This window comes from Hermetia illucens, chromosome 1 (genome assembly GCF_905115235.1).
Source record: "Hermetia illucens chromosome 1, iHerIll2.2.curated.20191125, whole genome shotgun sequence".
NCBI lineage: Eukaryota > Metazoa > Arthropoda > Insecta > Diptera > Stratiomyidae > Hermetia > Hermetia illucens.
This window is the reverse complement of record NC_051849.1, coordinates 169,126,073-169,187,020: the sequence shown is the minus strand read 5'-3', so window position 1 is coordinate 169,187,020 and position 60,948 is coordinate 169,126,073. Positions and strand designations below refer to the sequence as shown.

General features: G+C 40.3%; 3 protein-coding genes across 4 annotated transcripts; all 3 read right to left on the bottom strand.

Annotated features, from left to right (window-relative positions):
* Positions 1–4,564: 4,564 nt before the first annotated feature.
* Positions 4,565–13,129, bottom strand: LOC119647156 (pancreatic triacylglycerol lipase-like). The gene is made up of 7 exons (XM_038047963.1): positions 13,036–13,129; positions 12,705–12,771; positions 12,404–12,647; positions 11,954–12,111; positions 11,676–11,890; positions 4,824–4,986; positions 4,565–4,761 (listed from the first exon to the last, which is right to left on the bottom strand). Exons 1-7 carry the CDS (start codon positions 13,067–13,069, stop codon positions 4,674–4,676), a joined length of 969 nt encoding a protein of 322 aa, XP_037903891.1. The 5' UTR covers positions 13,070–13,129; the 3' UTR covers positions 4,565–4,673.
* A 7,738-nt stretch (positions 13,130–20,867) lies between these two features.
* Positions 20,868–29,882, bottom strand: LOC119647154 (pancreatic triacylglycerol lipase-like). The gene is made up of 7 exons (XM_038047961.1): positions 29,790–29,882; positions 22,339–22,405; positions 22,029–22,272; positions 21,749–21,906; positions 21,475–21,689; positions 21,174–21,336; positions 20,868–21,111 (listed from the first exon to the last, which is right to left on the bottom strand). The coding sequence occupies exons 1-7, from the start codon at positions 29,821–29,823 to the stop codon at positions 20,991–20,993; spliced, it is 1,002 nt and encodes a 333-aa protein (XP_037903889.1). The 5' UTR covers positions 29,824–29,882; the 3' UTR covers positions 20,868–20,990.
* An 8,086-nt stretch (positions 29,883–37,968) lies between these two features.
* LOC119647146 (lipase member H-A-like) lies at positions 37,969–40,148 on the bottom strand. Of its 2 annotated transcripts, none has more exons than XM_038047942.1 (8): positions 40,103–40,148; positions 39,739–39,873; positions 39,542–39,608; positions 39,228–39,471; positions 38,869–39,026; positions 38,594–38,811; positions 38,322–38,487; positions 37,969–38,250 (listed from the first exon to the last, which is right to left on the bottom strand). In XM_038047942.1, exons 1-8 carry the CDS (start codon positions 40,131–40,133, stop codon positions 38,061–38,063), a joined length of 1,209 nt encoding a protein of 402 aa, XP_037903870.1. In that variant the 5' UTR covers positions 40,134–40,148; the 3' UTR covers positions 37,969–38,060. The 2 variants fall into 2 exon arrangements, with proteins under 2 accessions (XP_037903870.1, XP_037903869.1); XM_038047941.1 differs by lacking the exon at positions 40,103–40,148 and adding an exon at positions 39,981–40,039.
* Between the last annotated feature and the right edge of the window lie 20,800 nt (positions 40,149–60,948).

The window sequence follows — 60,948 nt, the reverse complement described above, 5'->3', positions numbered from 1 at the left end:
ATCAGTGCCACAATAAAGTGAATCTAAGATACTAAGGGCCATTACGGAGTCGCTTAGGCATGCATACGAAGTTTTTAGCGGGGCCGATGCTCAATTGAGATGCAAGCACATTTATATATATATATATAATTAAAAAAGCCCACGAACCCCGATGGGCTGAAGGCAACATTCAAAGGCTCGCATCACTACGATGATGCGTTTTAACGCAAAGTGTGTGCGACCATGCGAAAATGTATTACTACACTTCAGCCAATGAGGCGGAGGTTCTATACTACAGAGACGTGGATCTTATATCGAAGACAGTGCGGATCACGACTGAAACCCATTAGGTCAGATTGTTACCGAACAGTACTCTTCGGACTATAGCACAGGTTGCAAGGATAACCGCTTTTTGCATCTCCATGTATAGTCCAGCCCTAAGATCGAGCGTTTTCAGCGCTTTATGTAAGTTCTGCGGGACTAATCCCGTCGCTGAAATTATTACTGGGACTACTTGGATCTTTTGTAGTCTCCAAGTCTGCTTCATATCGTCTGCCAAGGGGCCGTAGTTCCGGATTTTTTCGTGCTGTTTTTCAACAGTGTTCCGGTCCAACGGTACGGCTACATCGATTATAAAGCACGCTCGTTCTTCCTTCAGAGCAGAACTAGATCGGGTCAGTTATGATTAACACTATGGTCGGTGGCAATAGTGTGATCCCACAGTAGTTTGACCCGATCATTTTCCAAGATTCTCTGCGGAGTATACTTATAGTAAGGATGGTAGGTTGCCACTAAGTTATACTTCAACGGAAGGTTTTGAGGGAGAATCTTGCAGACGGAGTTATGACGATTGGTGTACTCGGTACTGCTCAACATCCTGCACGCAGATGTTATGTGCTGGATGGTCTCCTCTTCACAGTTGCATAACCTACAAGTGGAGTTGGTGATTGAGGAGTCGTGAAGAATGTACCGTTTATAATTTTTTGTTGGGAGCGAAGCATCCTGAATTGAAGTTAGGAGTGCTTCGGTCTCATAGAAAAGTACACCATTTGTCAACCATTTGTTGGAGGCTTCGATGTCAATGCCTGACAACAACAAATTTTTTATATGACCTCCGTGAATGGGTTTCTCTTTCCACATGTCGATCTTCTGTTGGACTGAAGTAACATTCGACATGGGATCCCATTCTCTGCTTCTCAAGTTCAAAGGAGATAATTTATTATCTGCCATGACGGTAGCCTGATGTATTTGGCTAGAGGATTGTTTCTCATAGAAAACTCACGAAGAGAATGCACTTGATTGTAGTGCAACGTTTTTAAATCAAGTACCCCCCTTCCTCCCTGATGACGTGGGATAGTGATCCTCAATTTTTCGGCAGCTCTATTATGCATGTTGTTGTTTGCAAGAACTACCCTTACCCGTCTATTGACAGATTCTAAATCAGTATTACTCCATTGTATCACACCGAAAGTGTATAGAAGGACGGGAATGGCGAAGGTGTTGATTGCCATGATTTTATTTTTCCCGTACAGCTCAGTTTTAAGGACAAGATCCAGACGCCGTTAAAATTCCCCTAGCAACTTAGATTTGATTATTGCCACAGCAGGTGTTGTTGCTTGCAATATGCCGAGGTATTTGTAGACGTCGTCCGAATCCATGCCCTCAATTCGGATGTTATTTTGGCTGTATCCTTCGTTGTCGGTGTGTTTTCCCCGAACAATTGTTTTTATGCGACATTTCTCCAAACCCAACTGCATGCCGATATCCCTGCTGAACTGGATGGTGATGTCTAGCAAGGAGCGAAGTTCGTTCTCGTCTTTGGCATACAATTTGATTTCGTCAAAGTACATTAAATGGCTTAATGTACATTTCGACAATATGCCATGCTTGACTTGGAACCCGTATTTGCTTTCATGCAAAAGATGGGATAGCGGATTCAAAGCCAAACAAAACCACAGTGGACTTAGAGAGTCGCCTTGGAAAATGCCACGCCTGATTGGTATCTCTCCTGATGTTTGTGAGGATACCGATAGCTTCGTGCTCCAATTCTTCATTACTGTTCTCAGAAGAAGAACGACATTCGCGTTGATTTTATACAAACGTAACACTTGTAGTAACCACGAATGTGATATGGAGTCAAAGGCTGATTTATAATCGATGTAGGCTGTCGAGATATTTCGTTTTTGGTGGGGAGCCTGCTTTACAGCTACCGTATCGATTATAAGCTGTCCTTTGCAGCCTCGGGAGCCTTTTGCGCATCCTTTTTGCTCCTCAGCTATCAATTTATGAACATCAAGATGTTTTGAGATGTCCGCGCACCGAACTGAAGTGAAGACTTTGTAGATGGTAGGAAGACAAGTAATTGGTCGACATTTTGAAGGGCAAGAGGCACCCTGTTCCTTGGGGATGAGGAAAGTTATCCCCGTGGTGAAAAATGGTGGAACTAAATCAGGAACGGCAATCATCTGATTAAATTGATTTGCCAATATCCTCTGAGTACTCTTGAACCGCTTCAGCCAGAAGTTGTGAATCTTGTCAACTCCTGACGCCTTCCAGTTACCTGCCTTGTCAAGGGCTGCTTCAACGTCGACTTCAGTTACGTCAGGCATGGTCATTTCGGGGAGGGCCTCGCATGAACGCATAAGGTGTGGGAGTCACGCTGCTTCTAAATTGCAACGGCTAGATTCGCTCCAAACACTTCTCCGGAAATCTTCTGCCTGATCCAGATCGAGGATACTTTCCCTGTCTGAGTTGGTGAGATTTTTGTAGAATCCCCGCTGGTTCTGGAAGAACAAGGTGTTGTTTGTCCTTCGTTGAAAGCTTTTTTGATACTTACGGATGCGATTGGAGCATACCGCAAGTTTCTGCCTCAGCACCTCGAGGATTTCTTCGGTTGGCATATCATTGGACAGATGGTAGTTTCCAATGATGTTTGCAACGCATCTGTGCACTCTTGGTAATGGATTTCCAAGGAGTGCTTGCGCCACACGACCAATCTCCTTTCTCAACTTTTCGACTCTTTTGTTGAGTCGAAACACCCAGAACGGTAAAGTCCTTCTGCGCATACCTCTGTTATTCGCTCTAAGATGTTGGTTATGGAGACGAATAACCGTGGCAGCTGCTACGTAGATCAGGCTGTGAACCTCTGTAGCAGTAATCTCGCTAGCCAAACGATCAGCCAAAATTCTGTCAACGGCAGCAATGATGTTAGTAGTTGCCGAAGTAAATTTCAGTTTTGGGATCTTTGGCCTAGCGTCTGGGAGAATCTCAGCATACTCTGTGAATGCGACCTGGGATGCGGTCAAAGCCTCATTATAAATTGGGTCGACATCCCCAGTTACTAAGCTTCTCATGACTACTGGATTCATGGAGTGCCTTACAGGTGCAGTGCTTGTGTTACTCCTTTGATTACTCCGGTAACTTGATGACTCCAGCCCGAGCTCAAGTGAAACCTCTTGGAAGATTTGTTGCCTAGTTGGTAAGGCTACTCGGTTGTTATTCACTATCACCCTATATTGATTGACAACGTTCTGCTCCGGAACATGACCGGGAAGCGAGTTATTAACGCGTCATGGAGTCGATGTCTGCACCCTGATGGATTCCGTTTCAAATCCGTGACACGGTAATAGGCGCGGACGATAAATTCGTTAAGTTGGTTCGTCCAAACCATACGACGCCTAGGTCTCCCGTCCTTGGTGGTTGACGGCATAACCGCCAAAACATTCAAGGGCGAAGAGCCGCTCTGGTATTGTTGAACGACCCTTAACCGTGTTGGGTACTATCTTCGTGTCCCTGGGGTCCCATTAAAAGAATTTGAAATATTTTTTCCAATTCTGTTCCCACGAGTGTTGGGGAGGCAGTCAACCCTGCAACAGAGCCCCAATGTTGCAATGTCCCATGGTTACCTCCAAAGGTAGGAAAGGTATTTGGAGGGGAGCCGCTGAAATACAGTGTAACGTCACTGCAATTCATCCGATAGGCGCGTCGATCCCTTCACCCCGGATTACGGATTTGTTAAGGAGGTTTATTCCCCCTGAACGGGAAGAATCGGTAAAGGAGGGCGAACACAAAGGGAAACGTTCTGCTTGTCCGCGGCTACTTATTTACAAGATTAACTTGCGATATTCGTAGCTGACCCGGTGGGTCATGTCATTATCCGCAACCCATGACACGCACCTGGTCGCATGCAGCTCTGCGTTTGCAACTCAGGTGAGGATAAACCTGGTACGCCAGGCATATATATATATATATGGTCTACACAGCAAACCGGAATGCCCAATTTAGATTCATGCATATACATATTTGTTTGCTGCATGATCATAATATGTATTTCTCTCTTCAATATTTATTTCCGAATTTGGAAACACTTAAAGAGTTATTTTTAAGTTTTAATTATGTACCAATAAAGAAACGTATATCTAAAGTTCAAAATATAAGAAAAACCAAAACGTATAGCTTCCGGTTTCGCGACTTGTTTATTTCCTTATCTGATGCTTGACATCCGTAAGAGTAGCGGATTATTTTTTTAATGCTTAAGAATTTTCCCTACATATATGTTTTTCAAATAATAATTAAAAAGTCTACATTTCCTTCTGCGCGGCACAATTCCTTAGTTTTTTTTTCAGGATTTTTGCTTTTTATTCTCAATGATTTACATATAGAATGAAATTAAACAATTCAAATTTAAACCGATTTTAAATAATTTCTGTATACTTTGTTCCTGCTTCACCGCGTGCGAAAGGACTTTCGCTATTTGTTTGGAGAAAATAGGTTCCAGTTATACTGAAAATTAAAAAAAAAACCATTTAGTTAACACGGTATGATCATGTGAATTTCAGTCTTACTTAGTTGGACAATCGTTTCCCATAACTACACCCTCTTCTCTTCCAACATCTCCTTCTTTGAATGCACTCCAGTGCTTGGCCCTAACTGCATTGAACTGTTGAGTACCCTTTCGGGCGACGCTTTCAGCCCAAAATCTCCATGATCGCCAATGGCTGCAAAGGTCTAGAACAAAAATTATTTTTAAGGATCTTAACTTGTATTATCATAAAATATTCGTTTCACTTTTCCCGTTACTATTAAATTTGTCTAAAGCTGCCACATAGAAAATCGAGATAAAACAGTTAGTATGGATGTTCTTTTGAGATATTTTGAAATATTATTTTTAATTAAAATTCAAGGAAAAAAGGAAGGAATGTTTTAGTTTCTACACTTACTTTTCATTTACTTGAACATAATAAGGAAACTTAGTATAGGTAAGGGTGAAACAGAATGCATGACCAGTAGGAAAACTATTGGAGAACACATTCATGGTGTAGATTTTCATATACAATGAAGATACTTTTTGAAAACAAACGGTAATTAAGTTGACGCTTTTCCGTACAAATGTTGTTATTGTTAAGCTGCAGGCTACAATCAGCTCTTGTGGTAGATATCAACGAATTATTGGATAAAAAGTGGAAGTAGAAGAAAACATTTTGAGAGACAACAGAATTACTGTGGTCTATTCTGTCTGTGCTCTTTGCTCCCATAGAGGTAATATCATAGTTAAAATACTGGTAACATGTAGAGAGTGCGTTAGGTGAGTTATGCACTTAGATAAAGAAATTCTATAGTTAAAAAAACAGTGATATCCTTTCTCAAACATCTTGGCTATGCAGATGGCATCTCCTTGTACTTTGGTCTAAAATATGTTAATTTGAAATATAGACTCCTCCTAGCGTACGGGCCTAAAAGCAACGGAAGTGACAGTGAATAGGTCGCGAATTAAGAAGAAGTGACAATTGTTTCGCTGGCTCTGTTATGCAACGTAATCTATTTCGTAGAATAATCGACGTGTGGATCATGTTACAATTATTTGAGATGGAGCAGTGAGGGGAAAGTCCAGCTACACGGCGAATCGTGCGAAAACTGGATCCTAGGATGACTTGTAATGAGGCACCGCTAGCTTTACCAGTAATTTGAAGGCACCATTTATACGAGTGAAAATTTCGGTATCTAACTCATATTCCAGTAAGATATTATTGTTTCACGTTATTTGGGTTTGTCGGATGGTTTCTACTTGAAAAGATACACTAATCGTGTTTAAATATAAATTCAAACGAGTTTGATTACTTGTTCTGTCCTTGGTCGAAACCGAAAGATAAGGTCATCCATATATGTATTGAAGGATTTCAATGAGATCAGGGTAGGGTGGAGGTTTCGAACTATGAGTTGTTTCTGGAATGTGCTAACGCTCGTCGACAACAGTACCGAGGGTCCGCAGAATGGTGCACCCTCTAGACCTAACCGAAATAAAAAGTTGGGACTCTGACTGCAACAATAGATTTAGGAGTTGCCTCTTGGATGTATGTTGGGAGAGACGCCCTAGCACGAAACGAAACGGATAACCGCCTGATGGTTGCTTACGTTTGCTTGCATGTAGTGTCCGACACTTTTCGCATGGTTGGAGGGCTGCGACCCCTGAGTTCAACTTCAACCCCTTGTATGATCTAGTTGTTTCTCGACAGTCGGAGAGCTATCTCCCTGATCGGATGGCATATACATTGAATAACCCGCCTGAGAATATCGACGAGTATTAGGCTGCAAACAAAAAACCCTTATTCCCAGGCGCTGCGTAGGTCATCGTTACGTCCCGAAGAATCGTCATAAGATCTGGCTCACTGTGGAATCGTGCGAGTAGATCGATGAGCTCTGTTGGACGCTACGAATTATGTCGGGTGTGATGCGCTGGAACTCCTATACCAGATATCCAATCCGAGCAGAATCCCGAGAAGTTCAGTGTAGTGTGCACCATGACAAAAGGGAATTTGCTATTGTGCTGGTAAGGGAAACGGAAGATAATAATTTCAGATGTGTATACAATCATGAAAGAGCTTGTATGTGGTCGAAAACTTAGTCCTGTGGTGCTGCCAAGGACGTTAACGGTCGAGTTCTCATCCACGATGGCGAGCAACTGAAAAGCTGGTAAAATAACTTCACCAGGGTTCTTAACCGTATCACATTCGGTGAAGTTCGGCCTCATGTGGATGAGATGGATAGTCACCGTAACATGCGGATGCAGAAGAGAAATCATTTCGGCCATCAATGCATTCAAACGGAGTAAACCGGCTGGACTTGATAGTCTCCTGGCAGAGTCATTCATCGCTGCATCTGCAGTTGCTGGAGTTCTGCTACTTCCACTTGAGAATATGGGACTTTCCCCAGAGGGCGGAAGAAGAGAACCCATTTTGAGTGTGGCAATTGGATCTCTGCGTCCTCCCTGCCGTCGCAAACATGATAGCTAAAATAATTCTGCAATGCATTAAAAAAACATCTCGAAAGCGTGATCGACCGAGCGCAGGCTGGTTTCTGCTCCGGACTTTCCTGCATTGACCACACCACACACACACGCACAATACTACGGATCATTTTGGAATTCTAGAGAAACTAATAACTATTATTAGAACAACACCACGTTCTGTGTGCTGCTTTATCCGGAGGATATGGAAGAACCCAATGGACGTTTATATCTATTCTCAAACACCTCGCCTGCGCTGATGACATCAGCTCTCACCGGGTTTTGAACCTTGGGCAAACGGCTCTAGAATTGGAAAGAGAGGCAAGTATAGTTGGACAGAAGATAAAGACCAACAACATTAAGTTTCTCAGTCTGGCGGTTTGCCGAAGGTGACGTCTAACTGAATATTGTGCAACGTGCGACACATTAATAATGCTTTCCGCTTTCGCTGCCTTGTCTAAAATCTGGTAATGCTTTTTTCTCAACACCAAGCTTTCTGTTTTGCTATATGGGAATAGCATATAGAAAGTTAAATCCACTGTTACACAAAAGCTGCGTCGTCATCAGAGTACGCTGGCCTAATACTATCTCAAACGAAAAACTTGGTCGGCGCACTGGTCTGGCCCTCGTAAGCAATGTATTCGGCGAAGTGGCAGTGGATAGGTTACACATTAGGGAAGGGCGACAATTGCATTGGTGGTTACTCCATGCAGTGGAATCCACTTCCCCAAGAAGGTTGACGAGTGGATCGCACCAAATGCGGAAAATCGTGACGCACATTTCAGGTAACTGCAAGCGATGGGGTGTAGGTATGGTTAACGCACTGTATGAAAAAATGTGTGAAAATTATGTATACTTAAAGAATAGTTTTCAACGCCCTCAATGGACTCAGATCATTGTATCCTCGAGAAACATAGTTTAAAATTGGCTCTAGATGCCCTCTACTCTACTAGCATCGCTGGATAGATGCTATCCAAACTAGGCGTTTTGAAGTGTTTGAAGGAGGTCACTCTTCTAGTAGTGTTCCCTCCTTGCAATACTTCAGTGTTGAAAGGTTTGCAGAAACGGCTAATTCTCTTCCTCCCACGTCGGCCACCTGGTCTCACATGTGGTGTACTTGCAAACGAGTCTATACAGATTCAACCCTAGATTTCTATCCGGTGTCCTAAGAGAGTCAAACTTAGCCAAGTCATCTCTTTTAGGTACACAACACTACCTTACATTATACTTTAAAGTACATAGATACGCCTCGGGAGTTTTAGGAGCCCCTTATATTTGCGATGTGAGTTCCGGAAGTTTAATTAGTTTCCATCTTGTTGTTTTTGCAAGTGCGACTCAGAAGTCGTTTGGTTGATTTCCTAAGTTTTTGCGCTTTCGCCTCGATTAATAGGATAAGCTTCTTGAAGGCATTCAAAAAATGTGCGATTCAGAGTCTCTATTTGATACATCCATTCAGACTGATTTCAAACTTTATTGAATATTTGAATGGTGAGTTCGGCTTAAGAACCCTGAAATAACGTTTTCAAAAAAGCAAAGGCTGGATTCTGCATAAAGTATGTAAATGAAAGTAGTAGCTGAAACCCTTCATTTTACATTGTATTGGAAGCTTCCCTTTAAAAAGTTCCCATATATCCACCAAATTTCATTTGAATCGGTGTAGTGGTTTTAGAGAAAAGTGCCCCTAACTGCCAACAGACAGACAATAAGCCGATTTTAACAAGGTATGGTTTTGCACAAAACTTACTGATTGATCCTTGATATTTAAGAGTGGGTGCAGATATTACACTGAAAAGTGGTAATAATTTCACCCATTCATCAGGTTTGTATAGCTACGCTGATTTTTCTATATTGATTTCTAGGTTTTCATAATATTGGGGGAACAGGAAGTCCAGGAAGTGTGGAGAAGAGGACCATCTTATCAAAGACGACACTGGAAATTCACGGCGCATGTTGTGCAAAGAAAAAGGAAGTGGACTACCGGCACATTGCAGGTAGTGGAAGGCATTCCGTATAAAGGAGGGAGCGAAATCGTAGGGTTAATGAGGTTGATACAAACCAACCTCAACCATTGTGAGGCAGCTCAAGACTTGCTGTTGCAAGAAACAATGACATTCCAGGGTGGCGGCTCTGTAAGGTCAAAACTGAACGGCGCCTATATCTACAGCTGTTACTCTGCTACTAGTTCAACATTAGTGCAATATGAGGAGATGCTAGACGGCTTGGTGTTGGACGCTAGACGCGTGGGACTTGGATTGGAGAAGTCAAGTGACGAATACGAGGGACATTGTACTAGTCAACGTTGGATGTGTGCCCACCTTCCGACCCAGAGGGTTAGGCCCATTCGTCGATCTGACTCACCTCAGTACCTCGTTGGCGAGAAGGATGGTCTGCGGCTGTAGGGCTCAGCCACAGTGACCACCAGGTCATCTTTCTCGACATCAGAAACGGAGGAGGCGACAGTCAAATGAACAACAGAAATGGAAAAACCAAGATAGGTTCCTGGCGGCTTTAGAAGAAGTTCACGACCACAGTAGGAGACCAAACTACTGGTGGAACTAAGAAATATCGTGTATCGTTATTGCGAGCGAAGAGGTTTATCAGAGGATAAGAAGGAATTCAGAGTATCGGCAGTCGGAGAAAGAATATAGCGATCTTCGGAAGAGAACTATACGGGAAGCAGAATTGTAGCAAGGTAGAAAGCAAATAACTACACGGGAAAGTAAGCAGAATTGAGGTAAATACGAATTCATGGGGTGCTGCTTACAAGGTCGCAATGAACAATATTCCTGGACAAAAATCATCCCAAGTAACGTGCCCGCGGTTCTTGCTCAAAATAAACAAACAAACCTTTTCCCGAACAGGAAGCAAATGGATCTTGGCCAATGGTTCAGCAGGACGTCTTCTCAATCTCAGCGGTGGCCAAGGAGGAACTAAAAAAGAGTTGTGGACGAATTATGGAGAATAAGGCTCTGGCATTGGACAAAAATCCGAACAAAGCCCTGAAGTTGGCTGCTTACATCCGGCCCGCATGGTAAACTAGCACATTTGTGTCATGCATGATAGAAGAAATGTTTCCTCTCCAGCAGAAAAGTCTACTTCCGAAGCTACAAAACCCACCTGGTGCCCCCTCTTCATATCGCCCTATGAGTCTTTTAGACACTATAGGAAAAATTTTAGAGAGGGTGACATACAACAGGCCGTTTTGGTTCGTCGAGCTATCGAGTGGTCTATCGTAGCGGCAGTATAGGTTTCGGAGAGCGCGGTCCACGGTCAATGTAATAGCATTGGTCTTGAACCTAGCTCGGGAGGCATCGGGCGCTGGTAAGTGTTTATCAGGTTTATCAGGTTGGATTAAGGGTATTTCGGCTAAACCGGGTGTCCATGGTTACTCAGCTCGGATAGTCGGGAGTTACCTCTCAGAGAAACTTTTTTGGCACAAGATGAACGACGGGCCGAAGGAATATATTGTGACAGCAGGTGTTCCCGAAAGGGCTCCTGCAGGCAAAACAATACTGTCCAAATCCGGGTTGATAATTACTAGGTCGTTTCAAAATCCATCATTAGATACCTGGGGGTAATGATCGATGCCAACTTGAACTTCAGGGGGTACTTGGACTATGCGCGCAAGAAAACAGCAAAGGCTAGCTCATCTCTAACAAAGGCTAGAGTAACTGCGGGCTTCCGAAAAGCCACTAGGAAGGAGTTGTGCAGGAGAGCAGCAACGGTGAGATAATTCCAAAAAAAACGCGCTTAACCCATACACTGGTCCCGTGTATTGAGAGGTGGATCGAGCGAAAACACGGAGATTTGAATTACCACCTAACACAGTTCCTTACGGGACGTGGTGGAGACAGGAAGCACTTGCATCGCTTTGGATTGGAATAGAATGTCCCGGAGGCGCAGCTACATCCGATGGCCTGGAGCACGACGCCCTCAGCGCTGTTATTGGATCCGATAATTTCGTGAAGGAGATGCTGAAGTTGGAAGCAAATTGGAATGCGATAAATGCAACAGAAACTACGATACAGGAAAAGTTGCAGGAACTGGATCTAGCCCGGAAAGCCCGACGAACTTAGTCGTGCTAGTGTAAAGCCCTCCTCGCGAAGTAACATTTGACGACAGTGCCGCGGGTATATAAGTCGGTGTCTTTTTAGGATTTCCACCAAATCCTTATAACAACCAAACAACAATTATGTTGTTGAAAAATGTTGTAGAGGAAGTGCTTAGATCACAGGAGGAGTGAAATACCCATGTTGAAAGAAAGATTTGTTTGGGTGCTTAATAATTTGTAATAGATTGAGACTGAAAGGGAGAGACATGGTAAAATCAATGTACCTTTGTTTTAAGATTCCTATAAGAGTTTGATGTGATAGAGATTTGCATCTTTTCATAGTTTGTATTTAATAAAACTTACCATTGTCTGTAAGCAATTTTAAACCCCTACGAGGGCAGCCAGCCTGTAGAGATTTTCCGCCATTAGGCCAAAAATCTACAGTGCCTGAGTCCTCTGGAGCTCCATAACGCCAAGCATCTGTATGGATAATATCAACAAATTCTGCATCGTCATGTGTTATATGTTTTAAGAATAGACCATAAAATCCAGGGAATGCAGGGTCCAAAGCGGAGATTCTGAAAGTTGGAAAAACATGCTTCTTGAGGATTAAAAAAAAAATTGAATAAGATACTGCTCACCGCTTCAGAACTATCTTCCCTTCTGATTTGCTTCTCACTTCGCCTCCTATTCTGCCCACCATTTGACCTCCCAGTGAATGACCCACTAAGTGCAGCTTATTAACTTCCAGGCCGGCATTTATTATTTCAAGAATGATTGCTCCAAGTGCTTTTCCCAACTGCAATTGATTAAAAATAAAATATATATAAATGCGAATTAAACGCGATACAGAAATATGTACATATGCGTTCCGATTTTTGTTAATTTTTGGGGAGCCATTAAAAGCAAATACAAGCGTCAAATAATATTGATGGAGCTTTTTGAAACGGAAGCATCTTCCAAACAAATGTAGTTAGTTCAAGTGATGTGTTAAGAGTAATAAAGAAAAATTAACCCTCTCAGAAAAATATATAATATCAGGATCCAGTTTCCTATAATATGACTATTACAATTAACTACTAAATATGTACCCTGTTGACATTGATGACAGCATTAAGTAAATAATCTCCTGAAGCATCGTCGTGCCAATCCAGAGTAATAATGTTGTAATCGTCTCTTTGACGATAAGCATCCACGATCGTTTTCACGCTAACTGATGTTTGATTTTCTATGTATCCGTGCACGTAAATCACTGTCTTTTTCAAGTTATCGAAATGTAAACTATTTAGTAGTTTAGTACCGTCCGCTATGCTGAACACTTCAGATGAATCCGATCTGAAAAGTGGGTACTATCTGAATGTCAACGTAATTTTACTTGGCCACCCAATTTACCCATAATACAGAATAAATTTGTTCCGTTCCGTAATCGAAGAAGATTCAGATACATTTATAAGGACACCTGAGGAGGACGAATAAAATGAAATTGGTTTGTGTAAAAACATTGAATTCCCATTTTTCCATATTGAAAACTCCAACTTGAAAACTTAGCTAATGAAATTCTACTTGAAAATCTTAACTACTCAATTTTTGGTTGAATTATTTAGATTGCAAAACTTTATTTAGAGCACTAAAACTGAATTATTCTTTCAGATTATAAATAGTTGTTGGTAGTTTGTTTTTGTTTTAAATGTATGTTTAGTCAATATTGTTTGTTATTTAATACCAGCAATCAGAATAAAAATTAGATGCCACTCCATTTCTACGTAAACTGAAAGACTTTAAGACTAAGAATCATAACTGAAATTTCGACCAAAATCGGCTCGTTTTATACAGGGTTGATTCTAGATGACCTTCAAAACCGAGGCAATCTTTTCCCGATTACTGGCAGTGTTGTTTGAAAATTCTGCGAGACAATTCTGAAATTCGCCAGATAAAGATAAGCCAGTTTAGATTGCAGGAAACTGCAGCTTGGGTTTATATAAGATACATTTCTCATTTACTTTTATTCTATATAGTATTATGTATATTATTGTTCTCTAATCTACGCTCAATTAAAAATGTTTCCATAATTATAAAATAATGATTTTTCCTTGTACAGCAATACAATTTTTTACTTATCAGTATTGTAGAAATTTTATAAAAATGCTTTGGGTACAATATGAGTGTCGTTCCGAAAAATTGATAAGGTAAAGCAGAAGCAGAAGCGCTACGTTAATAAAAAAAAAACGAAATAATTAGTTATTTTACATTGATATTTCCATGAAGCCCTGAGTATATCATACCGTACATAAAAATTTCAAGGAGATATATTGTGGAATTGTAGCACTTAGACGACTTCCTGAATTAAAGTCCACCGCAAAAAGTGAAGAAATCTCTTGGCATTACTAGGGTATTATGGCTTCAATTAGAATATATTGTAGTTCATGCCTTGAATCTACATTCAACGAAATAAAAAATCATTATCCAATATTCGCCACGTAGGTCTTCCTTCCATTTTATTCTCTGATCTCCATTTGCTTTACTATTATACATTGCATGCTGGTCCCAAGCTCAAGTAATGGAGGAGGGTTTGAGGCAACGTACTTTGTACTATCCTCAGTAAAACAAAAATAAAATACTGAGACCAGGTAAAGAGATAAATAAAAATGCATCCAATGTTGTTACAAAATGATTGCAATGAGTCCTATGCTCTGGAGACATGCTAAGGCGTTCACCACAGTCGATGCGGCAGGACGGGTCCGGTCTTGTCGAAAAATGGGCAAAGGATCTTGACACACTGAAGCAGCGAGCAAAACAAATACCAGTCTGCACGTTAAATATTGGCACCCTCACTTGATAAACTGAGGAACTTGCAAGAACCCTTCGGAAAAGACCCACTGATATCTGTGCTCTACGAGAAACGCGATGGTCTGGTGGCAAACGTTGCGATTTAGAACACGAATGCAGTAAAAATGGCCATAGCCTCCTTTATTTTAGTAGTTCACACATTCAATACGATGTTGGCATTTCTATCTCCGGCGAATTCTGTGAAGCCATCAAAGAGGTCGAATAATTTCATGACCCGCTGATGAAGCGCACTATTATATCAACTGATTGCAATATTGACTTCTTCACCGTGTGCGCACCACAGACAAGTCAACAACAAGACAAGATTTTTGGTTTTGGAATGACGATGTTCAATTGAAGGTCCGTGAAAACAAATTCCACTATCAGAAGTTTCCCGATGATAAAATGCTGGCCATTTGCCAAATTTACAATAATGCTAACCGAGAAACAAAGCAATCGCCGTTACTCGAGCGGTCTACTACAAAGAACTTTGTGATAAACTGAACATCTGTGATAGCGACAGAGATTTATATAGACTTTTTAAAAGCTGACAACAACGCATACAAAATATCGAACACTTCTGTTGCCTTGATGACAAAAATTACACTTTGCTTACCGACCGACTGGTCGCGACGGATAGATGGAATATTTTGAATAGATTTCAACGGAAGAATTTCCTTATCCTCCTCTGCCACAAGCATTGCCGACATTTGGACCGACTTCAGTGGCGTTGACAGGTAATTCCACCTGTCGAGAAAGCAACAAAACGAATGATATCGGAGAAAGCAATAGGATCTGCCGACATGCCATCTGGCTTCTGAAAAGTGAAGCTGTGGCCCAGTGAATTTTTCAACCGGGCTGCTCAGGACGGCAGAACGCATCTGATTGGCAAGAAAGTACCATAGTGCCAATAATGAAAAGAAAGGAAAAAGAAATTACCGTCCGATCCGGTGGCTGTCGCATATTATGAAGACTTTTGAATGCATTGTTGATAACCGTATTCGCGAAATTGTTCAGATCACCGTGAATCAAACCGGATTTGTCGAAAACTATGGAGCTACTGATGCAATACACGTTACGCGGTTACTCATGGAGAAACACTGTGAGAAGCATCACTCTCTTGACATTGCATTTTTGGATCTAGAGAAAGCGTTTGACGGTGTGCCCACTAACACATCTGATATCCTCCACGGCAGCACCTAGTGCCAGGAGAACTCGTACGCTGGCTTAAATTGCTCTACCATGAAGATGAAGATGACGTCGAAGAACTTGGAAGGATCGCACCATGCAACATAGCCCCCGTTAGATCCATATAAAGCAGAATTTCTGTTGGCCGATTCCCATGAATCAGGCGCAGATCGGAGCCATTTAAATATCTCGGCTCGATGCCAACGGAGAACTGCGTTATGACATTGCTTTAAACATTAACGTAATTTGGATGAAGTGGCGTTTCACAGCTGATGTTCTTTGTGGTCGATGTATCAACGGACAACAACGGTCTACGACAAGGGGATGGCCTATCATGCGTCCTCTTTAACCTGGCCCTCGAGAAAGTGATCAGTGATGCTGAGGTAAATGCAAGAGGTACGAGCCCTTCAAGTCCACACAACTACTGGCCTATGCTGACGATATCGACATCATGGGAAGAACCACCCGAGACGTACAAACCGCCTTCATCCAGATCGAGCAGGCGGCTATCGGCGCGACATCTTGAGCTGTACATTAATGAAGGCAAGACAAAGTGTATGGTGGCAATGTCAACACCGAAGACGAATCAACCAATAACATCAAACCGCACTGGTCAAACACGAAGAAGAATAAAGATAGGAGAATACAACTTCGAGACCGTTGACAATTTCTCCTACCTACGGTCGAAAATCACAACCGATAACAGCTACGATGATGAAATCCGCACACGGTTGTTGTCAGCCAACAGAGCCTATTTCAGTTTATAAAGTCTGTTCCGCTCGAAAGGTCTCACCGTAGGGTCAAAGCTCTTACTGTACAAGACTATGATCTTGCCAGCCCTCATGTATTCCTCGAAAACTTGGGTTCTTAGCAAGGAAAAGTGGGAACTCTTGGCCGCGTTCGAGTGAAGAATCTTCCGAAGAATTTTTGGCCCCTTACATGAGGATGGACGATTCCGTAGCCTACATAACGACGAAATCTATGAGCGATACCATGACCGTCCGGTTGTGGATAGGCTCAATAGGTTACGGTGGGCGGGTCACTTAATCCGTTTGAATAAGGATGATCGCGCTCGGAAAGTCTATAAGGGCAATATCTATGGTAGAAAAAGAAGACGAGGCAGACCCTGCCTAAGATGGAGCGATGGCGTAGGTCAGGACGCCAAACAGCTTTTAGGGATATCGAATTGGTGGACCTCGGCGCAAAACCGGGATGTCTGGAGTTCCTTATTAAGGCAGGCCTAGACCGGATACCGGTTGTTGCGCCGTTGATGATGATGATCAACGGACGTCTTCAATTTAAAGTTCACCGCAATGTCATCCGCCCTGTCCTGTTGGCCGACTATAAAGAACAATGAAGAGCGTTTTGCAGTAATGGTGACGAAGATGCTCCATTGGACACGTCTTGATCATATCCGATGTTGGATTGCACCGATCGTAGATGAATTGCGAGAAAAGCGTCTTCAAAGGTATGGTCACCTAATTCGCCCTAAATAGAATTTTCTTGTGAATATTGGTCTGAACGTTGGGATCGATGATGAGCGACCACAAGGAGGTACCGAAACAACGGTTGCGGTTGTTACGCTGGATGGAGGTTTCTTTGGCCCTTTTCTAAATGCTTTTTCTCTATATCTTTTTAAAGTTTTGTGTTAAATAAAATGACTGTAGACCCTAGACGACGTCGACGATTACGTTTTCCTAATAAAAACTTGAATTGCAATAACGATCAATAATAAGGTAACTAACTTTACTTGTCGGTACGTTCTTTTAGTCGCTAAATGAAGCAGTATTTTCCGATTTTTGAGTTGGGTAGTTTTCGAAAGTGACTCCTGTCTCACTTTGAGTTCACACATTTTTACACCTCACCCGCCCATTTTACAATTTACGTCAAAACTAAAATCTGCCTTTGAAAATACTGATCGAGACTTTTCATTTGACACCCCACATTAAGTGAAAAAAATGTTTACATTCCCCTTGGCATGTGTCGGAGCCCCCTTTCAGCTCCACCTAAATTTATGTTCCTGGGTGGTTAGACCACAAGGGTGTCACATGTAAGATTGCGCTTCAAATCTCACTGGTGGCAGTGCAGTGTACCGTTATGATCTTGAATGAACTTGAACTTCAAGGCCTTGATCCAATTGGGTTGTTGCGCCAACGATTATTATTATTATTAAATTTATGTCACTTAGTGAATGTATGGAATTTCATAGTCTCCATATATGCACCAAATTTCGTTTGAATCGGTTTAGTTGTTTTGGAGAAGGAAGAGAGAGAGAGAAACTAGGACCAGCTTAGAAAGGTACTAATTAAGGCCTTCCATTTGATATATAACCTTTGGGGAAAAAAAATTTAAAAGCCCCTTTTTGTATGTATGGGGAACTCTCTTAAATTCGAGGTAGAATGATGTAACTCACTGTGTATGTGAGCATTCACAGTTCCGACCTTTCCACGGAATTTAGTGTCAATCGTTATAACAGTTTCCGAAAAAAATGCGTGTGACAAACATACAGATGAGTCAATATAAGTTCATTCACTTTTCTTTTCTTCAAGGATCTTAAAAAGGTAACATCCAGGGAAGAGATATGCACTGGCTTGAAACAACAATTAAAGTTGGAGGAATTCGGGAAAGAATCTATTGTGAGCCTAAGAAAAGATTATGATGGTACTTAAACGACCACACTCTGACTGCCAGTGGAAGCAGCGCAGAAGTTGTTGGCCGTGGAGAAAGTTCAGATTGGATGGGTTGTTTGCCGACTAAGGTAACAGATCTTTCTAAAGATATGTTTCAAATGCCTGGACTCTTCGCGAAGGCATACACTAGCGGCGTCGATCGGTCCGATTGATGTCGAAGGTGTGGGGAGAGAGATCATATTGCGAAGGACTGTAATAGGGACCCCAAATGCATTTAGTTTGAAAGAAAGGAGGTACGGGATAATCGGCATATTTCCAGGAATGCCCGGAATTTGGAAAGAAGTTAACTGCAGTAGAAAAATAAGGTTAATACAAATAAACCTCATTCATTGCAGCATACAGAATTTCCTTGCGCACACCATTTACGAATCCGCTATGGAGATTGCTATCATAAGTAAACCATACAGAAACCTTGACTTTGGTGTATGAGTCAAAAATTCGGCTGGTGGAGCGGCGATATGGGCGGGCAGTCGTCAAGCCATACAATATACCATGGGTATATATAGTGGTATTGCGTGGGCAAAAATAAGCGGTATATTCGTGTGCAACTGCTACGCCCCACTGAGCCTTACACTGCCTGAGTTTGAAGACCTGTTAGACGATCTTGTTCGCGACGCAAGGTAACGAGGTCCAAAGGTTGATGACTTTAATGTGTGGGCCGTCGATTGGGGTAGCAAAGAGAGTAACGCAAAAGGCGGTGCTTATTAGAAGCATTTGGATATAGTTCTGGCCAAAGAAGGTGATGTAAACACTTATCGGAAGGGGGGATCTGGTTCAATTGTAGATCTAGCTTTTATCAGCCCTGCTCTCGTGGTATATCCTGGCAAGTTAGCGAGGTCTTCACGAACAGCGACCACCAGGCAATCACCTTTGGACTAAAGATGGAGCTACAGGGCAGGAGACTCACACCCTGGGAACCCAAATCCAAAAAACACCACGATGGTCTGCAAAAGCGATTAATGAACAAACTTTAATGTAGGTGTGGCTAGACCTGTCAACCAAAGCACGCACCCCCACGGATGGAGCTCGCCATGGCACACAAAGCACCTCTAAAGCATGTGACGCATCGATGCCTAGGAGATGCTCATTTCCAACTAGAAGACCGAATTATTGGCAGAATAGAGAACTAACCAGACCTCGATCGATTTGCCACCGACTTGGACGAAAGTGTCAGAGGGCAATCGGTAGGATCAAACAAGGGCAAAAGGAAAAGTCTATAGACAGGCCCGCTAAAATCTCAAGCTAGCCATTCAGCGGAGTAAGAGGGAATGTTTTAAGGAGCTCTGTTCGGAAGCGGGTATAAATCTGTGGTGATTCGATCAATCATCAGATACAAGCTGATGGGGATCTGCGGCCGAATAGGCGACAACAAAGCCTCTAGTCTGTATGGCATACCGAACCGTCCTCCTATAGATCCATATGTCTCCTAGACACTATAAGGAAGCGGAGCGGGTAATTTATAATAGATTACTCCCAGTCGTCAAGAGCCAAGGAAGCCTTTCAGATCGGCAATATGGGTTCCGTAGAGCCAAATCAACCCATCAAAGTAGTTACTGGCTTGGTCAAAAATGCAATTCACGGAAGGGGTATTAATAGCAAATATTGTGTGGTGGTGACCATGGATGCGAGGAATGCATTCACTCGGCCAATTGGAACCTTATACGAAAGTCTTTGACGACGATTGGTGTTCGTACCTACCTCGCCGTTATTATCGATATCTACTTGCAAGAGCGGACACTCTGGTATAATACCGATGATGAACCCAAGAAGTACGTTCTCTCCGCGGGTGTCCCACAGGGCTCTGTATTGGGCCCACTACTGTGGAACATTATGTAAAATGATGTAGTTAACCTTCCGTTTCCGGAGGCGGTTACGGTGGTGGGTTACGCTGACGACATTGTACTAGCTGTAATTGCAAAGTATCTCGACGATGCTGGGTTGTACTTAAGTGAACCAATCATGCTGATAAGCCTTGGTTAGAGAGTGCTGGACTGGCAGTCGCGCTGTAAGAAAAATTACGCTAATATTAGAATTGCGAATCGTATCATCACTTCCAAATACTTGGAGTGATGATAGACGGAAAACTCAATTCAAAGCAGCACATAGAGCATACTTTTGAAAAAGCATCCACCACGGGTATGGCTTTGGCAAGGATGATGCTGAACGTAGAAGGGCGACCCATTTGCAGGCTGCCCATAACCATGGTGGTGAGTTTTATCTTGCTGTATGCATTCCCAGTTTGGCGAAAAGTGCTGCATCTTTTAGGCAATGCGTATAAACTGAGCTTGGTCTACAGAAAAACAGCCTTAAGGGTGTGCTCTGCCTTCAGGGTCCTATCAGATGATGCAGCATTCTTCACCTCGGGAATTATGGCGATTAATATCCTGGCAGACGAGATGATGAATATATATGTACAACATCAGGTCTATCTCTCCTTTATCACAGGTAAAAACAGTCGGAAGGGAGAGATTCATAAGCAGATGACAACAGCGATGGGACCATACAGAAAAGGACGTTGAACTTAAAGGCTGATTCCTTCCATCGGGGAGTGGCTGGAGAGAAAGCATGGCGACATTAATTATAATCTCATTCAGTTTTTCAACCGCCATGGAGAATGTCGTCAATACCTGTACAGGTTTAAATTGGACACCTTACCTGATTATCCAAACTGCGACGGGGTCCCAGAGGACCCAGCGCACGTATTCTTTCAATGTCCTAGGTTCACGGAAGAAAGGAGGAACATAGAGGAAACTCTAAGTGAAATACTATGCCCAGAAAATCATAGCTTGTGAGGAGGATTGGGATGCGATCAAGTCCAGTTTTACACAAAACCAAAAAATGAAACCAGAGGTTATGTTGCTTGAATTATATTACTGACTTTAAGAACTAAAATTTAATAATCACAAAATATATATGAACGTAAAAGTTCTGTTATAAGTTCATTCCGATTGATCATGAGTATACATAAAACCATCTAGTCTTCGAGTTCGTTTTCATCTACTGAATTTCCGTTATTACGATTGTAGTTAACACCTTTTTCTCCACGTGCAAATGGGCTTTCGCTATTGGTTTGCAAGTAATAAACACCGCTAATGCTGAAAATCAAAGAAATCAGTTTATATTGAAGGATATATACGGTGACAAAATGATATTATACTTTTCAGGACAATCGTTGCCCATAACCACATTTTGATCGTATTCAGCAACATTTCCTTTTTTGAAGGCCCCCCAGTTCGCCGCTTGGATAGCATTAAATTGGACAGTCGGCCGAGCAACACTTTCGGCCCAATATCGCCATGATCGCCAGGAGCTGCACAAATCTGTAGACAAATTGCAATTTTAATGTGCTTGGTCAAGTAATTATTGGTTACAATGTTCCGGATTTCTTGAAATGAATCCTTGCAGGATCAAACCATCTCATGGGGCATGAGCCACCTTTGCTAACAATACGTACTTACCATTTTCTGTCATGGGGATGTAATTCCTTCTAGGACATCCTGGTTGTACGGAATTTCCACCATTTGGCCAAAAGTCGACAGTGCCTGCATTTTCTGGAAAACCATAAAGGTAAGCGTCTGTGTGGATTATATCTACAAATTGCGCATCGTCTTTTGTGATATGACTGGTGAATGGACCATAGAACCCGGTAAACGACGGATCTAATGCGGTAATTCTAGGGGTAGGTCTAGCGTTATAGAAAGATTTTGCATTTTGAAAATGTTGAATGATTACCTCCTTAAGACGAGTTTTCTGCTCGATCTTCGTTTTAATCCTGCGCCAATTCTTCCTACCATTTGGCCCCCCAGCGAATATCCAACTAAATGAAGTCTATCACGATTAAGACCGGCTGCTATCATGTCTGCAATAACTTTAGAGAGAGTGTCTCCTAACTGTAATGAAATAATAGAGATGTGAGTATTGAAAAAATCAGAAAAATTCAGGAAATCATTTGATAAAGTTTTGGAAGTCTTCCCAGAATTCCTTTGAAATTCTGGCTATCATATGTATTTACCCTCATCACATTAGCAACAGCATTGAGAAGATACTCTCCAGATGCATCTTCCTTCCAGTCTAGAGCGATGATATTATAATCATCTCTTTGAAGGTAAGCGCTCACGACAGTTTTGACGCTAACTGATGTTTGGTCTTCGTTATTGCCATGAATATAAATGACGGTCTTTTTTGATTGATCGAAATTCGGGCTAGATAAAATATCGACAGCATTTGATAGCGGGAACACTTCGGAAGAATCTCGTCTAAAGAAAGTACAAAATTCAAATGATCAGCTGATTATTGGGCTGGAATTTTTTTATGATATCTACCCGTAGTAAAGAACAAATTTATTTCGTTCCAGTAAGGGCGCGGCTTGGGTTATCTCCAAGCAAATGGCTGAAAATAGAAAGCAAAGTTAGACAAGTTAGAAAAGTTGAGCTACTGAAAAAATACGTCAGGATATCAAAGTTCTCTTTCACATCTTAACTTGGATTACTTAGTAACCTTAATCGAACCATCCACACCATATGTAACATAAGAAGTGGGAGTCACTTCTATTCACGAGCATGGGAGCAAATTTAATTTTCTAATGATGTTTTACTTTTCGTTCATTTCATGCAATGTCTGAATCTTATAATTCGTCATATTAGTCATGGGTGAATGGGTTCGAAGGGGTGAATGAGTTCAGTTACACAAGGTATAGTCCCTAATCGCCTTTAACTGGCAAAGGCCAGTGATGACCCTGGTCCAGGTCTGGATCAAGTCGACTCACACCTCCGAGTGGCAGCTCTGGATAACCATTTGACAACTGTCGTGTGGTTGACAAACGTGAGCGGCGTCCCAGCGCACACTCTAGTACAGAGACCGCTGAACCTGGCACGAGGTATAAATTGCACCCACCCATTTGCAATCGAACAAAACAATGGAGTATATACCGTAGGTGGCAGACCAGTTGTACTGAAAAGTCCACCCTTTCATTAGGTCGGTCCTACCCATTCAGGGGAGGACCTTTTATAAGATCATCACCATCAATCAAAAACGTATCAAAGTTATGGCTAGGGGAGTCCCCCCAATGTACCAAAAAGACGACATTGTAGAAGACTTACGGTTACGGTTCATGGTTACGTTCGACAATAGTGAGGAGCCAAACAAAATTCACAACTTAAGAGTTATATATAATATGGAAACCAAAATAGAAGCACTGAGAAAAGCCAGCGACCTACTACCCCAGCGCAAAAGTTGCGAGGGTTTCAATCACACTCAAAGGTATTGTAATAGACATCCAAGCTGTGTGAAATGTGTTGGTGACCATGAATCTTCAAAGTGTCCATACAACAGAGCTTCTCCGGTAAAATGTGTAAATTGTAAGGGCAATATGTAACCAATTAGAGAGTCTATGAAGTAGCGAAAGAATTACAGAAGCTAAGACGTAAAGAACCGATACCGTCAAAGTTGGCTGTTCCCGAAAAATGACAGACTGAGCCACGCAAAACCAACCCAACGTCTGTTGTTAGATCCAAGAAAATAACATATTCGCAAGTGCAACAGCGCCTACAGAAGTTGGAAATATCTCTGAAAAGATAGATGTATGCTTTATCTCAGAAAGCTATCTCACGGGGTCTACGAACGCTAAACTCCGTGGCTTTTGCTCATATCATGCAGCATATTCCAGTCAACAAGTCAGAGAGGAGACTGCAATCTTCGCTAAAGAGTGCATCAGACACAACGAAGAACAGAAAATTGAAGATGAAAAAATGCGGTTTGTGACTATTGGTGTACAACTATTTAACAGATTTGTGAAGATCTCTTCAATATACAGTCCGCTCCGATCCGGTGTTAAAATAGAAGATTTCGCTCGGCTTTTCCAGTTCATCGGAAGCTCCATCATTTTAAGAGGCGACTTTAACGCAAAAAATAGATTCTGGGGATCTATAATAGGTTAACAATATCTCGAGGCAAGGCAAAGTGCAATTTCCACTCCAGCTGGCCAACTGATGGAACAAAAACATCCGATGGCATTGATTTCTTCGTAACTAAGGATATTTTTTTAGACGAATACATCGATGTTGTAAAATGAAAATATAATGTCCGATCACTCGTCTCTTATGATGCTGGTCAGCAAAAAATTGAGCAGAAAAGGCTATCCTCCCAGGCTAATTAATAGACAAACAAAGTGGGCGTGTCCAGATAGCTGAGTGGTTAGAGCACAAAGCTGTCGAACGGTAGGTCGCGGTTCAATTCTCACTGGTGGCACTGGAATTTGTATCGTGATTTGACGTCAGATGCCAGTAATTTCAGCTGTGAATGAGTACCTGAGTCAAATCGGGGTAATCATCTCGGGCGAGTGTACTGCTCAGCGTACTGTAGTGTACCGTTACTGCTTTGAATGAAGTCGAACACCATGGACAGGATTCAAAAAGCACATCCAAGAAAACATCTACATAAATGGCCAAATCAACATTCCTTATCAACTCAAGAAGGACATCGATCTGCTAACAATAAACATACAACAGGCACCCCTACTCATCGTGGACTGAATAAAAAATAGCGAACTAATTGCGGAAAAAAGTAGAGCTCGCAAAGAAGCCGCACTACGGAAAGGAAAAACACCCTAAACTTTCTGACAAACAAGCTGAAGGGCCCTAATTAACAAATATGCAAACGGCTCCTTAAGCAGATGTGTCTCTAATTTTGCAACACAAAAAGACGTAGCCTACTCTCTGTGGAAGGCCGCGAAAGATCTAAGAAGGCCCAAATAAGAAATTAAACAAGGAAACGGGCAATGGGTTCGTTCAGATCGTGAAGCATCTAGAGAGTACCTTCGACAACAAGCTGCTAATTCATAAGCAAATCCTAAAGCCCACGTGGATGTAAGGCATCTAGTTCTGGGGCTGTGCCAAAGAATCAAACCTGAAGGTAAGAAAACCGTTCCAAAATAAAGTGCTTAGAAACATAGTGGACGCTCACTGGTTCATTCGTAATGAGGATCTGTATAGGGACCTGAAAGTACAATTGGTGAGTGAAGTAATTAAAGACTAAACAATTAAACATAGCCACCGACTAGGATCACAAGGAGAATAACAAAATCTGAAGTCTGAAATTATCGCTGATATAATGACACGACTGAAAAGAGACATAAAGGAATTCTAAAGATATAAGCTACTGAGGAACAGCTAGTTCCTCAGCGAAACCAACCAAAGTGCTGAGGTGGACCGCAAGCTCTTCTCCCAATAAAAACCAAACTTAAATATGCAAAGAAAACTGGTGGATGGGGAAATCTCAGCCGTAGCTTGGCGAGATGTGGTTTTAGTGGGTAAAAATCCCACACACAGGTTAATCTTTTGAAGATTTCCACCTCATAGAAAAAAGTTAGTCAGTGCGTCTCTACATCTCTCTATCTCTCTCGCCCAGGTTTTGTGATGTCATTGGTTAAAATGGCCTACAGTTTGTATGGTTATTGTGATTACTTATGTAAGGCAAATCATGCTAGTTTCTGACAATATATTTCCGCTACCTTTAGGTGTTCAAGAGAAGGCTGCACACTTTCTAAATTACTCTGTGTTTCTTAGCCTAGAGACTCTCGTTGAAATGTCGGAGGTAGGTGTTGATGAATTCTTGTTCATCAGTTGGAATGTCTATGACGGACTCCGCCACGTTTGGAGGTTTCATTTCAGGTAGGGGCTACTCAAAATTTCTAATTCATATTCAGCGAATTACCTCGATGAATATAAGGTAGAAGGTTCTCGTAATTCGTTATCTCTGTAACTATTTTACCTTCAATGTCGGCGAAGAGGCCACTTTTATTACACACATTCAAAAGGCTACTCTTGAACCCGTTGTTCATCGTGGTCCTGATGTTTCCGCTTTCCAACTCACGAGGATCTTAATTCTCATTACTTATTTTCACAATATTTGTTTGTCAATGCCTTTAACTTTAAAATCACCCATCCTTCTCCTTCGATGGGGTTACAGTTTAATTTGGAGTTTAATCTGTTTGGTGCATCGATTTAATTCTTCATGGGTTTTGCGGCTTCTTCTTTCAGTTCGAACAATTAACTGAGTATCTGGATTAATATAATAGTTTCCCTGCACACCGACTGTGGATATGCTAGTAGAAGAGTATTGTGAATTTATTCTGCAAATAAGTTGTTAGGAATCCTTGAGTCCAGCATTCGTTTGATGTTGGCAATTAATTGTAGCCTTCAGTACTAGATCAAAGTTAATGCCGGCCGAATAGTAAAAAGTTGATGCAGTTCATAGATGCATTGTATGTGACCTGCTCGATCCTTGAGAGGATATAAGACATCAAAATACATGGTTTTCTTTTTATATTTGATTTTCAATGAGGGTGTGCTTTATGTTTCTTATTAACATATTTTATGCTGCGCAAATGACATGTCTACTACAGTGAGAAAACAGAAAAACGAACCCAACTTGATGAATAAAGCGTAAAAGGTCGAAACCCTAACGTTCAACGTTCTCCCATACAGAGAGTGGTTGCGAAGCAAATGGTAGGATCACTTAATACATATATCGGTCGCTGCACAGCCTGGAGTGCATTTCAGAGTCGAAACGGCATTATCATCAACTGATTCACCCTAGAATTATGAAGGCTTCTTTATCCTTCGACTATTGATCAAGCAATATCCACCAGAATGCATTCTACAAATCTACACTTATCAGAAATCTAACCTAGGAAAGACAACTGAAAATAGATTCACAAGATTTGGAGTGATGATTGCATGCCACAGACTTGGTTTTGGGGAGCTGGGATGCTGGGAAATCACTTCGCTTGATGGATTGGTTAGTACCATTTAAGAGTACTGTCAAGGTTATTTTTCATAAAATCTCAAGCTTTAGGTAGGAAAAACTGCGACAAAACGTGTAGATTATTGACATTCATCCTTAATGAAGTAAATGGAAAGTGAAAATGTTTTGTGGATGTGCACTTGGGCCCAAAAGTCAACATCAAGGTGTATGATTTAGGTTAATGAAACGATAAAAAACAAAACCTCAGTATTTGTATCAAACAAATATAATTAATTTGAGATGTTATTATCGATTAAACAGATGAAACAATCAATTTTCTATTTGAAGTCATAAACATTTTATTTTCACAGAAAAGAGCACAGAGCCTATATAGAAGATTTCTCTTCGAATTTCTATCATTTGCAGTCACTTGTCTTAATATCAGTGGGTGGCTTCCCCACTTTTACTTTTCGTTAAAAATAATCATTTCTCGAAATACTCTTAAGCAACGTAATATGGTTCGTTTGTCAGTTAATTTCAAGAGTCGTATACCAAAAACTGGAACCGCTGAGCAAGAAGAATACACACCCGGCGTATTGCTTGAAATTGTGTGGTGGAAAGAAATCATTCCGCATGTTCAACCTGGTTCGGTACGAGCGCGAGAGAAATTCTGTTCATTGGCTCTGGTTTTCGTGTTGTGTATGCGATGCATTGCATTGGTGCTCTGCCACGTGGTGGTGAACACAGCTGTTTATGGCTTGGCACACGGGATGGAGAAACACACAAAAGAAAACCATTTTGATGCCACCGCCGCCCACCCTGCCCCGTGAAAACGCAATGACCTTCAGTGCCCCCTAAACACTTGATTTAATCGTTCTTGGTGTTAAGAAGGCATTAAGGATAACAGCGTATCAGTTCGTCGGTCTAAGAAAGTAAAAGACCTAGGAATACACAGAAGGTTCATTTGGACGGGACATATTGAAGCCAAAAGGATCTAGGTCAATAAATTTTCCAAGTAGCACTTGGAATTAAAAGTGTTGATACACAAAGCAGCGATAAAGTAAATTTTTTTTTTCGAGAAGAACCATTCCTTCCACATCGTAATACGTTAGAAGCTTCAACATTTACTGTAATTTGAAGATCTTCCCATTAAAGACGAATTTAATCAGCTAAAGTGAGTATATTTTGATAAACTCGTTACTTATTGAAATGTCCTTATCAGAAACCTGTCAAACAAAATCCCTGTCATGAAAATGTTCTAACAAAACTAAAATAATTCAGTGGTGTCCCCGAATGATGGACAGAATATAGACTGTTATTTTTTGATAACTTTTTGTTATTTTCTATGGAAAAAAGGTAGATTTTGCTGAAATAATCGACAATGACTTTAGTGCTCCCAGTCCATCCTTAGTGGGGTATAGGGCATCCATACAGTCAGCGTGTGCTTCAGTTTCATCATTACCCTTAAGGCTGCAAGCCACCGTAACAAACACAATGCGAACAAAACGCCAGGGTTCGAACCCAGAGCAAAAGATTGGGAGGCTCTACCCCCTCAATCATTGTGCCGTCCAGAAATCTTCAAAGTAACTGTAAAAGACATAACCGTGATGTGATCGTAATCAAATTTTCCAAAAACCTCACCCTAAAGCAAAGCTAAAAGCCAATATGCTATTTCGAAAATAGTTGACCTAAGCCAATAGTAACACAAATTTAATCTAATAAAGAGAAGTGTAATCAAAATTTACAAAATTAATCATTATTTATTCACTTGCTTCGCGACAAAGAGCAAAGGAAGTGTAGCAGTTCCCGAAACTTAAACGCAAAGAACTCCCATTAAACATAAAGGCAATAACATAACTTCCAAATAACTCGGATTATAAATACTCTTCAAGTTCTAGTCACAAAGGCCTACACATCTAAAGACTTTTAGAAGGCAATTAGACAAACGTGAAAATTACACTTTTCTGTAGTATGCTGAAGAAGGAAAGGACTGGAAATTCGATTTTACTTTATCGGGTAGTAACTACTGCACGGGATAGAATTGGTTTGATGAGGCAAATCGGGTAGGAAATGAAAGCCTTCGGAGATGAATACTTCCGCACGCCCATCTCAGTCTGGAAAACTGTTTCCGCGACTCGTGTCAACCCAATTCATCAGTCTAAAGGGAAGCTTGAAACCATAGGTTACTTCCAAGAGTCTCATCATCCTGAAAATCACTGGTTTTGAGCCCTACGTTGGGCGTCATTTGTAGAAAAACTGAAGACCTGTCTATGTATTGAATATTTCTTATTATTTGAGGACCAATTTTTCCTCCTCACACCTCAGAAAAACTCACTATATTATATATTATATTTTAATTTATTAATAATAATAATAATAATCGTTGGCACAACAATCCATATTGGATCAGGGCCTTGAAGTGTGTTAGAGCACTTCATTCAAGACCGTAACGGTACACTACGAAGCACTGTAGGAGGCAATGTGGTCAGCATTACGCTCGCCCGAGATTATTACCCTGATTTGACTCAGGTACTCATTCACAGCTGAGTCGACTGGTATCCGACATCAAATCACGATACAAATCCCACTGCCGCCAGCGAGATTTGAACCGCGACCTTCCGTACGACAGCCTTGTGCTCTAACCACTCAGCTATCCAGACACAATTAATTTATTAGGACTATAAATAGGTGAGGTAAAAATGGGGTGGGATTCCAAAAGCCGCAATTAGTTCCAACGAACCCTAATACAAAACTTTAATACACCCATTACGCAAGTTTTTTGAAAGCACATTTGTTAAACCTTCAACGGCAACAAGTGTAGATTGTCATTTCTAATTGGCACAAATTTGGGGATACGGACAGAAAACGCAAAGTGAAAATCACAATTATTGAAAAAATTGGTTTCAAAATTATAATATCAACCACTTTAGGGAAAACATCTACACATTTTCAAGAGATCGGACCTTTATGAAGCAGATCATTTGGAAAATCAAAATATATTGTAACTAAAGCAATTTGAAAAGGAACTTACCTATAGAAACTAGAAAAGTTAAACACCACCGCATTGTTATTTAAATAATTGAATTTCACTAAAGTAACTATCTAGTATAAATTCAAACTAAGATTATAATCACGGTTTGCATGCTTTTATAGAAAATTAGTACTGACATTGCAATTTAATATCAGCATCAATTTTGTTTTGAAAATTGCCTCATAGACGGTAATCTGTTATAACGAGTTAAATCAATGATCTTTATTATCGGTTGGCTTGCACAATTTTTGATAAACAGTTCATTCATCCTACATAGGAAAACAGTCAAGTTTGTTTCAATCACATTGTATAACAATGAAGTATATTTGTGATTTATAGAACTCCTTTGTAAGCAACCTCGTAGCCCCTTGGGCAAAAATCTAAGCATCTGTGACTTTTTCTATAATCTGTCAACAACGAATCAATGAACTTCTAGGGACCTTCACACAAGTCATTATACACTATTTAAGAGTTAAATATTAAATTCTATCATATGAAAGCATAACTAACTGTTAGTTTATTGAATTTTTATTCTCTTGCAAATGTAAGGTATCTATATTTAGAGAAAAAGCAATTAAAGAAATGGACGAATAAACATCCATGATCGCAGTGAAGATTCGGCCTAGGAGTCGATATCTGCTCAAGTAAAGTTAATGAATGAATTAAATTTAATATAAGGAAATCTGGACAGCCTTCAGAAGAGAAAAAACAATGTGTAGTAACCGGATGTGACCAAAATTAGGATAAGTGTCACATTTGTAAACTGCAGGAAACAAAAATCGATGCTCTTGGGAAAGAAATCAAATAACTCCTCGAAAAACAAAAAGGGCATAGGCGACAACTGTAGCAAACACTTGCATGAGGAAATTGCTTCCGATGCGTTGTGGCGTAGACACTACACTAAGAATATTCAAAACACCTGAAGATGGAAGCAACGGATAAGTGGTAAGGCATCACAGACTTCGAATCCAACCGCGATTTTGAGCAATCAACTTGCGGCCGAGGAACGGATTCTGGAGGCCTCACCAGATTCATGCGCTCCCACGGACAAATCTGTGAAAGACATCCAGTTGAGTGGAAGGCCTGCACTCAGTATATACGGCTCGGTGGGGAAATGGGGTTCATGCTGTCCGCACATCGTGAACATGGGAAGGCTCTCAAGGATGACAGCGAAAGGTACTGCGAAAGAAGTAGAAATTGCCTGGTAATGAACGTTGCTGAACTGCCAGGGATAGTAATATCCAGAGAAATTGAACGGAATGCTCTTCCTCTCTACCTCTTTTCCATGGGCAACTTTGCAGGAGTGCCCTTATATATGTTTAGAATAGGAGCCGTGAGTTTGGTTTAATAAAATATATGGTATTGGATCAGTGGAGGATCTTCTTCGCTGAGTGATCATCAACATCGAGAAAGTGAGTCCTATTGTCACGACCATTTGTGTCCTTCGCAGAGTCCGCATATACCATCTCCGTACCCAAATATCTCGCCCGTTCGGCAGCCCCCACCACTATCTCAAGCGCTAACTTACTCGAGTTCTCCAGGAAACCTCAGAAATTCTTCCAGATGTTTAATGCGATGGTGGGTATCTTGATTTACAACAATGGACATTAAGATAATCGAGTTAAACATCAAATCATGCAGGTACGAGTTTGAGTTATTCCTGGACGAACATGAACCTATCCTAATTCTTCTGTGTGAAACCAAGCTGAACTATAGACACAACCCCTGTTTTTCCAATTTCAACCTGTTCCAGACAGACCGACTTCAACCCAACTCCAAGACCGCAACATCTGCGGTGGCATGGCCATTCTCGTCTTTAGGAAATTTCTGACCCCACAGCTTTTTCCTCCTCTTAGAGATTAGATATTGACTTCTATTTGTAGTCCTAAAATTGATAGACCAGTAGCTTACTCCAAACCACAATTTTTGTTCTTCACTGATGTAGGAGGTAAGTTGCTCCCGAAATATATATCTTCACTGAAAAATAAAAGCCGTAGTTTGGAGTAAACTACTAATCTATCAATTTTTCCAACTGCTAACGCTTTCAATTCTGTTTAAATCACCCTCAACTCGTTCCAAACCCCGTTCTCCATAGTCATGGTAGCATCTATTTATTGCCCCGATCAGTCTTCTGCTGCCAGTGGCCTGCAAAAAATCCTTCTGCACGTCCTAACCAGGCATACTCGGCTAACCTTGGACTCTGGCGGAGATCTGAACTTTAGGCGCCCGTTCTGATTCGATATACGGGCGAACGGGACACGTCTACACCAATTGCTTAATTCGTACCCTGGTATCAACCGCTTTCATTTCAGCCAAGCCTTCCCCATGTTCAACAATAACTTCACTAGGTCCTATCTGGGCCATTTTCTCATCAGCCTATCAGCTAATATTATTGCCATCCCTGCCATTATAGCAACATCAAAACTAATATTTCTTTTGGGAGGTGCTAACCGAGATGGCATGGCTGTATTCGGTGGAAAAAATTGCATCCCTGTTTTAGGTGTGATACAATTTACACATGTGTGGGGTTCACAGTTCCAACATTTCTACTAAATTTCGTAACAATAGGTGCAACCGCTTCTAAGAAAAGTGCATGTGACAGACAGACGGACCGTGAGCGAACTTCATCTCGTGATGTAATACCTAAAGGTAATTGGATCACGTTTTATATTATAGTCTTTACTACAGTTCATGATTATGGGGGGTTTGAATCAATTACCAAAAATTGTACTTATATACGTCTAGTTTTATTTGACAGATAGAATAGAATTAATAGCCTAATAGAAGGAGGAGGGTATTTCCGACATTGTATAGTGGCAGTTTTGTTATTTTCTTCAGAGAATGGGTCCATGGGAAAAATGATTACTCTTGAACCCCTGTGCATTAAATAGCCAGCTTTGGAATTTAGGTCTGTCATTTGATACCCCGAATAAATATATTCGGTGGAAAAGTTATCTTTTGTATATATAAGGGGACTCCCTCCTAAACTAAAACGTAGAAGGATGTTATCCATTCGTGGGTGTTCACAGTTCCTAACTTCTCACCAAATTGCATACCAATAGGAATAACCGTTTCTGAGTAAGGTGTGAGTGTCAGAAAGACAACGAATCGATTTGGATAAAGTTTGGTTTTTCCTGAAATCTTACAAAAAGTACTTCAAAAAGTTCGCTCTTAGAGTTCAGTTTTGTGTCTGTATATTTCACTTAATTTTCTCGAAAACGGCCATTTTATGAATTTTATGAAGGGTGTATAGTCTGAGAAGCCTACCAAACGCAAAGAGTAGCACGATTTTGCATGTGCTCGGAACCACGTGGGAGCATACCAATGTGACAAATTTTGAACAATACGCTGGGAGATCTCCTGCATACAAGCCAATCTTTTTTTTAAAAAATAAATCGTGTTCACAGGGAGAAAGAAAGCAACTCCTAGAAAAACAAGAACTAAAGATTCCTCTGAAGGAGAGGGGGACAATTCGGTATTTTAAAGGTATCTGACACTGTGAGAATCAGGTACTTCTCCGCGACTCTACCGACCATTGCAAACCATTGGAGCGCCGAAGGGTAATGATAGATCTTTGCAAGAAACAAGAACGGGATTGCAGCAAAATCTCGTGCCGCGAAGAAACTGAAACTGTTTGCATTATAATCTGACTCAAAAAGATTTGTTCAAGGTTAAAAACTTATAATACCATCTACACTTAACCCGAAGATTATGTGTTCATTAGTTTCTCTAACCATGAATCTATATTTCCAAATCTTTTGAAAAAAACTTCTTTATATGTGTGATTGGTTTAAAGACGATTCAGTAATTTTTCTTCGGAAGTTGTAAGTGTACACGTCGTCTCCGGTTGAATTGTGGGTAAAGCAGCGTGAATGTTAGAAAAAAAAGATCCTTTGTTACGTGATACCGCCCAAAAGTCATACTCCCATTTTCTATAGGAGTGTTCCTGAATTGCCTTCAGAACATCTACAGGGGAGGGGCTCGACCAAAGTTGTCGGACTAGAGCCCAGAACCATGTATTTTGCCCATTAGGTGATGCGATGGCGTAGTTTGTTTGAGTAATCTACAAGTATGCAGAGAGTCTGTAATGATAGCAACCTTCTTCTCACCTATCCTGGAAGCAACCTTGATGGCCTGAAGCACGGCAAAAAGTTCAGGCGCCAAAACCGAACTGACTGACATCCAAGGAAAAACGAGAAACTTGCGTCCCATCCGGACTGAACACCGCACAGGCAGACGACTCAGCACGTATGAACAGGACATCAGACGCCAGGACCAGAAAACCCCTTAATTTGAGGCCCTTCACCGACACTGAACTCTGCTACAAGTGCCCCCCATATTATACGACAGGATAACCTTGTTACAAGTAGTGGAAATGACAGAAAGACTTATATATCGAGAAGAGATTTTTTTCAGCATCCGGATTCTAAACCACCAATTGATAGGTTTCTTCTTTCTTTCTTTAACTTAAGAAGTTCTTTGGCCGTAAGGAGGGGTCTTCTGAAACGGAGAGGCAGTTTCTTGGTTAAAGCGAAAATTGGGGTGGTGTTGGTCAGCCCCAAGTATCTTTCTAGGATAGAAGCAGATGTTGGGTTGGGATTATTTTCAAAGTATTTTCGGGGATTTATAGTGAACGTAGCGGCATACCTTATAATGGGCCTTACCACCACCTATAGAAATTGATGGTCTTATTTGGTGTGAGACCCCAAGAAAAACCAGTTGAAAATCAGCCTTTACGTTTTTAGGAATAATGGAGTTCAAGTGGTCTCTGACCGATCAGGTTCTCGTTATCTCCCTACCTAAAAAGATGATGGATTTGACATGGGCAAGACCCAGATTATTAATTTTAATGACCAGGGGGTCACCGTGCTTCTCTTGAAGGATATATATTGGGATTTAGTTATGTTGATTGGTAGGCTCAATCAATGGGATTCATAAAAAAACACAATTATCTGCCTTCGCAAACATTTGGACGTCAATAATCAATCGACTCCAGCGGCCAAAATGAGGAAATCGTCCGCATATTGAAACGTTTCAATGCTATCAGAGTATTTATTATGCAGGAATGTCGTGTAGACATTAAACAACATTGGACTCAAAACGCATCCTTGGGAAATGCCATTTTCAACTTAAACACTGTCGAGCCCTAGTTGTAGGTATCGATTGGATATTACCCTTAATACCAATAAAATGCTGACCTTTACCCTTTGCTATCGAAATGTGCAAAAGGATATCGTTGATGCAAGCAGACTTAGATTTATCTGCCGACATAACAGTTAGCCTGTCCGGATAGTTGAGTGATTAGAGCACAAGCCTGGCGTACGGGAGGTCGTGGGTAAAACTCCACTGGTGGCATAAGTGATATTATCTGTACGAAAGGCGGAGGCACGCTTGTGCCTTGGCAACGCAGATGTCAACCCTTCTGCAGAGAAGGGCCGTGTGTTCAAAAAAGTGGACATCCCATTATTAAGAAAATTTACTGAGGCGTTGAGGACAGCAGCCTCCAATGTCATCCCTTTGCCATTACTGAGGTAGTTACCCGGATTTTTGGATCTAGCATTAAGATCTGTAGTGATGAATACATTATTGTATTTCCAACAAAAAGTGATAAGCCTCTCAAAGGCGATGTTGAACTGGGAGGGAAATAGACTTACAGGATCATGAAATCAGAATTGAGGTTGAATATTTCAGCTATGACAAAATCATAATCTGAAACATAGTTGACTTGGAATGGACTTGCGGCACGCCAAAAAGACGCCACCATAGCTATCTTCCCAAAACTATTAGATAAACTTAGATAGATAGATTAGATAAACCCAGAATAAATTTTGAGAAGGGAGAATGTTTAATAGTATAAGTTTTCTGCAAGACAGGGATATCGAAAATGATACTGTTAGCGTAATATTCAATGCCTGATTTATTTGCCCTCAGGCTATGTTATACTGAAGTATTTTCACCAATGCTTCCAATCGAAATTAGATGAACACTTTCCAAGTCAGTTTAATCAAGTATTTTCACGATGTCAGAGACTTTACTCTTGAGTTTCTGATTACCTGATCTTATAACCGTTTGCGATAGCGAGTCCAGAATGATACTTCTGGTACTGGAACTCCCTTTACTGAGAAGATAAGGGAAAAAGCTATCATAGCTATCCGAACCTTGCAGTGGGGTATAATGAATGTTTGACTCACGAGCACCTTCTGTAACAGTTATGTTTCTAATCGAAGCGATTTTTACATTTTTGATCAATTCTTCCCATTTAGGGCATCTCCTATCCCGAGTGTTGTGAGAAACCTCAACACACAACAGGCATTTTTTGACTTCACAGGCCGCAACGTAATTTTCTGCCGCACAATTAAGAAATATGGAAGTCTGGGCTTCGCTCACGACTTCTACGAGTTGGACACTCAGCATTAACAATTCTTACCGAAGATGCACGATTTACAATCGTCTCTGAAGCCCAGGGAGGTCAAAATATCATCCCGGACCTTGAAGTGGACCTTCACGCTCCTCCAACTGGCCTGTACTGAGTGGAATACAGTCTGAATATTAAGCAGTTTGATTTCATGATGTAGGTGCAGTGAGTTGAGAGGAGTAGTTTCTGCAATCTTAATTCTTTTAACTAAGACCCAACCTTTCCTCTGGATTACGAGTTCATACCAGAGCGGGACTTCCGCTTTATTAGTAGGAGCCTGGAGCTTCCACCGGAACAGGTTCCGAAAATGGGAGGGGGGGGGGGGGCGGTCGGGAATTAACAGAAACATCGCTTATAAATGAAAATTATAACCTGCCATGACTTGTAAACGTGGTATATGCTAAACGCTGAACATTATTTTGTGAAAGCTAGTCAGACCAGACGTCGCATCTAGATATTACATCGAGGGATTGACGTAGCACATACACAATTCCCGACGAAACGTCATCTGCGAGCACTGGTTCATGCCGGTGAGAATTGTTCAAGAAATTAGGGGCAATTACTCTTTGACAAAGCTTGGCACGTTGCAGAGTAATAAGCCTGAAGTACCAGGTGTTTTTGTACGACCAGTCAATGGTAGTACCGTGCATACGCCTACGCAGATGGATTAAAATTCTTCAGTTTACTTCTTTCGGATGTTGGATTAGGCAGGAATGTATTGCGCTATTTCATATATATAATTTGTATGAAACGAACCCCATTGGATCTGTCGCGCTTTTTAAAGAATTAAATCTTTTGCAAAAAATCACCCTTTCGTAGATCCATCAGAATCTGGTTTGCAAAATTTTTCAGCCGAACCAACGTTGCACGATACATGAATTAGAAGCGGGGATACAATGCTCATTTTGGATTTGGAAAGCAAAAAACAATACATTCTTGTGTACCGTGGCGGGTGCTGATTTGCGATGATCATCACCTTAACATGCTATATTTTTTCGAAAGTTCAAAAAAGTGCCAAATGAACAGCATTTTTCAATATCTCAGACGGAATTTCCCGCACAGGTTATAAAACGCTCCTCTAATCGAATTATTTTAGTTAAGGGGGTCATCCCGTGTGTCGGATCCGCGCAATCGATTTTTTTTTTAGCATCGATTGTATCTAGATATAGTGTACAATCTATGGGCGAAAGGGTTGTTTGATATTTGGAGTAGTTCGAAAATTATAATGTTAAACACTTGATAAGTCACATGGCAGATTTATGTCGATCGCGGTAATAAAGCGCATATTTATTGGTCCGAATGAGGTTCGAATGACTTCGCTAAAAGGACAAGAATTGAAGCCAAGGCTGTGTTTCTTGAAGAATCCTAAGGTTTATAGACTAGGTATAGCAGATTAACAGTCAGTTAAGGTTTTATGGCTAAAAATCACATTCTACTTTTTACATGCATTTTTCTAGAAACTGCCTATTGAAAATCTGCTGCCACCATAGCCCAAAATCTATCCAACGAAATTTTTTGAAATTTTCGCTTCTTCTTCAGAACATATTTCTGCGGTCAGCAAACTAGGATAATTGCGACCCATTTGGTAGTTATTTTTTATTCATTAAAGAAGCCTTGAAAAAACACCAAAATAAAGTGCCATCTATGTATGTATACCGTGGAGCATGTGTCAGAGGAGCTTTAATGTGGAAGTTTGAGTTCTCACAATTTCATAAATTTTCCATGATTTCAGTTAAAAAATTCATAATTCATTAAAAAAAGGTATTTTATTATGGTTTTATGCTTTTTATTCTGCAGGGAATTCTATACTACGTACTTATTTATATATAAGATATTTACATATGTGTCATATTGGATTAATAAGATGGCGATTCTGCATAAGTCTTTTCATTATAATTGCCAAGTGAATCTCCTAAATGTTCATTGTCGATAAAATTGCTGTTGACATCTGACATTATTCTTTCATCGGAAGTGTAGCTGGTACCAGCTTCACCACGAGCGAATGGAGCTTCAGCGTTGGTTTGCAAGTAGTAATCACCAGATGCACTAAAAACGCGAAAAAAAAACATAACATGTTTAATAATTTTAACCATAACCAGTGCAAATTCAATTTTTACCTCGAAGGACATTCATTGCCCATAACCACTTTTGGATCATATTCACCAACATTTCCTTGTTTGAACGATCTCCAGTTTTTGGCAGGAACTGCATGGAATTGTTGAGAGTTCTTCTGATTAAGACTCTCTGCCCAGTAGCGCCATGATCGCCAATGGCTACAAAGATCTATTGGAAGACAGATTTTCATAAGTATGCAAACCCATATATTAAGAACCAAACTTATTAGTAATCTTAAAACATCTTATTGTAAAATTGATTTGAGGGCTAATACCGTTTTCATCCAACTGGAATATGTCGTGTCTTGTAGGACACCCGGGCTGTAAAGCTGATCCACTATTGGGCCAAAAGTCTACAGTTCCTGTGCTTGCTGGAGCACCATAAATCCAAGCATCTGTATGAATAACATCAACGAATTCAGCATCATCTTTTGTTATGTGTTTCAGGAACGGTCCATAGAAACCAGGGAAGGCAGGATCCAATGCAGAAATACTATTGTAAAATATTTTAAGCATGAAAAGTACATGGTTTCCCTTATTTCATTTTTACCGTTTTAGCACAACTCGCCCACCGGATCTTCTCTTAACTTCACCTCCAATTCTGCCTACCATTTGCCCTCCTAATGAATGCCCTACCAAATGCAACCTCTCTACGCTGAGACCTTCTTCAATCATGTTGAGAACAGCCTTTGATACGACGTCGCCTACCTAAAGATAATTAGAAAATTGTAGAAATCTAGTTGTGGTTATTGAGAATGTAATCTATCAAGTTGCATTGATTATTGCTTTTCCATTGATGGACTTTTTAATTAAATAATGAATAGCGTAATTGATTTTGTCTGACGTTGCCTGTAAAACTTAATCTAGGTTGATAAAATTACCACCACTAATTCAAACTGAATAGTTCACCTTCATAGAGTTGGGGAAAGCGTTGAAAAGGTAACTTCCTGACGCATCCTCCTTCCAATCCAATGTGATGATGTTGTAGTCATTCCTTTGGTTATACGCCTCAACAACTGTTCGGACACTGACGGATGTTTGATTTTCAATATATCCATGAACGTAGATGACGGTCTTTTTTGAATTGTCGAAATTTTGACTTTTTAAAATTTGCGTCCCTTCCGCAACTTGGTAGATTTCAGGCTGGTTTGATCTGGAAAAATAACGTTTTCAATTTTGTTTCCGTTTGAAAACTAAAATTTTCATACAAAATATTTACTTACCCATGATATAAAATTAATTTATTCCGTTCTGCAATTGGAACAGACTCCGAAAATTTTAAGACAGCAACTGCGGGAGGCGGATTTAAATTTATCGTTAATTATTTAATTCATATTACCCAAAAAAATTTAAAATTTAACATGGATGGATGGATGGATGGATGGATGGATGCATATAGTATAAAATAAATAAAACACACCAAAAAGAAAGAAAAGAGTAGAATGCCACCGCATGTTTCCCTGGTTTTGAAGTCCTGAACAAAATCCGCTGTTGAACGCCGGTCGATTATAAATCAATAAATACCCATTAGAAGATTCATCCCTTTTATAGGAAACTAAAAGTGACATATCAGCACATTAATCAATGTTATCAGTATTGAGCTGGTAATCGACCAGATTTTTTAACCCCTATATTCCTATTTCGATAGTTTGTTCAACTTACTTGTGAACGGACGTTGTCCGCTAGGAATAAAAATTAGCATAGATAATAAAGTCGGCGGTTTGCATTTTACTAACAAGCCAAGCGAAACTGTTCATAATTAATTTATAATTATTGATACTTACAAACACGAGGTGATTGTGCATCTGTCCACATGATCACTATTCTATTATTGTTTGCTTTGTTACAAACGTTTCTTTACACTCGGCTTTGAAAGACATGTTTCAACAGCTACGAAACCCTGAGAGGCCGCTTGTTTTAAGTAAATCTAGTTAGTTAGTTATGGAATGGAACCTTCAAATTATTGACACTGTACTGAGAGATTCGCTGCTAATTACAGGTTTCTATCTAACCTATTAGATCTTAAAAAATAAAGTTATGCTTCCAGCAACTTGGTATCCGGAGATGTAGAGGTGTAAAAGCAAATCCGACTTGATAGAGTCGAAAGCTATTACGTTCTTTGTTCTTTAAAAGATAAATTTGCAATAAATAAATAGATTTTTTCTTGAATATATTATGCATGTTATTTCGTCCCTTTAGCAGAAGATCCTCTCTGAAGGGGAGTCTATCTTATAAATGATAGCAAAATCAAGCCCTGAATATCAGCATGTATTCCTAAATAATGGGCAAAAAGGGAAATATTCAACGTGTTTTTAGCTCCGACTTCAGTCCGGGATAACATCTTCGGGTTTCCTCGGTGGCTGAGTTCATTCCAGCTTGATCGATTATTAAGAAAACTTCACAGCCGTTCGGTAGTAGTGGCGAAAGTAACGGCTATCACCATAGTCTGATTCTCAGACTCTAGTGATCCATTGTATTCGACTCCACCGTCTAACGGAGCTATCCCGGATTCGTTTATGTATCGCAGGATTTCCGTTAGCGGATGTGATGCAACCCGCTGTAGTTGCAACACATCAGCACCAAAAATCTGATGTCTGATGCGGCCATAGGCGGCCTCATTACAGAATGGACACGTATCATCTGGGATAATGTGTGTTCTGAACATATGCCCAGCTAGAAGGCCCACGATACTTCTGCAAGTCTTTCTGCTTTTCAACAGGATAAACTTTTCAGGACAGGAAAATTTTGGTGTGTTTAGCAGCATTAACGCTCAGTCACCTTTAAAAAATCCAAGAACTGCAAATTGAGTAGAGAGCTGCGGCAGACATACAATTCTTTGCAGTGTGGCTAGTTTACGGCGAAAACTCTTTTGTTTCACCTTAACAATCCACACTGCGGATGCATAAGTGACCATTGGCCCAATGATAGCAACATATATCCCCATTACTACTTGATTAATCTCTATCTCTCTAATCTAATTAATCTCAGCATATTTTCTCTCCAGTCACTCCCTGATGTTAGGGATCAACCTAAGTGATAAACCACATCCCATCGCTGTTGCTATCTATGTAATTATAGATCTCTCCCTTTCGACTTTCTTCGCTTCCGATTAAAGAGAGAGGGACATGGATGCCGCAATAATCGGAGTCAACAGAGGTCCTGGAGATGAAGCATCAACAAATGATCTTCTCAACCACCTGAAGAACGCTATCATTGATACGGCCACAAAGATACTTGGCCCCAGCCGCAAAAAAAGCCGCAACGGTTGGATTGACGATGAATGTAAGCCAGCAACGGAACGGAAGAATGCTGCACACCGAGTAATATTACATTTTCAAAGAATGCGGGCACGCGCAAATACTTATAATGAACTCCGTTGAGCGGAGAAGTGACTTCACAGACGAAAAAAGGAAGCCTGGGAGAAATAACAGGTCTGTGAACTAGAAAAGTACAGGGAGCAACCGCACCAGGCGCGGAAGTTTTACCAACAAGTCAGCAGGATGAAGCCTTATACACCACGATGATCGTTCCGTCGAAACAAAGAGGAAAATCTGATTTCCTACAGAATGGGCATATTGAAGCGATGGGTTGAGTACTTTGATGAACTACTGAACAAACAGGAAATCGGCGAGTTGGAGGTCCCGCCAACTGAAGACAACGGACAAATACTGCCACCACCAAATATAGGAGAAGCAGTCCGTGCAATTCATCGGATTAAAAATCATAGGTCGCCAGGAACTGATGGAATTACAGCCGAATTGGTTAAATATGGAGGCGACCAGTTACACCAAGTGGTTCATCAACTTGTGCTCAAGGTGTGGGACAGCGAATCAACGCCTGACGACTGGCAAAGAGGCATTATCTGTCTCATATATAAAAAGGAGATGTCACACAGTGCAGCAATTATAGAGGTGTCACGTTGCTCTATAAGATATTCTCCGCAATCGTGACTAGGCCGGATAGCCCCATATGCCCAGAACTTCATTGGCCCCTACCAAAGAGGCTTCACTCCAGGCAAATCAGCAACAGATCAGATTTTCTCTCTGTGACAAGTAATGGAAAAACTGTTGGAATATGGATGACAGCTGCACCATCTCTTCATGGACTTTAAAACCGCCCATGATAGCATAGTCAGGGTAAAACTCTACACGGCCCTGAGGAAATTCGGTATCCCGACGAAATTGATAAGAATGCAGCCGCAGGATCACTCTCAAGACCATTCGACATCAACAACGGTCTACGATAAGGGGATGCCCTATCATGCGTCCTCTTTAACCTGGCCCTCGAGAAAGTGATCCGTGATGCTGATGTAAATGCAAGAGGTACGATCCTCTCTAAGTCCACCCAACTATTGGCTTATGCTGACGATATTAACATCACGGGAGGGACGACCGGAGACATGCAAACTGCCTTCATCCAGATCGAGCAGGCGGCGATCACTGCGAGACCTTGGGCTGCACATCAATGAAGGCAAGACAAAGTACATGGTGAAAACGTCAGTACCGAAAACCAACCAGCCAACAACATCAAACCGCACTGGTCAAACATGATAGGAGAAGATAGGAGAATAGGATAGGATAGGAGAATACAACTTTGGGACCGTTGATAATTTCTCCTACCTAGGGTCGAAAATCACAACCGATAACAGCTATGATGGTGAAATCCGCGGACGGTTGTTGTCAGCCAAAAGAGCCTATTTTAGCTTTTAAAAAGTGTTCCGTTCGAAACGTCTCACCATAGGGTCGAAGCTCTTACTGTAGAAGACTGTGATCTTGCCAGTAATCAAGTATTCCTCCGAGACTTGGGTTCTTAGCAAGAAGAATTGCGAACTTGGCCGCGTTCGAGAGAAGAATTCTCCGAAGAATTTTTGGCCCTCTACATGAGGATGAACGTTTCCATAGCCTACATAACGACGAAACCTATAAGCGATACCACGACCTTCAGGTTGTTGATAAAATCCGGCTCAATAGGTTACGGTGGGCGGGTCACTTAATCCGTATGGATGGGGATGATCCCACCCGGAAAGTCTATGAGGACAATATCTATTGTAAAAAAAAGGGAAGAACCCTGCTTAAGATGGAGCGATGGCGTAGGTCAGGACGCCAGACAGTTTTTAGGGATATGGAATTGGTGGACCTCGGCGCAAAACCGGCATGTTTCTTATTAAGGCAGGCCCAGACCGGATACCGGTTGTTGCGCCGTTGATGATGATGATGATAAAGGAGAGATTGACTTATGTATTGTTGTCATCTGATCTGCAAAATGTCAATTGGCTCCTGTATTCGACATCATTCTTGTCAAGGTGATGCCTTTTTGCAAATATACTCCACCTGGTGCTTAAAACTGAGCTTTGCATCTATCATCATTTACAAGTATTTGATGGCAGGCTTGGAAGTGATAATATGATTTCCAATTCTAATGTTGGCGCTTGGTGATGAGGATCACCTCCATTTTTCTTCCGCAAATCCAGCTCAGCGCGTAGCAACCAAGCATAAACAGCACTCATTGTTTCACGCGAGTACAACTCAGCATCTTTAAGATGCTTCGCAACCTAAACCAGTGCAATGTCGTCGGCGTACTGAACATGTCCGGTCTAGATTTCACTGTGAGCTTAAGGACCTTATTCGGTATTGCTGGCGGAATAACCCTTGGATGATTTTCAACATAGATAAGAAGACAGGAGATAACTCTATAGGCGCTTGGCTTACATCCGCCTTGGAGCAGAGCTCCTTAAATCATTCCTTTTTGCTCCGCTGGATAGCAAACTTGAGATTTTTGCGGACTTCCTTGTATGCTTTTTTTCGTGGAGCCGCCAACCTTAGTAGATCTTGCTGAGATTTTTGCCTAGAATTATTAGGTTTTAGGGTTTAATATCTTCACGTATGGTAAATCCCTTTCCTGGAGATATCAATTAGCGTCCAGCGAAGTCGTAACTTTAATTTCTTCTCCGTCTCTCAGACTTGTTTAGGTATTGGTAAAATGCCTTCTTTCCTTAAGGGGAGATATACACCTAGATGGTCAAAAAAATCTACTTTATTGCATTTTCTTGAAGTTTGAGGTCTCCCAAATATCTAATGAAAACGGTAAGGTAAATAAATAAGCCAGTTACAGCTGAGAAGGTGAAACGTGTTTTTCGGCGATTTCATTCAACTTAAAATTTTCAAACGCGCTTTTCTCAAAACCATGTTCTTCTAATCGCTACCCGAAATTTCTCGAAAACCAATGCACCGATTGCCTTGAGAATTTTTTGTGACCATTCTATTCGCCATTATCTGGTACTTGTCATAGGATTTTTTCCCATTACTTAGTTCTTACTTTAGAAGTAAAGTAATAACTAATTTTTGGACCTAAAGTCAATATTTGTTTTCGATTTCCCATAAAATGGTGGAGGTTTCATTTCGCTATAAATTAATATTTTGAAAATTGGCTATGACAAGTACTCGATAATAGTTTCTAGTTTTTTCTCTTCTGATGATTTTTTTTAGAAACGCCTGTGGGTGCCATGTACGCAGATTTTTTAACGGCGCTCCAAGAATTATTCAATATCCTTGTACATTTTAGATATTTTCAAATACAAAAAATTAAACACGTTTAAATAGGATAATTAAAACACCAATTCAAAATTTTAGATCGTTTTCCTTGAAAAATGTCACAAAAACAACCTTTTTCCCGATTCTTAGGTCTATATCTTCCCTTAAAGAGATTTTTCTTGTACTGTTGCTTTTGATCGTAAGCCGACGCTAGTATGGTTGGGTCGCCTATTTCGTTTTTGGCAACAGTTTTCACCTTTTCCTTGGGTCTCTTGTTTCCTTCTAAGAATAGAGAAACAGACCTGTCAAGAGTGACCAGATCTCCCATCAGGCGCGACCCCAGGTGACTGATAGGAGTATACCAATTGATGTATAAATATATGTTTGTTCATATACTTTCTTTTCAGCTCACCTCTAGTGCGTAAACCAAATTGGCTATTGGAAGGATACTCAGAACATAAAGCCATAATAAGAGACTAGAGAAGGAGAAATCTTTCAGTATAGGGGCTCGAAACTCTGTATCGGCGAATTGTGAAACTGAGTAAGTGGGCTGTCGGCTGTCGATATATCTCAACCGCCGTGCCATCGTGGCATTTAATACTACAGTAATTTAGATTTTGAAAAAGCAATGTCCACTCGGCACCCGGAGAGAGCAAAAGATAAAACTCAGAGAAGTTCCATAAATGCTAAAAGTGAAGGAATAAGTCGGCAAACACTCATAAAGAACAGGGCCCTGGTTCGAGGGAACTATCTTTGATACAGTAAGGGGTAGGTGATTCAACGTATACAAAATGAGGGTATAAATGATTTTTCATTGGACACAGCTACTTCGCCCATCAAATGAAAAGTCCCCATTTGTATCTTCCAAAGTAGGTTTTAGTTTTCACCCGTAAATTGGTTTTCGACTAGGCGCTTGTCATAGCTAGTGGATATCCGTCGAGTCAGCTACGAATGTCGTAAGTTATTCTTGTCAATAATTAACAACCAGGCAAAAGGAACGTCTTCATTTCTCTTAAATTTCTTCTGAACACGTTTCTATTCGGGGAGTATACCTCAGGAAAGGTCATAGGTATCAAAGTGGCTATTGGATGAATTGCAATGATACCACATTGTATTGTGGTGGCTTCCCTTGACACCCTGCTTTCTTTGGAGATAACTATGAGATATTGCATAATTGGAGTTCGACTACAGGGCTTACTTTCACATTAGTTGGAGAAGTTACCATGCCAAAGTTATCTTGACCGTTTTTATTGGGAGCATAAAGATGTCCGGATAGCTGAGTGGTTAGAGCGCAAGGCTGTCGTACGGAAGGTCGCGGTTCAAATCTCACTGGTGGCAGTGGAATTTGTATCGTGATTTGACGTCGGATACCAGTCGACTCAGCTGTGAATGAGTACCTGAGTCAAATCAGGGTAATAATCTCGGGCGAGCGCAATGCTGACCACATTGCCTCCTAGTGTACCGTTACGGTCTTGAATGGGAACTTAAAGCGCAGAAGTATCTTATTTGAAGGCCCATAATTTTTGATAGCTGTTACGTAGTTCTTTAAAAGGGGTTGAGAAAGTTGGTTGGTTCAGTTCTCAAATTAGCTCAGTGTATGTACTAGGCCAGTATTTTCAAGGGGAATAGAGTCGCTATGCCATTAGGCCAGCTATGAAATTTGCGCATATTACTGAAGAGGAGAGGCGACCAGTAGTAGAAGTATATACCTTCGGTTTGTACATAGCTTCAACCAGGTCATGAGTTAGTCGGATGAATTTCTGCCCTTCCTCTTTGTGGGAATTACTTACCTTACCCTTAAAAATGACAACGTACAGGGTACAAATTCATGTCTTCCATTATTAGTAGAAGGATCAATGCTCCCTCCAGACCAACAAAATTCTGTCCGAAGAGCAAAAAGTGTGCCAGGTTGGACAAAGGGGTTGCAAAGAGCAATTATCGACTCGGTAGTTATAGGACAAGCAACTAGAGGTCAAAGAAACCTCTTTAGTTCCTATATCGATTACGCCAAGGCTTTTGACAGAGTCATGGAAGGGTGGCATACCATCTTGTCAGTGCATTCATCTGAGGTTACCAAAACGGAGGGGTATCCTCCAGAGAGATTGATTGAATCGCTTTTAGTGTTGTATGTCGTTGAACCCATTTGCATTGGATACTGAACGATGTTAGAGGGTATGGTTTCGTAGTGAAATACGGTCTACGTGCTAAGTGCGACATGAAACAGTTGTTGTTATAAGATGACATCAAATTGTATGCTGATACTCATAACCATCTTATAAGCTTATTGCACATAGTTGACTTGTTCGGCCGTGATATTCGGATAGAATTTGGTTTAGACAAATGTTGCTTCCAAGCCATCCGCAAAGGTGATCATGCACTGGTAACCTCCGCATCCAAGCTATGACCGTGACACTCTTCTGCAGGGAATTCTGCATGGCACTCATGTTGATGATAATTTGAAGGATGGAGGGGTCTTCGGCAGGCTTTTGTTGATCTATATTTGACGAACAGATGGCTTTGCTGAGACGGAAGGATTTATGTGCGTCATTCAGGATAGCGTGGTCCCCACCCGAACTTATAAAAAGCTTATAATGAAAAAGAAAGTGGAGAAAGACCAGTGTAAAATGTGTGGTTCAACGTTGGAGACGTTAGACCATGTCATTTCTGGCTGGTCGTTTCCTAGACCTTTATTCGGGATGAGGTCGATTCAAGCATTTGTGTCCACGCGAACCTGATGTATATGCGGAAATTTCTTCGAGCGGAATTACATCTGAGACACAGACACAAATTTTCTGTTGCGAAAAAAAAAGTTCGAGCCAGCTCAACCTTCTGTTCGAAATTGCGAGAAATCACCCTTGATCTTGCACAAGCTTCCATTGCCACACTATCTAATCTCTTTCTTTTGATTATGGAAGAAAAGTAAGTAAGAAAGTAAGATGCGAACAATCACATGCATTTTCCCACCAGTCTGGACCAAATCGGAGATAATTCGTAGGCCACTAGACCAGTAGACGTGATGTGTAGGTGTAAAGCTTCATTATGCTGAGCAAGTGCGTATTAGGATACTTTGTTCAAGTTTAACAAGCTTTGTAAGAAGTACTGAACGCAGCTGACCTTGGTCGGCTTAATTTGAATTAACCAGCTAAAGCTGTCTGTTTACGCCAAACATTAATGTGGTACTCTTGCACTTCGATGAAATTAAGGTTTTGCAACTGGTTAACGTAGTAGACCTTGAACCTCATCTTCAATTTCAACTTACCAATAAAGAAAACATATTTTTGTGGCCTAGACACAGACTATGTATAGTATTCATAACATATAGTATATTTCATTTAACACCAGCAGCATTTTCTCAGGTTTAAATTTTGATCTCATTGAAAATAGTTTCATTCAAGATAAGTTGGACGAGTATCTTACGGTCAAAATTTTTGCTTTGTCCGTGTAGGAAATTGTGAACTTTTTGTTTTCCGATAAAAAATTCGATCAAATTTAAGATGCTTTTAAAAGACTTTCTAGTTATTATTAAACGATCGAAAACTGCCGTACTTTACCTTTTCTGAAGCATTTGGTTTGCGTGACTGCAACAATTGCAGCAATTCCTAATATCGTTACATCTATCTATTTATTAAGTTTAACGTATTGTTAAGCTTCTGAGCTAAAATCTATGAATGGCTATGCGAACTTTATGCTAATTGTGTACTCCGCACCTTGGATGCTATCATAATTTATTCTAAAGTTAAATTTGAATAAAAATTTCCATATTTCCTGTGCTAAATTTAACGACAGCTTTTCAGTTGTGAAAACTACTTGCACAGGTCACAAAGGCATACGGGTTAACTACAGGTGAAAAATATTAAACAATCTTGGTTTGGTGAAAAGTGAAGTGTGATATTATAGCAAAAATGAAAACTATCTTAGGCATAATTATAGGTAAGTAGAAGTGCATATTTTTATATTTAAAGTGTTATAAAGTGCGGACAATATTGTTAACCGACCGTCAATACGATTAAGTGATATTCAAAAAATTAACATTGAATTAAAACTACATCTGTTATGTTAAAACAAAAAGTGGTTAATCATGTTGGTTATTTGCTTACAGTTAGGATTTGATGAAACTATCGTTAATATAACTACCATTGAAGTTTTTAGAGACGAATTGAATAGTTTATCTTAAATTACACTCCTTTAATTCTTAATTTTGTTACTTGAAACTGACACATTAGATCAAAAGTAGTAATATTTTTATATATACATCATCGACTCAGCGCTTGCATAGATTTGTGACGCTGGCATTCAGAGTTCAACTTCGATTCTTAATGAAGGAAATGGGAAAGAAAAACATGAAAGGGTGCCGCCAAAGAATAAAAAAAAAGATAAATAGCTTCTACTTATATTTTATTTTTATTTTCATTTTCCTTCATTAAAAATCTCATCCTTATTCATTTTCTTATAAATTAAAATCTTTCATTTTTGAATGTTTACACTACGTCGTTTCGTTTTCGGCTGCGTGGCCCACAAAAAAGAAAGTTTTATCGAAGAGAAACTCTCTCTAATTTTCAAAAAGGTAACTAGTATGTACAATGAAGGGTCTTTATGAAAAATTTTATCTACTTTATTGACCCGTCGAAAATAATCTCAAAATGCTCTTATTTATTTAAACCGAATAAAACCAAGATTCTCAGTCTGTTTGGGTCTCTGGGTCTTTGCACCCTCGCTATCTTTCCAGGCTGCTTTTGATTTGCCACAGATTTTTAATAAAACGTCAAAAATTGACGGCGTGGATGATTTCGGGTCACTGAAACGTCCGGAAAAAAAAACAAAAAACGGGATTTTTTTATATTTTTCGGTTTTTGGATCCAAAAAAAGTAAATAAAAATATTTAGCACCTATTTTCGTCTCTGAAGTTTATTCTATTCCTTTATATGTGTACAATGACATATTAAAATTTCAAAGCGAATGGTCCAGTGTTTTTTTAATCCTCCACGATAACCCAAAAAGCTTTGTTTTGAGAAAAACGGGTTCAAAAATTTATTACAGTATTGACAGTAGTGACTTTTCAATACAAAAACTGTATCATAACCGTCAAAACTAGTTTCCCAAATGTTCCCTTCTATTTATACAACAAAACGAGAATGTGTAACATACACATATAAAGCAGACGTTTTGAAGGTTCGATACAGGAAGTAAGAGGCTGAAAATGAGGCTTGGACCCGCCGCGCTATATATACTGGCTACTCATTTGTAAAATCGTATATTCATATTCTTACCACATATTTTCGGATGTATTGCCAACCAAAATCAATCATAAAAAAAATAAACATTTACAAAAATGGAACCCGTCACGTCTTCTTAAGAGGAGAACATCGAAGGCGCCAATCAATTTGTATATCTAGGAAGCGTGGTTCCCACTGACTGAGGCAACGAACTGGATGTCGCCCCACGGATTGAGAGCGAGTAGAGCACGCCCGATATCAACCCTGTTCACGCTGTCCAAGCTTCCCCGAATTTGGTGAAGTGCAGGTAGACCTAAATTCCGCGCACTGTTACAAAATGATCCGTAGAGTATTGATGCGGTCAATGCAGGACCATCCTCCTCAATTTCTAAAATCCTGATAATATACGATTGTCAAGTTTATTCCAGTTATTGAAATGGGACGAAATGAGATATATTTTTCATACCTCACACGGGTGCATTAGGTAAAAAGGATTTTTATATCCCCTCTTTGCATGTATTGGGATCCCGTTTAAAAGCCAAGTAAAATTATGTCATTCGTTTCATTTCATATGTCCACCAAGTTTTGTTTGAATCGGTGTAACTCGTCTGGAGAAAAGTGTGTGTGACAGATAGGCAGACAGAAAGAAATTATGTTTTACATAAAACCCTAAAAATTGGGTTTTATTGGTTTTAAGGGGAATCATAAAGTTGGAATTGGTATCACTAATGACAGCAAAAATAATTTTTGGCTGGTGGTGGTGGATTAGGTGGAATAAGAGAAATAAGACTTTAAGACAAGATAACTTATAACTTGCAAAACAAAACCTTATTAAAATCGGTTCTGTCTGTCTGGCTGTTCGCCTGTTTGTCTTTTTTTTATGGAAGTAGAAATCTTCAAAAGACTCTGTCCTGGACACTCCAGAGTGTGGTATTTTTATCCACTAAAACCACCCCCAAGTCTCCCCTACCCCGTGGAACCACCTTTAGGCATTACATCACGGGGTGGAGTTATCTTACTTTAGCTAGGTCTCCTTCCGTCTACCGGCGGGTTTCGTAACCGCGCCTTTCTCACTTTTTCTGCTTTTCGCATTTTAGCCTGGATTACTGCGATGATGGATTTGATCGCATCCTAATTCTAATGACAAGCTACGATTCTCCGGGCAAAATTTACTCGTGATAGTACTTCGCCTAGAGTTTCTTATAGGTTCCTCCTTTCTTCCGTGAACCTAGGACATTGGAAGAGTACGTGCACTGGGTCCTCTGGGCCCGCGTTGCAGTTTGAATAATCAGGTGAGGCGTCCAATTTAAACCTGGACAGGTATTGACGGTATATTCCATGCCGGTTGAAAACCTGGTTAAGATTATAATTGATCTCCCCATGCTTGCTCTCCATTCACTCCCCAATGGAAGCAATCAACCTGTAAGTTCAACGGACCTTTTCTGATTGGTCTCATCGCTGTTGCCATCTGCTTATGGATCTCTCCCTTTTGGCTCTTCTTACCTGCGATAAAGGAGAGATAAACCTGGTGTTATACATACCTATATATTCATTATTTCGTCTGCAATGATATTAATCGGTACAATTCCCGAGGTGAAGAATGCTGCATCGTCTGAGATGGTTCTGAAAGCAGAACACACCGTTAAGGATGTTCTTCTGTAAACCGTAATCAGTTTATGTGTATTGCCTAAAACCTGCAGTGCTTTTCCCCAAACTGGGACTGTATGATAGAACTCACCACCCTGGCTACGAGCAGCATGCTTGCATCATCCTTGCCAGAGCCATACTTGTGGTGGATGCTTTTTCGCAATTACGCTCTATGTGCTGCTTAAAATTGAGTCTTCCATCTATCATCACCCCGAAGTATTTGATAGCCGGCTTGGAAGTGATGATACGATTCCCGATTCTAATGCAGGCGTAATTTCTTTTGCGGTGCTTAGTGACGAAGACCGCTTCTTTTTTTCCTCCGCGAGTGTCAATCCAGCATTCTCTAACCAAGCCTTTACAACACTGATTGCTTCGCTTGAGTACAACTCAGCATCCTCGAGATGCTTTGCAAACACACCCGGTGCTATATCGTCGACGTAATCCACCACTGTGGCCTCCTCCGGAACAGGAAGCTTAAATACATCATTATACTGATGGTCCACAATAGTGGGTCCAGTACAGAGCCCTGTGGGACACCCGCGGAGACAATGTACTCCTTAGTTCCATCATCGGTATTATGCTAGAGTGTCTGCTCTTGCAAGTAGCTATCGATAATAACGGCGAGGTAGGTGGGAACACCAATCGTCGTATAAGGTTCCAATTGGCCAAGTTGAATGCATTCCTCACATCCAGGTCCACCACCACACAATATTTGCTGGTACAACCCATTCCGTGAATTAAATTTTTGGCCAAGCCAGTAACCATTTGTTGAATACCATATTTAATATTCACCAATGGCTGATCTGGCTTTACGGAACCCATACTGCCAACCTGAAAGGCCCCCTTGGCTCTCTACGATTGAGCTAAGGGGATAAATAACCCCCTCCAACATTTTCCCCATAGTGTCTAGAAGACATATGGGTCTATTGGAGGACGGGTCCTCTGGAGGTTTTCCAGCCTTAGGCAGCAGCACCAGCTTCTGCAGCTTCCACGGTGCTGGAAAGATACCCTCGGACATGCACGTTTCGAACAGCTCCGCGAATATATTCGGTCTACATTTGACGGCAACTTGGAGGGCCTTATTCGGTATGTCTTCCAGACCCAGGGCTTTGCTGTCGCCTATTCGACTGAAGATCTCCAGCAGGTCGTCCCTGGTGACTGGTGGAATCGGCATCACATTCAGGAGACGCTGGAAGTGTCAGGATCCCTCTTGCTGGGGAAATAATCCCTAGATTATTTTCAACAAGAGCATACTCCGTTGGATGGCTCTGTTCGTTTGTCTGTCTGCCACACGCACTTTTCTCAGAAACGGAGGTACCGATTGACACGAAATTGGGTGTGAAAGTGGGAACTCTGAATGCTCAGATATGCAGTGAGTGATATCCTTCTACGTTGAGATTTAAGGGGGTTCCCACACATGCAAAAGGCGGGTGTAAAATTTTTTTTCACCGAATATAGTCACGTTGGGTATCAGATGAAAGGCCTCGATTAGTACTTTTCGATGCCGATCTTAGTTTTGAGATTTATTAGAAAGGCGGGGTGTGGGAGGGGTGGAAAAAGACGGACCCATTCTCAGAAACTACCCAACCGAAAGATTTGAAAAAATTCATGAAGGTGCCTCTATATGGTGTCCGGGCCTCAAAATACTCTCAATATCGATATCTACTCAAATTAAGTTAATAATAGTATATTGCTATCTTTTTGGGGAAATTGAGTAAAAATCCAGTTATAAAAGTTAGTAATAGTATCAAATATAATATGAAGCATATTATCCCCAAGTTTGATCACAGTCATACTATTTCTAACAAAGTTGCAGTAGCTCAAAGGTGACTGTACCGTCTAAATTTACTCCAACTTAATATCAGTATTACACTAAAATGAGTAGTCTGACATGCTAAATGCATATACATAACGTACAATTGGGATTGTTCTGCACTTAAATATACTCACAGAAGAAACAAACAAAACCTTTCATACCTGAAGCGCCAAGCTTCCGGTTTCCCGACTTGTTTATTTTCCAAACGAATCATCTCCTCCGTATCACAACCTCTAATGCTCTTTAGTCGCTTTCCAACCTTTGGTATTCTTTTTCCAGTATCATTACCACTAAATTGAATTCCAGTTTGAATTTCAAAATCAACAGCCTCATCGCTGGGTGCTGAAATTTCACTTTGTGTTTGCAGAATAGCTGCATCTTCAGTTGATATAGAGTTGTCACCCAAATGAACTCGTTTTGAGATGTTTCATAATGTTTTTGCAGAATACGATGTCCTTCAAAATACAGGTCACTGTACTGCAATACAAGAAATACTTTTCTATTGCATTACCAGGTGTTGTAGACTCACAATGGGGATTCATTTTTGTAGAAGGAGCTAAGGGAAGCCAAGCTAACGGAGGCACGTTTGCATCATCACATTTATATAACGAAACTAAACTAACTATCATAAAAAATTGCAAGTGCCAAATAAAACATATTTGCCAAATTCGAACATAGCAGTTCCATATGTTTTCGTTGGCAATGAGGCATATCCGTTAACTCAATTTACAACGAGATTATTTCCAAGAAAAAATTTAAAAATAACGAACATTTTTCAAAAGCACGACGTTGCATTGAATGTGCTTTCGGAATTTTGGCAATGAAATATTGGTTTTTAACAAAGAAAATTGAAACGATTCTTCAGGCAGCAACGTTGCTTATTAAGACTATGTGTTTACTGCACAATATATCACGAAAAAATTGACGATCATTACGAGGTATGTACACTCTTAATGGTATTCAATTGTATGATATTCATAACATAAATTATGCACGCAACTCGATTGTCCGCGAACAAAATTGTGGCATTGCACATAATCTTCAAGTTTCTACAATTAGCGTATTCATTACCATTCAATTAAATGCCACTAAAAGTGCACATATCTCCAACTTAAATTCAGTTTTTATGAATGGAAGCGATGGGATTAATGTAAGTGACATTATAAATTAGCAATTGGCGTTGCATATAGTGTCTTCTGCAATTCTCAAAACGAATTCATTCAAATTAATTACATTCAGCAATAACTGTCGAAAACGAAAAGTGCCGCCATATTGCAAATGATCGAAGTATCAACAAACTATTATCTGTCACGCATCGCAAAAGTTCAATTTCCCGAACTTTTTTGCATGCCGAATTGCACATCGCACTTGTTGTATATTGCTTCATACAAGTTCGTGTAATGAACTTCATTTGACAGCTCTCTCACTCCGCATGCACGCAGTCATTCCGCTGTTGTGTTTTGGCCTTTAGTTAGCTGACCATCACATTATGGGGTCGCGGCTTTATATAGAAGGGACGATTGAAGTAGCTGCTGCCGACTAATTTCCATTTCTACTTACTGCGGTGCACTCCATTCCTTTTGTGATAACTTTAGAAATATTTTGAATATCAGTCTAAGAATTTGGCAGTACACTTTCAATTGAATGTACTTTCGAAATAAATAAACAAACAAATAATAAAGTGACACGAGATGAATCTCGTTTCTTATGTACTAGTTTGAATCACTTTATTTAACAACTTGTACATTTCAGTTTTTTGTTTACAATTATTGAAAAAAGATATCTTATCTTGTTTCTTCAATTTAATTGTTCATTGTATACGAGCATATTATAATAGGCGAGGATTATCTCTTTATATTTATCTAATCAAACCCTTTCCATTTATCAGATGGAAAATTCGTAAAATAAATATCCTTCTTGGAGATGCCGGGCATTGATCCCGGTACCTCTCACATGCTAAGCGAGCGCTCTACCATCTGAGCTACATCCCCAGTTAATCTTAACATAACGGTATTTATATATCGCTAACAATTTACTTTACATAATAGGCAATAGCAAAATAGCAAAAACTGGTTCATTTTTTTTCCAACAAGAAAAAAGATCGACCAACTCTTATTAGTAACCAGCATTTCTTTCACGACATTCCGCCACTATCATAAAGTAGACAGTTCCTATGCGGTACTATCTAATTATTGTGAACCAGGAACCCGAAAATTCGTCTAAAAGTAAAGTCCTGATTGGAGATGCCGGGCATTGATCCCGGTACCTCTCACATGCTAAGCGAGCGCTCTACCATCTGAGCTACATCCCCGTTAAATAACAGTAACAAACACTTTTAATTCAGTAATTTTTTTTAACTAGTAAAACTAGTTCACTTTTATGGCCTGAGGTCAGTTAAAACTCTCACAGATAATACCTGTTTACTATTCCAGCCAATATCTTACTAACTACACGCGAACATTTTCAAAAATTTGGAACTGTTCATTCAGAAGCAATCGGCATGAACGAAGAGCCATAACGTGTATTTGAAGAGATAATAAAAGTTAGTAATAGAAAGAGTTGCTTGATTGACGATTTGTGTATGTTACCTGGGTCCTGCTGAAGCCGAAAGACAGATAAACTTTAGAACTAATAATTGATCATTCAAACCGAACTGCTTGAATTTAACATTTTCTTCTATTTGCCTTGTTTTAATAGTTAAATGTTTATTTTTTTTCTTTGGGGAACTCATTTGTCCATCTTGCAGTTATTATTCACTTCATAGTTACATATTTATACATAATACATAAAAACCTATGATGTTCTTCGTTCTTCTTTTCGAATTGTCATTCATTTTTAATCCATCTGAAGGTATGTATATCTAAAGTAGTCTTTCTATATTTGCGTACTTATTTACGCAACAAATCTTAATTTGCAGTTCTGTAGAATGTTACAGGTTCGCAGATTTCAATCACTTTACCTGCTTCAGGAAACAAAGTCTACATTGGCGTTGAGAGTAAAATAAAATTAGCATAGTATTTTATTCGGTCAATAATTTAAATTTATTACAATACTTCTATATCACAATGTTTATTTGGAAAGGTCAGAAAAGGTTTTCTCTTCTTGCCTATATCTCTCATTTTCAATTTCTCAATTTCGTCAAACCTTATTCAGGTTTTGTGTGAAAAAAAAACCTTATTGAAATAGGTTCAATGTCTGTCTGTCAGTCACACCAACTTTTCTCCAAAACGTCTGCAGCGGTCCAAACAAAGTTTGGTGGACGAAATCACTCGCATACAACGAGTGGCATAAATTTACGTGGAGTTTAAATGGGAGCTCTCAATACATACAAAGGAGGATATAAAATTTTTTTTCATCTAATGTACCCGTGTGGGGTACCAAATGAAAGATCTCGATCAGTACGAAACAGTTTTGACGTGAATTGTAAAGTGCGCGAGTAAAGAGTCAAAACGGGCATACTTAAAGCGAGAAAGGGCACATTTCCGGAAACTACCCAGCCCAAAAATGTAAAAAAAAAATCAGGGTAGTGCGCCTCTATAAAATCTAGGCTTCAAAATATATCCTATTCCGATACCTGCTCAAACAAACTTACTAATAGTATGCTACCAACTTTTCGAAATTGGCTGAAGATCCTCCCCAAGTTCATCCTATGAAGACAGCACCGCGTTGATAAGAGGGCGCTTCCTTGATGAACACCAAGAGAGACACGAAGTGGTTTTCATACACCTGTCCCACTTCGAACTTCACTTTTTGGATCGTGATAAAGCAATTGAACCCAGAGCACAAGTTCTTCAGACACTAAGCATCGTCGTAGGGCATGCTAGACGAGTTCATGTGGAACACAGTAAATGTAAATTATAAATTGGGCAATGTTTCTCACGGTGTTTCTCCATAAGTAATCTCGCAGCGTGTATTCCGTCAGTAGTTCCACAGTTCTTGACAAATTCGGCTTGATCCACGGTCATTTCAACGATTTCGCGAATACTGTTGTCAGGACTGCGTTCAAAAATCTTCATGGTATGGTAAAGTGACCGCATCGGAGGGTAATTTAAACATTCTACTGGACTACCCTCCTTTTCCACATTTGAATGGGAGTACTTTCTTGCCAGTAAAATGGTAATCTACCTTCCACCTTTACGAATAACCCGATTAAATAATTCACTGAGCAACAGTGTTGCTCACTTTCCAGACTTCAGATGCGATGTCGTCAGGTTCTGTTGCTTTCCCCGATTTTATTCGTTTTATTGCCTCTTCGACTTCGGTTGCACTGACAGCTGGAACTGCTCCAAATGAACAAATTTTTCAGTTGAAGTCTGTTCGAAATATTCTAGCCATCTATCTGTCGCGGCTCGTTAGTCAGTAAGTAAAGTACCCTTGTTGTCATTAACTTAACAGAAGGGTTCGATATCCTGCGTGCGTTCGTGTTAGCTTTTGACAAGTCGATACAGATATCTCTCGCCATCCTGAGTGTCCAGTCCATCGTAAAGATCTTTGTAATGGACCGCTCGGGTGTTAGCGATCGCTTTCTTTGCTTCCCGATTGGCATTCTTGTAAATTTGCCAATTGGCCAGCATTTTATCGTCGAGGAACTTGTGGTAGAGGCATTTCTTTCCACGGACCTTCATTTCAACATCGTCATTCCAAACCCAAGTATCTCGGTTGATGAGCCGCTTACTTTGCTTCGTGACCGTGAAGGTTACATAGATCGCTTAGTGGATCGTGTCTTTAATTTCGTTCCACGATTCTTCCACATTTGTAATGATTTAATGATTTATGAGATTAAGATGGTATAATGATTTGATGTCCCATTGTATTCATAAGTACAAGGTAATGGGTGTCCGAAAAATCGACTATATGCTCGCCACTCTCATTGCGCACTCCAAACCCCTTTCACCCATGGCAACTTACTTACGTTCTGACGCCGTCTATGCGTTAAGAATCCTTGCCCATTGCTCGATAGGATTGGGGCCCGTCCTGTTGCGTCGACTGAGGTGAACCCCCTATCATTTTTTCGATCAATCCAATCATTTTGTTTCTCTGTTGACGAACCTATCACCAAGAGATATTTGAGATAATTGAGAAATACTCTACTTGAGTACAACTGTGCTGTAAAAGCGCACATCTGGTGCCAGAAATGCGTATCTACGATTAATAAATATAATATATCACGTTGTAATAAAACTCAACTAGAATTGTTTTAGTGTTGATCTTGTGGGTTATCGTAAGTACCTATATAACAAGTCGGGAAACCGGAAGCTAGACGCTTCAGGTATGAAACGTTTTGTGTATTTCTTTTATAACGAGATTTGAGTGTGGATTTGTCCCATTAGCATGTAGCACGTAAAATATGCATATATTATGGAAAATATCCACTTTCAAGTGATATTGACATTCATAGTTTTGAATTTGCAGAGAAGCGGCAGTTTTGACCTAGTATAACTTTGTTAGTAATAGTGCGATTTTCATCAAATTTGGCAGGATCATGCTCTATATAGCCTACATTGCTGCAAAATTTTGTGATTCTAGGGTGAACTTAAGGGGGGTTTTCCTGTTAATTATTAAAAATTGTAGTAATATACTATTATTAACTTTATTTGAACAGGTATCGATGTGGAGGGTATTTCGGAGCCTAGACACCATATAGTGGCAGCCTCCTGTTTTTTTCCAGATTTTTCAGTTTGGTAGATCCCGAGAATGGGTTCTTTAAAAAAATGACCACTTTCAACCCCCCGCACTCCCCACCTTTTCAACAAAAGTCAAAACTAAGACCGGCTTCGAAAAGTATTAACCGGGACCTTTAATTTGATACCCCACATGACTATATTTGATGAAAAAAAATGTACACCCCCCTTTTGCATGTATGGGAACGTGTTTACACAAAACCTTAAAAACAAGTTGAAAGTTGGGCGCGCTTTAGCTTTATGCTCATCTTATGTGAGAAACTTTCTATATACCTTATTCCATCCGCACAGAGCAAATAATTCAGAATATCCCTTCGTATACTTTCAAACTCCAAGATATACTTATGTATGTACATAATAAGGACAACACACATGACAACAAATATGACTGCGTGGATTCCCATCAGGGAAATCTCTTCATGGCAATAAGGGAACGCTTGAAGGATGCGTTATGTGCGTGCATATGTACGCATCAAGAGATGTGCGTTCATAGGCATGCTTATGCGCCTGCCGCATAGGTGCGACAGACGGCCAACCTTAAATAAAAATTGGCTGCCTGAAAAATACTTAAAAATCAACCCTAATATGGAGGGCGAGAAATGATTTTTAAGGTTTTGTATAAAACAAACTGTCTGTCTGTTTGTCTGTCTGTCACACCCGATTTATACAGAAACGGCTGGGCCGATTGTCACGAAAATTGGTAAGAGTATGTGATCAGTTGTTTCCTTTATATGCAGCAATTGACGTCATTTTGTGTTAAGTTTAAGGGGGGCTCCCCATACATCTGAATGGAGGGTGCAAAATTTTCTTTCATGAAATGTGCCTATGTGGGGTATCAAATTAAAGGGCTCAATTAGTACTTTTCGAAACTAGTTCCATATTTGATATTGGGTGAAACATAGGAGAGTGAGGGCTCAAAATATGACCCCCAAAAAGTGTAACAGGTCTCGTTCTCAGAACCTATCCACCCGAAAAATCTAAAAAAATCACAGTGGTGCACCTTTACGAAATCTAGGCCTCAAAATACATCCGATTCCGAGATCTGCACAAATAAAGTTAATAATAGTATATTCCACATTTGAGAAATTTACCCGGCAAGCTCCCTTATGTTCATCTCAGAATTATAAAATTTGGCATGGGTGGAACGAAAAATATAATGCAAATAAGTTGAAAAAAATCAAACTATTATTAACAAAGTTATAGGGTGTGAATGCTTGCCATTTTTTTGGAATTTCGTGCACTCTGCAACCTGTATGACTTCATCATCACATATCAATTCATCAATACCACATGGAAATGAGTTCTTATCAATGGGGTCGCAAAGAATTATTTTGTTTTAGTTTTTTTGTCACTTGTATATGAATATCAATTACTCCAAACAGAAATGTGTGTATGTAGGTACATAGTATATGCGTACTAATGAAGTTTGCGGGTAGTATCTAATTCAGATAGAGATATTTGTACATTAAACCAGCGGTATTTAATATTTGTACTATATATGTACATATGAATGCTTTTGTGCACGAAGTAAATCGGAAATATGGGTACGATCAATTTATATACGTGCATATATATGTACAGTATTCGGAAATAGGCAGTTTGTTTGTTTAGGGTGAGCATAAAATTTATGCCTGTAATATGTACGTACGTCTTGTAGTTTGGAAAAATATGAAGGAATATGTTGGATTTTTAGCTATGTACGGATAGAAAAATATGCACTGAAGTTTTTTACATGAGATGAAC

Coding starts and splice junctions, on each gene's coding strand:
- LOC119647156 (XM_038047963.1), bottom strand. CDS start 13,069: ATGGAGTGGCATCTAATTTTTATTCTGATTGCTG. Junction 12,648..12,704: donor AAATTTATTCTGTATTATGG/GTAAATTGGGTG, acceptor CCCACTTTTCAG/ATCGGATTCATCTGAAGTGT. Junction 11,891..11,953: donor GGGAAGATAGTTCTGAAGCG/GTGAGCAGTATC, acceptor TCCAACTTTCAG/AATCTCCGCTTTGGACCCTG.
- LOC119647146 (XM_038047941.1), bottom strand. CDS start 40,020: ATGCTAATTTTTATTCCTAGCGGACAACGTCCGTTCACAA. Junction 38,488..38,593: donor ATTCCAGTTGGATGAAAACG/GTATTAGCCCTC, acceptor GTCTTCCAATAG/ATCTTTGTAGCCATTGGCGA. Junction 38,251..38,321: donor GGCAATGAATGTCCTTCGAG/GTAAAAATTGAA, acceptor TCGCGTTTTTAG/TGCATCTGGTGATTACTACT.
- LOC119647154 (XM_038047961.1), bottom strand. CDS start 29,823: ATGCGGTGGTGTTTAACTTTTCTAGTTTCTATAG. Junction 21,907..22,028: donor CTGTTGCTAATGTGATGAGG/GTAAATACATAT, acceptor ATTTCATTACAG/TTAGGAGACACTCTCTCTAA. Junction 21,690..21,748: donor AGAAAACTCGTCTTAAGGAG/GTAATCATTCAA, acceptor ACCTACCCCTAG/AATTACCGCATTAGATCCGT.